Consider the following 71,602-nt stretch of genomic DNA (forward strand, 5'->3'; position numbering starts at 1 on the left):
GTCTCTCATGATAGCAGGTGGTTAAGTAGAAATTCGCTGCTCGGCTGACCCTGCAGGAGCAAACGTATGCTACAAATGTTCGTAGAATGAGATTTTCAGTGAAGAGCAGCCTGGCACATTTTAGCAAGTTTTACTTGTAAGGGGGGTTGGAAACGCTTTTCCATACTCAATACTGGGCTCAAAAGATGCAGCCCTGATGTCTCTCATGATAGCAGGTGGTTAAGTAGAAATTCGCTGCTCGGCTGACCCTGCAGGAGCAAACGTATGCTAAAAATGTTCGTAGAATGAGATTTTCAGTGAAGAGCAGCCAGGCACATTTTAGCAAGTTTTACTTGTAAGTGGGGTTGGAAACGCATTTCAGGCTCAATACTGGGCTCAAAACATGCAGCCCTGATGTCTCTCATGATAGCAGGTGGTTAAGTAGAAATTCGCTGCACGGCTGACCCTGCAGGAGCAAACGTATGCCAAAAATGTACGTAGAATGAGATTTTCAGTGAATAGCAGCCAGGCACATTTTAACTTGTAAGTGGGGATGGAAACGCTTTTTAGGCTCAGTACTGGGCTCAAAAGATGCAGCCCTGATGTCTCTCATGATAGCAGGTGGTTAAGTAGAAATTCGCTGCTCGGCTGACCCAGCAGAATCAAACGTATGCCAAAAATGTACGTAGAATGAGATTTTCAGTGAATAGCAGCCAGGCACATTTTAGCAAGTTTTACTTGTAAGTGGGGATGGAAACGCTTTTTAGGCTCAGTACTGGGCTCAAAAGATGCAGCCCTGATGTCTCTCATGATAGCAGGTGGTTAAGTAGAAATTCGCTGCTCGGCTGACCCTGCAGGAGCAAACGTATGCTAAAAATGTTCGTAGAATGAGATTTTCAGTGAAGAGCAGCCAGGCATATTTTAGCAAGTTTTACTTGTAAGTGGGGTTGGAAACGCTTTTCAGGCTCAGTACTGGGCTCAAAAGATGCAGCCCTGATGTCTCTCATGATAGCAGGTGGTTAAGTAGAAATTCGCTGCTCGGCTGACCCGGCAGGAACAAACGTATGCCAAAAATGTACGTAGAATGAGATTTTCAGTGAATAGCAGCCAGGCACATTTTAGCAAGTTTTACTTGTAAGTGGGGATAGAAACGCTTTTTAGGCTCAGTACTGGGCTCAAAAGATGCAGCCCTGATGTCTCTCATGATAGCAGGTGGTTAAGTAGAAATTCGCTGCTCGGTTGACCCTGCAGGATCAAACGTATGCTAAAAATGTTCGTAGAATGAGCTTTTCAGTGAAGAGCAGCCAGGCACATTTTAGCAAGTTTTACTTGTTTGTGGAGTTTGAAACGCTTTTCAGGCTCAGTACTGGGCTCAAAAGATGCAGCCCTGATGTCTCTCATGATAGCAGGTGGTTAAGTAGAAATTCGCTGCTCGGCTGACCCTGCAGGAGCATAAGTATGCTACAAATGTTCGTAGAATGAGATTTTCAGTGAAGAGCAGCCTGGCACATTTTAGCAAGTTTTACTTGTAAGTGGGGATGGAAATGCTTTTTAGGCTCAGTATTGGGCTCAAAAGATGCAGCCCTGATGTCTCTCATGATAGCAGGTGGTTAAGTAGAATTTCGCTGCTCGGCTGACCCTGCAGGAGCAAACGTATGCCAAAAATGTACGTAGAATGAGATTTTCAGTGAATAGCAGCCAGGCACATTTTAACTTGTAAGTGGGGATGGAAACGCTTTTTAGGCTCAGTACTGGGCTCAAAAGATGCAGCCCTGATGTCTCTCATGATAGCAGGTGGTTAAGTAGAAATTCGCTGCTCGGCTGACCCAGCAGGAACAAACGTATGCCAAAAATGTACGTAGAATGAGATTTTCAGTGAATAGCAGCCAGGCACATTTTCGCAAGTTTTACTTGTAAGTGGGGATGGAAACGCTTTTTAGGCTCAGTACTGGGCTCAAAAGATGCAGCCCTGACGTCTCTCATGATAGCAGGTAGTTAAGTAGAAATTCGCTGCTCGGCTGACCCTGCAGGAGCAAACGTATGCTAACATTTTCGTAGAATGAGATTTTCAGTGAAGAGCAGCCAGGCACATTTTAGCAAGTTTTACTTGTAAGTGGGGTTGGAAACTCTTTTCAGGCTCAATACTGGGCTCAAAAGATGCAGCCCTGATGTCTCTCATGATAGCAGGTGGTTAAGTTGAAATTCGCTGCTCGGCTGACCCTGCAGGAGCAAACGTATGCGAAAAATGTACGTAGAATGAGCTTTTCAGTTAAGAGCAGCCAGGCACATTTTAGCAAGTTTTACTTGTAAGTGGGGTTGGAAACGCTTTTCAGGCTCAGTACTGGGCTCAAAACATGCAGTCCTGATGTCTCTCATGATAGGAGGTGGTTAAGTAGAAATTCGCTGCTCGGCTGACCCTGCAGGAGCAAACGTATGCTAAAAATGTTCGTAGAATGAGATTTTCAGTGAAGAGCAGCCAGGCACATTTTAGCAAGTTTTACTTGTAAGTGGGGTTGGAAACGCTTTTCAGGCTCAGTACTGGGCTCAAAACATGCAGCCCTGATGTCTCTCATGATAGCAGGTGGTTAAGTAGAAATTCGCTGCTCGGCTGACCCGGCAGGAACAAACGTATGCCAAAAATGTACGTAGAATGAGATTTTCAGTGAATAGCAGCCAGGCACATTTTAGCAAGTTTTACTTGTAAGTGGGGATAGAAACGCTTTTTAGGCTCAGTACTGGGCTCAAAAGATGCAGCCCTGATGTCTCTCACGATAGCAGGTGGTTAAGTAGAAATTCGCTGCTCGGTTGACCCTGCAGGATCAAACGTATGCTAAAAATGTTCGTAGAATGAGCTTTTCAGTGAAGAGCAGCCAGGCACATTTTAGCAAGTTTTACTTGTTCGTGGAGTTGGAAACGCTTTTCAGGCTCAGTACTGGGCTCAAAAGATGCAGCCCTGATGTCTCTCATGATAGCAGGTGGTTAAGTAGAAATTCGCTGCTCGGCTGACCCTGCAGGAGCAAACGTATGCTACAAATGTTCGTAGAATGAGATTTTCAGTGAAGAGCAGCCTGGCACATTTTAGCAAGTTTTACTTGTAAGGGGGGTTGGAAACGCTTTTCCATACTCAATACTGGGCTCAAAAGATGCAGCCCTAATGTCTCTCATGATAGCAGGTGGTTAAGTAGAAATTCGCTGCTCGGCTGACCCTGCAGGAGCAAACGTATGCTAAAAATGTTCGTAGAATGAGATTTTCAGTGAAGAGCAGCCAGGCACATTTTAGCAAGTTTTACTTGTAAGTGGGGTTGGAAACGCATTTCAGGCTCAATACTGGGCTCAAAACATGCAGCCCTGATGTCTCTCATGATAGCAGGTGGTTAAGTAGAAATTCGCTGCACGGCTGACCCTGCAGGAGCAAACGTATGCCAAAAATGTACGTAGAATGAGATTTTCAGTGAATAGCAGCCAGGCACATTTTAACTTGTAAGTGGGGATGGAAACGCTTTTTAGGCTCAGTACTGGGCTCAAAAGATGCAGCCCTGATGTCTCTCATGATAGCAGGTGGTTAAGTAGAAATTCGCTGCTCGGCTGACCCAGCAGAATCAAACGTATGCCAAAAATGTACGTAGAATGAGATTTTCAGTGAATAGCAGCCAGGCACATTTTAGCAAGTTTTACTTGTAAGTGGGGATGGAAACGCTTTTTAGGCTCAGTACTGGGCTCAAAAGATGCAGCCCTGATGTCTCTCATGATAGCAGGTGGTTAAGTAGAAATTCGCTGCTCGGCTGACCCTGCAGGAGCAAACGTATGCTAAAAATGTTCGTAGAATGAGATTTTCAGTGAAGAGCAGCCAGGCATATTTTAGCAAGTTTTACTTGTAAGTGGGGTTGGAAACGCTTTTCAGGCTCAGTACTGGGCTCAAAAGATGCAGCCCTGATGTCTCTCATGATAGCAGGTGGTTAAGTAGAAATTCGCTGCTCGGCTGACCCGGCAGGAACAAACGTATGCCAAAAATGTACGTAGAATGAGATTTTCAGTGAATAGTAGCCAGGCACATTTTAGCAAGTTTTACTTGTAAGTGGGGATAGAAACGCTTTTTAGGCTCAGTACTGGGCTCAAAAGATGCAGCCCTGATGTCTCTCATGATAGCAGGTGGTTAAGTAGAAATTCGCTGCTCGGCTGACCCTGCAGGAGCAAACGTATGCTAAAAATGTTCGTAGAATGAGCTTTTCAGTGAAGAGCAGCCAGGCACATTTTAGCAAGTTTTACTTGAGGGGGTGGAAACGCTTTTCAGGCTCAGTACTGGGCTCAAAAGAAGCAGCCCTGATGTCTCTCATGATAGCAGGTGGTTAAGTAGAAATTTGCTGCTCGGCTGACCCGGCAGGAACAAACGTATGCCAAAAATGTACTTAAAATGAGATTTTCAGTGAATAGCAGCCAGGCACATTTTAGCAAGTTTTACTCGTAAGTGGGGATAGAAACGCTTTTTAGGCTCAGTACTGGGCTCAAAAGATGCAGCCCTGATGTCTCTCATGATAGCAGGTGGTTAAGTAGAAATTCGCTGCTCGGTTGACCCTGCAGGATCAAACGTATGCTAAAAATGTTCGTAGAATGAGCTTTTCAGTGAAGAGCAGCCTGGCACATTTTAGCAAGTTTTACTTGTACGTGGAGTTGGAAACGCTTTTCAGGCTCAGTACTGGGCTCAAAAGATGCAGCCCTGATGTCTCTCATGATAGCAGGTGGTTAAGTAGAAATTCGCTGCTCGGCTGACCCTGCAGGAGCAAACATATGCTAAAAATGTTCGTAGAATGAGATTTTCAGTGAAGAGCAGCCTGGCACATTTTAGCAAGTTTTACTTGTAAGTGGGGATGGAAACGCTTTTTAGGCTCAGTATTGGGCTCAAAAGATGCAGCCCTGATGTCTCTCATGATAGCAGGTGGTTAAGTAGAATTTCGGTGCTCGGCTGACCCTGCAGGAGCAAACGTATGCCAAAAATGTACGTAGAATGAGATTTTCAGTGAATAGCAGCCAGGCACATTTTAACTTGTAAGTGGGGATGGAAACGCTTTTTAGGCTCAGTACTGGGCTCAAAAGATGCAGCCCTGATGTCTCTCATGATAGCAGGTGGTTAAGTAGAAATTCGCTGCTCGGCTGACCCAGCAGGAACAAACGTATGCCAAAAATGTACGTAGAATGAGATTTTCAGTGAATAGCAGCCAGGCACATTTTAGCAAGTTTTACTTGTAAGTGGGGATGGAAACGCTTTTTAGGCTCAGTATTGGGCTCAAAAGATGCAGCCCTGATGTCTCTCATGATAGCAGGTGGTTAAGTAGAATTTCGGTGCTCGGCTGACCCTGCAGGAGCAAACGTATGCCAAAAATGTACGTAGAATGAGATTTTCAGTGAATAGCAGCCAGGCTCATTTTAACTTGTAAGTGGGGATGGAAACGCTTTTTAGGCTCAGTACTGGGCTCAAAAGATGCAGCCCTGATGTCTCTCATGATAGCAGGTGGTTAAGTAGAAATTCGCTGCTCGGCTGATCCAGCAGGAGCAAACATATGCGAAAAATGTACGTAGAATGAGCTTTTCAGTTAAGAGCAGCCAGGCACATTTTAGCAAGTTTTACTTGTAAGTGGGGTTGGAAACGCTTTTCAGGCTCAGTACTGGGCTCAAAACATGCAGTCCTGATGTCTCTCATGATAGGAGGTGGTTAAGTAGAAATTCGCTGCTCGGCTGACCCTGCAGGAGCAAACGTATGCTAAAAATGTTCGTAGAATGAGATTTTCAGTGAAGAGCAGCCAGGCACATTTTAGCAAGTTTTACTTGTAAGTGGGGTTGGAAACGCTTTTCAGGCTCAGTACTGGGCTCAAAACATGCAGCCCTGATGTCTCTCATGATAGCAGGTGGTTAAGTAGAAATTCGCTGCTCGGCTGACCCGGCAGGAACAAACGTATGCCAAAAATGTACGTAGAATGAGATTTTCAGTGAATAGCAGCCAGGCACATTTTAGCAAGTTTTACTTGTAAGTGGGGATAGAAACGCTTTTTAGGCTCAGTACTGGGCTCAAAAGATGCAGCCCTGATGTCTCTCACGATAGCAGGTGGTTAAGTAGAAATTCGCTGCTCGGTTGACCCTGCAGGATCAAACGTATGCTAAAAATGTTCGTAGAATGAGCTTTTCAGTGAAGAGCAGCCAGGCACATTTTAGCAAGTTTTACTTGTTCGTGGAGTTGGAAACGCTTTTCAGGCTCAGTACTGGGCTCAAAAGATGCAGCCCTGATGTCTCTCATGATAGCAGGTGGTTAAGTAGAAATTCGCTGCTCGGCTGACCCTGCAGGAGCAAACGTATGCTACAAATGTTCGTAGAATGAGATTTTCAGTGAAGAGCAGCCTGGCACATTTTAGCAAGTTTTACTTGTAAGGGGGGTTGGAAATGCTTTTCCATACTCAATACTGGGCTCAAAAGATGCAGCCCTGATGTCTCTCATGATAGCAGGTGGTTAAGTAGAAATTCGCTGCTCGGCTGACCCTGCAGGAGCAAACGTATGCTAAAAATGTTCGTAGAATGTGATTTTCAGTGAAGAGCAGCCAGGCACATTTTAGCAAGTTTTACTTGTAAGTGGGGTTGGAAACGCATTTCAGGCTCAATACTGGGCTCAAAACATGCAGCCCTGATGTCTCTCATGATAGCAGGTGGTTAAGTAGAAATTCGCTGCACGGCTGACCCTGCAGGAGCAAACGTATGCCAAAAATGTACGTAGAATGAGATTTTCAGTGAATAGCAGCCAGGCACATTTTAACTTGTAAGTGGGGATGGAAACGCTTTTTAGGCTCAGTACTGGGCTCAAAAGATGCAGCCCTGATGTCTCTCATGATAGCAGGTGGTTAAGTAGAAATTCGCTGCTCGGCTGACCCAGCAGGAACAAACGTATGCCAAAAATGTACGTAGAATGAGATTTTCAGTGAATAGCAGCCAGGCACATTTTAGCAAGTTTTACTTGTAAGTGGGGATGGAAACGCTTTTTAGGCTCAGTACTGGGCTCAAAAGATGCAGCCCTGATGTCTCTCATGATAGCAGGTGGTTAAGTAGAAATTCGCTGCTCGGCTGACCCTGCAGGAGCAAACGTATGCTAAAAATGTTCGTAGAATGAGATTTTCAGTGAAGAGCAGCCAGGCATATTTTAGCAAGTTTTACTTGTAAGTGGGGTTGGAAACGCTTTTCAGGCTCAGTACTGGGCTCAAAAGATGCAGCCCTGATGTCTCTCATGATAGCAGGTGGTTAAGTAGAAATTCGCTGCTCGGCTGACCCGGCAGGAACAAACGTATGCCAAAAATGTACGTAGAATGAGATTTTCAGTGAATAGTAGCCAGGCACATTTTAGCAAGTTTTACTTGTAAGTGGGGATAGAAACGCTTTTTAGGCTCAGTACTGGGCTCAAAAGATGCAGCCCTGATGTCTCTCATGATAGCAGGTGGTTAAGTAGAAATTCGCTGCTCGGCTGACCCTGCAGGAGCAAACGTATGCTAAAAATGTTCGTAGAATGAGCTTTTCAGTGAAGAGCAGCCAGGCACATTTTAGCAAGTTTTACTTGAGGGGGTGGAAACGCTTTTCAGGCTCAGTACTGGGCTCAAAAGAAGCAGCCCTGATGTCTCTCATGATAGCAGGTGGTTAAGTAGAAATTTGCTGCTCGGCTGACCCGGCAGGAACAAACGTATGCCAAAAAATGTACTTAAAATGAGATTTTCAGTGAATAGCAGCCAGGCACATTTTAGCAAGTTTTACTCGTAAGTGGGGATAGAAACGCTTTTTAGGCTCAGTACTGGGCTCAAAAGATGCAGCCCTGATGTCTCTCATGATAGCAGGTGGTTAAGTAGAAATTCGCTGCTCGGTTGACCCTGCAGGATCAAACGTATGCTAAAAATGTTCGTAGAATGAGCTTTTCAGTGAAGAGCAGCCTGGCACATTTTAGCAAGTTTTACTTGTAAGTGGGGATGGAAACGCTTTTTAGGCTCAGTATTGGGCTCAAAAGATGCAGCCCTGATGTCTCTCATGATAGCAGGTGGTTAAGTAGAATTTCGGTGCTCGGCTGACCCTGCAGGAGCAAACGTATGCCAAAAATGTACGTAGAATGAGATTTTCAGTGAATAGCAGCCAGGCACATTTTAACTTGTAAGTGGGGATGGAAACGCTTTTTAGGCTCAGTACTGGGCTCAAAAGATGCAGCCCTGATGTCTCTCATGATAGCAGGTAGTTAAGTAGAAATTCGCTGCTCGGCTGACCCTGCAGGAGCAAACGTATGCTAAAATGTTCGTAGAATGAGATTTTCAGTGAAGAGCAGCCAGGCACATTTTAGCAAGTTTTACTTGTAAGTGGGGTTGGAAACTCTTTTCAGGCTCAATACTGGGCTCAAAAGATGCAGCCCTGATGTCTCTCATGATAGCAGGTGGTTAAGTTGAAATTCGCTGCTCGGCTGACCCTGCAGGAGCAAACGTATGCTAAAAATGTTCGTAGAATGAGCTTTTCAGTGAAGAGCAGCCAGGTACATTTTAGCAAGTTTTACTTGTAAGTGGGGCTGGAAACGCTTTTCAGGCTCAATACTGGGCTCAAAAGATGCAGCCCTGATGTCTCTCATGATAGCAGGTGGTTAAGTAGAAATTCGCTGCTCGGCTGATCCAGCAGGAGCAAACATATGCGAAAAATGTACGTAGAATGAGCTTTTCAGTTAAGAGCAGCCAGGCACATTTTAGCAAGTTTTACTTGTAAGTGGGGTTGGAAACGCTTTTCAGGCTCAGTACTGGGCTCAAAACATGCAGTCCTGATGTCTCTCATGATAGGAGGTGGTTAAGTAGAAATTCGCTGCTCGGCTGACCCTGCAGGAGCAAACGTATGCTAAAAATGTTCGTAGAATGAGATTTTCAGTGAAGAGCAGCCAGGCACATTTTAGCAAGTTTTACTTGTAAGTGGGGTTGGAAACGCTTTTCAGGCTCAGTACTGGGCTCAAAACATGCAGCCCTGATGTCTCTCATGATAGCAGGTGGTTAAGTAGAAATTCGCTGCTCGGCTGACCCGGCAGGAACAAACGTATGCCAAAAATGTACGTAGAATGAGATTTTCAGTGAATAGCAGCCAGGCACATTTTAGCAAGTTTTACTTGTAAGTGGGGATGGAAACGATTTTTAGGCTCAGTACTGGGCTCAAAAGATGCAGCCCTGATGTCTCTCATGATAGCAGGTGGTTAAGTAGAAATTCGCTGCTCGGCTGACCCAGCAGGAGCAAACGTATGCTAAAAATGTTCGTAGAATGAGATTTTCAGTGAAGAGCAGCCAGGCACATTTTAGCAAGTTTTACTTGTAAGTGGGGTTGGAAACGCTTTTCAGGCTCAGTACTGGGCTCAAAAGATGCAGCCCTGATGTCTCTCACGATAGCAGGTGGTTAAGTAGAAATTCGCTGCTCGGTTGACCCTGCAGGATCAAACGTATGCTAAAAATGTTCGTAGAATGAGCTTTTCAGTGAAGAGCAGCCAGGCACATTTTAGCAAGTTTTACTTGTTCGTGGAGTTGGAAACGCTTTTCAGGCTCAGTACTGGGCTCAAAAGATGCAGCCCTGATGTCTCTCATGATAGCAGGTGGTTAAGTAGAAATTCGCTGCTCGGCTGACCCTGCAGGAGCAAACGTATGCTACAAATGTTCGTAGAATGAGATTTTCAGTGAAGAGCAGCCTGGCACATTTTAGCAAGTTTTACTTGTAAGGGGGATTGGAAATGCTTTTCCATACTCAATACTGGGCTCAAAAGATGCAGCCCTGATGTCTCTCATGATAGCAGGTGGTTAAGTAGAAATTCGCTGCTCGGCTGACCCTGCAGGAGCAAACGTATGCTAAAAATGTTCGTAGAATGAGATTTTCAGTGAAGAGCAGCCAGGCACATTTTAGCAAGTTTTACTTGTAAGTGGGGTTGGAAACGCATTTCAGGCTCAATACTGGGCTCAAAACATGCAGCCCTGATGTCTCTCATGATAGCAGGTGGTTAAGTAGAAATTCGCTGCACGGCTGACCCTGCAGGAGCAAACGTATGCCAAAAATGTACGTAGAATGAGATTTTCAGTGAATAGCAGCCAGGCACATTTTAACTTGTAAGTGGGGATGGAAACGCTTTTTAGGCTCAGTACTGGGCTCAAAAGATGCAGCCCTGATGTCTCTCATGATAGCAGGTGGTTAAGTAGAAATTCGCTGCTCGGCTGACCCAGCAGGAACAAACGTATGCCAAAAATGTACGTAGAATGAGATTTTCAGTGAATAGCAGCCAGGCACATTTTAGCAAGTTTTACTTGTAAGTGGGGATGGAAACGCTTTTTAGGCTCAGTACTGGGCTCAAAAGATGCAGCCCTGATGTCTCTCATGATAGCAGGTGGTTAAGTAGAAATTCGCTGCTCGGCTGACCCTGCAGGAGCAAACGTATGCTAAAAATGTTCGTAGAATGAGATTTTCAGTGAAGAGCAGCCAGGCATATTTTAGCAAGTTTTACTTGTAAGTGGGGTTGGAAACGCTTTTCAGGCTCAGTACTGGGCTCAAAAGATGCAGCCCTGATGTCTCTCATGATAGCAGGTGGTTAAGTAGAAATTCGCTGCTCGGCTGACCCGGCAGGAACAAACGTATGCCAAAAATGTACGTAGAATGAGATTTTCAGTGAATAGTAGCCAGGCACATTTTAGCAAGTTTTACTTGTAAGTGGGGATAGAAACGCTTTTTAGGCTCAGTACTGGGCTCAAAAGATGCAGCCCTGATGTCTCTCATGATAGCAGGTGGTTAAGTAGAAATTCGCTGCTCGGCTGACCCTGCAGGAGCAAACGTATGCTAAAAATGTTCGTAGAATGAGCTTTTCAGTGAAGAGCAGCCAGGCACATTTTAGCAAGTTTTACTTGAGGGGGTGGAAACGCTTTTCAGGCTCAGTACTGGGCTCAAAAGAAGCAGCCCTGATGTCTCTCATGATAGCAGGTGGTTAAGTAGAAATTTGCTGCTCGGCTGACCCGGCAGGAACAAACGTATGCCAAAAAATGTACTTAAAATGAGATTTTCAGTGAATAGCAGCCAGGCACATTTTAGCAAGTTTTACTCGTAAGTGGGGATAGAAACGCTTTTTAGGCTCAGTACTGGGCTCAAAAGATGCAGCCCTGATGTCTCTCATGATAGCAGGTGGTTAAGTAGAAATTCGCTGCTCGGTTGACCCTGCAGGATCAAACGTATGCTAAAAATGTTCGTAGAATGAGCTTTTCAGTGAAGAGCAGCCTGGCACATTTTAGCAAGTTTTACTTGTAAGTGGGGATGGAAACGCTTTTTAGGCTCAGTATTGGGCTCAAAAGATGCAGCCCTGATGTCTCTCATGATAGCAGGTGGTTAAGTAGAATTTCGGTGCTCGGCTGACCCTGCAGGAGCAAACGTATGCCAAAAATGTACGTAGAATGAGATTTTCAGTGAATAGCAGCCAGGCACATTTTAACTTGTAAGTGGGGATGGAAACGCTTTTTAGGCTCAGTACTGGGCTCAAAAGATGCAGCCCTGATGTCTCTCATGATAGCAGGTAGTTAAGTAGAAATTCGCTGCTCGGCTGACCCTGCAGGAGCAAACGTATGCTAAAATGTTCGTAGAATGAGATTTTCAGTGAAGAGCAGCCAGGCACATTTTAGCAAGTTTTACTTGTAAGTGGGGTTGGAAACTCTTTTCAGGCTCAATACTGGGCTCAAAAGATGCAGCCCTGATGTCTCTCATGATAGCAGGTGGTTAAGTTGAAATTCGCTGCTCGGCTGACCCTGCAGGAGCAAACGTATGCTAAAAATGTTCGTAGAATGAGCTTTTCAGTGAAGAGCAGCCAGGTACATTTTAGCAAGTTTTACTTGTAAGTGGGGCTGGAAACGCTTTTCAGGCTCAATACTGGGCTCAAAAGATGCAGCCCTGATGTCTCTCATGATAGCAGGTGGTTAAGTAGAAATTCGCTGCTCGGCTGATCCAGCAGGAGCAAACATATGCGAAAAATGTACGTAGAATGAGCTTTTCAGTTAAGAGCAGCCAGGCACATTTTAGCAAGTTTTACTTGTAAGTGGGGTTGGAAACGCTTTTCAGGCTCAGTACTGGGCTCAAAACATGCAGTCCTGATGTCTCTCATGATAGGAGGTGGTTAAGTAGAAATGCGCTGCTCGGCTGACCCTGCAGGAGCAAACGTATGCTAAAAATGTTCGTAGAATGAGATTTTCAGTGAAGAGCAGCCAGGCACATTTTAGCAAGTTTTACTTGTAAGTGGGGTTGGAAACGCTTTTCAGGCTCAGTACTGGGCTCAAAACATGCAGCCCTGATGTCTCTCATGATAGCAGGTGGTTAAGTAGAAATTCGCTGCTCGGCTGACCCGGCAGGAACAAACGTATGCCAAAAATGTACGTAGAATGAGATTTTCAGTGAATAGTAGCCAGGCACATTTTAGCAAGTTTTACTTGTAAGTGGGGATAGAAACGCTTTTTAGGCTCAGTACTGGGCTCAAAAGATGCAGCCCTGATGTCTCTCATGATAGCAGGTGGTTAAGTAGAAATTCGCTGCTCGGCTGACCCTGCAGGAGCAAACGTATGCTAAAAATGTTCGTAGAATGAGCTTTTCAGTGAAGAGCAGCCAGGCACATTTTAGCAAGTTTTACTTGAGGGGGTGGAAACGCTTTTCAGGCTCAGTACTGGGCTCAAAAGAAGCAGCCCTGATGTCTCTCATGATAGCAGGTGGTTAAGTAGAAATTTGCTGCTCGGCTGACCCGGCAGGAACAAACGTATGCCAAAAATGTACTTAAAATGAGATTTTCAGTGAATAGCAGCCAGGCACATTTTAGCAAGTTTTACTCGTAAGTGGGGATAGAAACGCTTTTTAGGCTCAGTACTGGGCTCAAAAGATGCAGCCCTGATGTCTCTCATGATAGCAGGTGGTTAAGTAGAAATTCGCTGCTCGGTTGACCCTGCAGGATCAAACGTATGCTAAAAATGTTCGTAGAATGAGCTTTTCAGTGAAGAGCAGCCTGGCACATTTTAGCAAGTTTTACTTGTACGTGGAGTTGGAAACGCTTTTCAGGCTCAGTACTGGGCTCAAAAGATGCAGCCCTGATGTCTCTCATGATAGCAGGTGGTTAAGTAGAAATTCGCTGCTCGGCTGACCCTGCAGGAGCAAACATATGCTAAAAATGTTCGTAGAATGAGATTTTCAGTGAAGAGCAGCCTGGCACATTTTAGCAAGTTTTACTTGTAAGTGGGGATGGAAACGCTTTTTAGGCTCAGTATTGGGCTCAAAAGATGCAGCCCTGATGTCTCTCATGATAGCAGCTGGTTAAGTAGAATTTCGGTGCTCGGCTGACCCTGCAGGAGCAAACGTATGCCAAAAATGTACGTAGAATGAGATTTTCAGTGAATAGCAGCCAGGCACATTTTAACTTGTAAGTGGGGATGGAAACGCTTTTTAGGCTCAGTACTGGGCTCAAAAGATGCAGCCCTGATGTCTCTCATGATAGCAGGTGGTTAAGTAGAAATTCGCTGCTCGGCTGACCCAGCAGGAACAAACGTATGCCAAAAATGTACGTAGAATGAGATTTTCAGTGAATAGCAGCCAGGCACATTTTAGCAAGTTTTACTTGTAAGTGGGGATGGAAACGCTTTTTAGGCTCAGTATTGGGCTCAAAAGATGCAGCCCTGATGTCTCTCATGATAGCAGGTGGTTAAGTAGAATTTCGGTGCTCGGCTGACCCTGCAGGAGCAAACGTATGCCAAAAATGTACGTAGAATGAGATTTTCAGTGAATAGCAGCCAGGCTCATTTTAACTTGTAAGTGGGGATGGAAACGCTTTTTAGGCTCAGTACTGGGCTCAAAAGATGCAGCCCTGATGTCTCTCATGATAGCAGGTGGTTAAGTAGAAATTCGCTGCTCGGCTGATCCAGCAGGAGCAAACATATGCGAAAAATGTACGTAGAATGAGCTTTTCAGTTAAGAGCAGCCAGGCACATTTTAGCAAGTTTTACTTGTAAGTGGGGTTGGAAACGCTTTTCAGGCTCAGTACTGGGCTCAAAACATGCAGTCCTGATGTCTCTCATGATAGGAGGTGGTTAAGTAGAAATTCGCTGCTCGGCTGACCCTGCAGGAGCAAACGTATGCTAAAAATGTTCGTAGAATGAGATTTTCAGTGAAGAGCAGCCAGGCACATTTTAGCAAGTTTTACTTGTAAGTGGGGTTGGAAACGCTTTTCAGGCTCAGTACTGGGCTCAAAACATGCAGCCCTGATGTCTCTCATGATAGCAGGTGGTTAAGTAGAAATTCGCTGCTCGGCTGACCCGGCAGGAACAAACGTATGCCAAAAATGTACGTAGAATGAGATTTTCAGTGAATAGCAGCCAGGCACATTTTAGCAAGTTTTACTTGTAAGTGGGGATAGAAACGCTTTTTAGGCTCAGTACTGGGCTCAAAAGATGCAGCCCTGATGTCTCTCACGATAGCAGGTGGTTAAGTAGAAATTCGCTGCTCGGTTGACCCTGCAGGATCAAACGTATGCTAAAAATGTTCGTAGAATGAGCTTTTCAGTGAAGAGCAGCCAGGCACATTTTAGCAAGTTTTACTTGTTCGTGGAGTTGGAAACGCTTTTCAGGCTCAGTACTGGGCTCAAAAGATGCAGCCCTGATGTCTCTCATGATAGCAGGTGGTTAAGTAGAAATTCGCTGCTCGGCTGACCCTGCAGGAGCAAACGTATGCTACAAATGTTCGTAGAATGAGATTTTCAGTGAAGAGCAGCCTGGCACATTTTAGCAAGTTTTACTTGTAAGGGGGGTTGGAAATGCTTTTCCATACTCAATACTGGGCTCAAAAGATGCAGCCCTGATGTCTCTCATGATAGCAGGTGGTTAAGTAGAAATTCGCTGCTCGGCTGACCCTGCAGGAGCAAACGTATGCTAAAAATGTTCGTAGAATGTGATTTTCAGTGAAGAGCAGCCAGGCACATTTTAGCAAGTTTTACTTGTAAGTGGGGTTGGAAACGCATTTCAGGCTCAATACTGGGCTCAAAACATGCAGCCCTGATGTCTCTCATGATAGCAGGTGGTTAAGTAGAAATTCGCTGCACGGCTGACCCTGCAGGAGCAAACGTATGCCAAAAATGTACGTAGAATGAGATTTTCAGTGAATAGCAGCCAGGCACATTTTAACTTGTAAGTGGGGATGGAAACGCTTTTTAGGCTCAGTACTGGGCTCAAAAGATGCAGCCCTGATGTCTCTCATGATAGCAGGTGGTTAAGTAGAAATTCGCTGCTCGGCTGACCCAGCAGGAACAAACGTATGCCAAAAATGTACGTAGAATGAGATTTTCAGTGAATAGCAGCCAGGCACATTTTAGCAAGTTTTACTTGTAAGTGGGGATGGAAACGCTTTTTAGGCTCAGTACTGGGCTCAAAAGATGCAGCCCTGATGTCTCTCATGATAGCAGGTGGTTAAGTAGAAATTCGCTGCTCGGCTGACCCTGCAGGAGCAAACGTATGCTAAAAATGTTCGTAGAATGAGATTTTCAGTGAAGAGCAGCCAGGCATATTTTAGCAAGTTTTACTTGTAAGTGGGGTTGGAAACGCTTTTCAGGCTCAGTACTGGGCTCAAAAGATGCAGCCCTGATGTCTCTCATGATAGCAGGTGGTTAAGTAGAAATTCGCTGCTCGGCTGACCCGGCAGGAACAAACGTATGCCAAAAATGTACGTAGAATGAGATTTTCAGTGAATAGTAGCCAGGCACATTTTAGCAAGTTTTACTTGTAAGTGGGGATAGAAACGCTTTTTAGGCTCAGTACTGGGCTCAAAAGATGCAGCCCTGATGTCTCTCATGATAGCAGGTGGTTAAGTAGAAATTCGCTGCTCGGCTGACCCTGCAGGAGCAAACGTATGCTAAAAATGTTCGTAGAATGAGCTTTTCAGTGAAGAGCAGCCAGGCACATTTTAGCAAGTTTTACTTGAGGGGGTGGAAACGCTTTTCAGGCTCAGTACTGGGCTCAAAAGAAGCAGCCCTGATGTCTCTCATGATAGCAGGTGGTTAAGTAGAAATTTGCTGCTCGGCTGACCCGGCAGGAACAAACGTATGCCAAAAAATGTACTTAAAATGAGATTTTCAGTGAATAGCAGCCAGGCACATTTTAGCAAGTTTTACTCGTAAGTGGGGATAGAAACGCTTTTTAGGCTCAGTACTGGGCTCAAAAGATGCAGCCCTGATGTCTCTCATGATAGCAGGTGGTTAAGTAGAAATTCGCTGCTCGGTTGACCCTGCAGGATCAAACGTATGCTAAAAATGTTCGTAGAATGAGCTTTTCAGTGAAGAGCAGCCTGGCACATTTTAGCAAGTTTTACTTGTAAGTGGGGATGGAAACGCTTTTTAGGCTCAGTATTGGGCTCAAAAGATGCAGCCCTGATGTCTCTCATGATAGCAGGTGGTTAAGTAGAATTTCGGTGCTCGGCTGACCCTGCAGGAGCAAACGTATGCCAAAAATGTACGTAGAATGAGATTTTCAGTGAATAGCAGCCAGGCACATTTTAACTTGTAAGTGGGGATGGAAACGCTTTTTAGGCTCAGTACTGGGCTCAAAAGATGCAGCCCTGATGTCTCTCATGATAGCAGGTAGTTAAGTAGAAATTCGCTGCTCGGCTGACCCTGCAGGAGCAAACGTATGCTAAAATGTTCGTAGAATGAGATTTTCAGTGAAGAGCAGCCAGGCACATTTTAGCAAGTTTTACTTGTAAGTGGGGTTGGAAACTCTTTTCAGGCTCAATACTGGGCTCAAAAGATGCAGCCCTGATGTCTCTCATGATAGCAGGTGGTTAAGTTGAAATTCGCTGCTCGGCTGACCCTGCAGGAGCAAACGTATGCTAAAAATGTTCGTAGAATGAGCTTTTCAGTGAAGAGCAGCCAGGTACATTTTAGCAAGTTTTACTTGTAAGTGGGGCTGGAAACGCTTTTCAGGCTCAATACTGGGCTCAAAAGATGCAGCCCTGATGTCTCTCATGATAGCAGGTGGTTAAGTAGAAATTCGCTGCTCGGCTGATCCAGCAGGAGCAAACATATGCGAAAAATGTACGTAGAATGAGCTTTTCAGTTAAGAGCAGCCAGGCACATTTTAGCAAGTTTTACTTGTAAGTGGGGTTGGAAACGCTTTTCAGGCTCAGTACTGGGCTCAAAACATGCAGTCCTGATGTCTCTCATGATAGGAGGTGGTTAAGTAGAAATTCGCTGCTCGGCTGACCCTGCAGGAGCAAACGTATGCTAAAAATGTTCGTAGAATGAGATTTTCAGTGAAGAGCAGCCAGGCACATTTTAGCAAGTTTTACTTGTAAGTGGGGTTGGAAACGCTTTTCAGGCTCAGTACTGGGCTCAAAACATGCAGCCCTGATGTCTCTCATGATAGCAGGTGGTTAAGTAGAAATTCGCTGCTCGGCTGACCCGGCAGGAACAAACGTATGCCAAAAATGTACGTAGAATGAGATTTTCAGTGAATAGCAGCCAGGCACATTTTAGCAAGTTTTACTTGTAAGTGGGGATGGAAACGATTTTTAGGCTCAGTACTGGGCTCAAAAGATGCAGCCCTGATGTCTCTCATGATAGCAGGTGGTTAAGTAGAAATTCGCTGCTCGGCTGACCCAGCAGGAGCAAACGTATGCTAAAAATGTTCGTAGAATGAGATTTTCAGTGAAGAGCAGCCAGGCACATTTTAGCAAGTTTTACTTGTAAGTGGGGTTGGAAACGCTTTTCAGGCTCAGTACTGGGCTCAAAAGATGCAGCCCTGATGTCTCTCACGATAGCAGGTGGTTAAGTAGAAATTCGCTGCTCGGTTGACCCTGCAGGATCAAACGTATGCTAAAAATGTTCGTAGAATGAGCTTTTCAGTGAAGAGCAGCCAGGCACATTTTAGCAAGTTTTACTTGTTCGTGGAGTTGGAAACGCTTTTCAGGCTCAGTACTGGGCTCAAAAGATGCAGCCCTGATGTCTCTCATGATAGCAGGTGGTTAAGTAGAAATTCGCTGCTCGGCTGACCCTGCAGGAGCAAACGTATGCTACAAATGTTTGTAGAATGAGATTTTCAGTGAAGAGCAGCCTGGCACATTTTAGCAAGTTTTACTTGTAAGGGGGGTTGGAAATGCTTTTCCATACTCAATACTGGGCTCAAAAGATGCAGCCCTGATGTCTCTCATGATAGCAGGTGGTTAAGTAGAAATTCGCTGCTCGGCTGACCCTGCAGGAGCAAACGTATGCTAAAAATGTTCGTAGAATGAGATTTTCAGTGAAGAGCAGCCAGGCACATTTTAGCAAGTTTTACTTGTAAGTGGGGTTGGAAACGCATTTCAGGCTCAATACTGGGCTCAAAACATGCAGCCCTGATGTCTCTCATGATAGCAGGTGGTTAAGTAGAAATTCGCTGCACGGCTGACCCTGCAGGAGCAAACGTATGCCAAAAATGTACGTAGAATGAGATTTTCAGTGAATAGCAGCCAGGCACATTTTAACTTGTAAGTGGGGATGGAAACGCTTTTTAGGCTCAGTACTGGGCTCAAAAGATGCAGCCCTGATGTCTCTCATGATAGCAGGTGGTTAAGTAGAAATTCGCTGCTCGGCTGACCCAGCAGGAACAAACGTATGCCAAAAATGTACGTAGAATGAGATTTTCAGTGAATAGCAGCCAGGCACATTTTAGCAAGTTTTACTTGTAAGTGGGGATGGAAACGCTTTTTAGGCTCAGTACTGGGCTCAAAAGATGCAGCCCTGATGTCTCTCATGATAGCAGGTGGTTAAGTAGAAATTCGCTGCTCGGCTGACCCTGCAGGAGCAAACGTATGCTAAAAATGTTCGTAGAATGAGATTTTCAGTGAAGAGCAGCCAGGCATATTTTAGCAAGTTTTACTTGTAAGTGGGGTTGGAAACGCTTTTCAGGCTCAGTACTGGGCTCAAAAGATGCAGCCCTGATGTCTCTCATGATAGCAGGTGGTTAAGTAGAAATTCGCTGCTCGGCTGACCCGGCAGGAACAAACGTATGCCAAAAATGTACGTAGAATGAGATTTTCAGTGAATAGTAGCCAGGCACATTTTAGCAAGTTTTACTTGTAAGTGGGGATAGAAACGCTTTTTAGGCTCAGTACTGGGCTCAAAAGATGCAGCCCTGATGTCTCTCATGATAGCAGGTGGTTAAGTAGAAATTCGCTGCTCGGCTGACCCTGCAGGAGCAAACGTATGCTAAAAATGTTCGTAGAATGAGCTTTTCAGTGAAGAGCAGCCAGGCACATTTTAGCAAGTTTTACTTGAGGGGGTGGAAACGCTTTTCAGGCTCAGTACTGGGCTCAAAAGAAGCAGCCCTGATGTCTCTCATGATAGCAGGTGGTTAAGTAGAAATTTGCTGCTCGGCTGACCCGGCAGGAACAAACGTATGCCAAAAAATGTACTTAAAATGAGATTTTCAGTGAATAGCAGCCAGGCACATTTTAGCAAGTTTTACTCGTAAGTGGGGATAGAAACGCTTTTTAGGCTCAGTACTGGGCTCAAAAGATGCAGCCCTGATGTCTCTCATGATAGCAGGTGGTTAAGTAGAAATTCGCTGCTCGGTTGACCCTGCAGGATCAAACGTATGCTAAAAATGTTCGTAGAATGAGCTTTTCAGTGAAGAGCAGCCTGGCACATTTTAGCAAGTTTTACTTGTAAGTGGGGATGGAAACGCTTTTTAGGCTCAGTATTGGGCTCAAAAGATGCAGCCCTGATGTCTCTCATGATAGCAGGTGGTTAAGTAGAATTTCGGTGCTCGGCTGACCCTGCAGGAGCAAACGTATGCCAAAAATGTACGTAGAATGAGATTTTCAGTGAATAGCAGCCAGGCACATTTTAACTTGTAAGTGGGGATGGAAACGCTTTTTAGGCTCAGTACTGGGCTCAAAAGATGCAGCCCTGATGTCTCTCATGATAGCAGGTAGTTAAGTAGAAATTCGCTGCTCGGCTGACCCTGCAGGAGCAAACGTATGCTAAAATGTTCGTAGAATGAGATTTTCAGTGAAGAGCAGCCAGGCACATTTTAGCAAGTTTTACTTGTAAGTGGGGTTGGAAACTCTTTTCAGGCTCAATACTGGGCTCAAAAGATGCAGCCCTGATGTCTCTCATGATAGCAGGTGGTTAAGTTGAAATTCGCTGCTCGGCTGACCCTGCAGGAGCAAACGTATGCTAAAAATGTTCGTAGAATGAGCTTTTCAGTGAAGAGCAGCCAGGTACATTTTAGCAAGTTTTACTTGTAAGTGGGGCTGGAAACGCTTTTCAGGCTCAATACTGGGCTCAAAAGATGCAGCCCTGATGTCTCTCATGATAGCAGGTGGTTAAGTAGAAATTCGCTGCTCGGCTGATCCAGCAGGAGCAAACATATGCGAAAAATGTACGTAGAATGAGCTTTTCAGTTAAGAGCAGCCAGGCACATTTTAGCAAGTTTTACTTGTAAGTGGGGTTGGAAACGCTTTTCAGGCTCAGTACTGGGCTCAAAACATGCAGTCCTGATGTCTCTCATGATAGGAGGTGGTTAAGTAGAAATGCGCTGCTCGGCTGACCCTGCAGGAGCAAACGTATGCTAAAAATGTTCGTAGAATGAGATTTTCAGTGAAGAGCAGCCAGGCACATTTTAGCAAGTTTTACTTGTAAGTGGGGTTGGAAACGCTTTTCAGGCTCAGTACTGGGCTCAAAACATGCAGCCCTGATGTCTCTCATGATAGCAGGTGGTTAAGTAGAAATTCGCTGCTCGGCTGACCCGGCAGGAACAAACGTATGCCAAAAATGTACGTAGAATGAGATTTTCAGTGAATAGCAGCCAGGCACATTTTAGCAAGTTTTACTTGTAAGTGGGGATGGAAACGATTTTTAGGCTCAGTACTGGGCTCAAAAGATGCAGCCCTGATGTCTCTCATGATAGCAGGTGGTTAAGTAGAAATTCGCTGCTCGGCTGACCCAGCAGGAACAAACGTATGCCAAAAATGTACGTAGAATGAGATTTTCAGTGAATAGCAGCCAGGCACATTTTAGCAAGTTTTACTTGTAAGTGGGGATGGAAACGCTTTTTAGGCTCAGTACTGGGCTCAAAAGATGCAGCCCTGATGTCTCTCATGATAGCAGGTGGTTAAGTAGAAATTCGCTGCTCGGCTGACCCTGCAGGAGCAAACGTATGCTAAAAATGTTCGTAGAATGAGATTTTCAGTGAAGAGCAGCCAGGCATATTTTAGCAAGTTTTACTTGTAAGTGGGGTTGGAAACGCTTTTCAGGCTCAGTACTGGGCTCAAAACATGCAGCCCTGATGTCTCTCATGATAGCAGGTGGTTAAGTAGAAATTCGCTGCTCGGCTGACCCTGCAGGATCAAACGTATGCTAAAAATGTTCGTAGAATGAGCTTTTCAGTGAAGAGCAGCGAGGCACATTTTAACAAGTTTTACTTGTAAGTGGGGTTGGAAACGCTTTTCAGGCTCAGTACTGGGCTCAAAAGATGCAGCCCTGATGTCTCTCATGATAGCAGGTGGTTAAGTAGAAATTCGCTGCTCGGCTGACCCGGCAGGAACAAACGTATGCCAAAAATGTACCTAGAATGAGATTTTCAGTGAATAGTAGCCAGGCACATTTTAGCAAGTTTTACTTGTAAGTGGGGATAGAAACGCTTTTTAGGCTCAGTACTGGGCTCAAAAGATGCAGCCCTGATGTCTCCCATGATAGCAGGTGGTTAAGTAGAAATTCGCTGCTCAGCTGACCCTGCAGGAGCAAACGTATGCTAAAAATGTTCGTAGAATGAGCTTTTCAGTGAAGAGCAGCCAGGCACATTTTAGCAAGTTTTACTTGAGGGGGTGGAAACGCTTTTCAGGCTCAGTACTGGGCTCAAAAGAAGCAGCCCTGATGTCTCTTATGATAGCAGGTGGTTAAGTAGAAATTTGCTGCTCGGCTGACCCGGCAGGAACAAACGTATGCCAAAAATGTACTTAAAATGAGATTTTCAGTGAATAGCAGCCAGGCACATTTTAGCAAGTTTTACTCGTAAGTGGGGATAGAAACGCTTTTTAGGCTCAGTACTGGGCTCAAAAGATGCAGCCCTGATGTCTCTCATGATAGCAGGTGGTTAAGTAGAAATTCGCTGCTCGGTTGACCCTGCAGGATCAAACGTATGCTAAAAATGTTCGTAGAATGAGCTTTTCAGTGAAGAGCAGCCTGGCACATTTTAGCAAGTTTTACTTGTACGTGGAGTTGGAAACGCTTTTCAGGCTCAGTACTGGGCTCAAAAGATGCAGCCCTGATGTCTCTCATGATAGCAGGTGGTTAAGTAGAAATTCGCTGCTCGGCTGACCCTGCAGGAGCAAACATATGCTAAAAATGTTCGCAGAATGAGATTTTCAGTGAAGAGCAGCCTGGCACATTTTAGCAAGTTTTACTTGTAAGTGGGGTTGGAAACTCTTTTCAGGCTCAATACTGGGCTCAAAAGATGCAGCCCTGATGTCTCTCATGATAGCAGGTGGTTAAGTTGAAATTCGCTGCTCGGCTGACCCTGCAGGAGCAAACGTATGCTAAAAATGTTCGTAGAATGAGCTTTTCAGTGAAGAGCAGCCAGGTACATTTTAGCAAGTTTTACTTGTAAGTGGGGCTGGAAACGCTTTTCAGGCTCAATACTGGGCTCAAAAGATGCAGCCCTGATGTCTCTCATGATAGCAGGTGGTTAAGTAGAAATTCGCTGCTCGGCTGATCCAGCAGGAGCAAACATATGCGAAAAATGTACGTAGAATGAGCTTTTCAGTTAAGAGCAGCCAGGCACATTTTAGCAAGTTTTACTTGTAAGTGGGGTTGGAAACGCTTTTCAGGCTCAGTACTGGGCTCAAAACATGCAGTCCTGATGTCTCTCATGATAGGAGGTGGTTAAGTAGAAATTCGCTGCTCGGCTGACCCTGCAGGAGCAAACGTATGCTAAAAATGTTCGTAGAATGAGATTTTCAGTGAAGAGCAGCCTGGCACATTTTAGCAGGTTTTACTTGTAAGGGGGGTTGGAAACGCTTTTCCATACTCAATACTGGGCTCAAAAGATGCAGCCCTGATGTCTCTCATGATAGCAGGTGGTTAAGTAGAAACTCGCCGCTCGGCTGAACCAGCAGGAGCAAACGTATGCGAAAAATGTTCGTAGAATGAGTTTTTCAGTGAAGAGCAGCCAGGTACATTTTAGCAAGTTTTACTTGTAAGTGGGGATGGAAACGCTTTTTAGGCTCAGTATTGGGCTCAAAAGATGCAGCCCTGATGTCTCTCATGATAGCAGGTGGTTAAGTAGAATTTCGCTGCTCGGCTGACCCTGCAGGAGCAAACGTATGCCAAAAATGTACGTAGAATGAGATTTTCAGTGAATAGCAGCCAGGCACATTTTAACTTGTAAGTGGGGATGGAAACGCTTTTTAGGCTCAGTACTGGGCTCAAAAGATGCAGCCCTGATGTCTCTCATGATAGCAGGTGGTTAAGTAGAAATTCGCTGCTCGGCTGACCCAGCAGGAACAAACATATGCCAAAAATGTACGTAGAATGAGATTTTCAGTGAATAGCAGCCAGGCACATTTTCGCAAGTTTTACTTGTAAGTGGGGATGGAAACGCTTTTTAGGCTCAGTACTGGGCTCAAAAGATGCAGCCCTGATGTCTCTCATGATAGCAGGTAGTTAAGTAGAAATTCGCTGCTCGGCTGACCCTGCAGGAGCAAACGTATGCTAAAATTTTCGTAGAATGAGATTTTCAGTGAAGAGCAGCCAGGCACATTTTAGCAAGTTTTACTTGTAAGTGGGGTTGGAAACTCTTTTCAGGCTCAATACTGGGCTCAAAAGATGCAACCCTGATGTCTCTCATGATAGCAGGTGGTTAAGTTGAAATTCGCTGCTCGGCTGACCCTGCAGGAGCAAACGTATGCTAAAAATGTTCGTAGAATGAGCTTTTCAGTGAAGAGCAGCCAGGTACATTTTAGCAAGTTTTACTTGTAAGTGGGGCTGGAAACGCTTTTCAGGCTCAATACTGGGCTCAAAAGATGCAGCCCTGATGTCTCTCATGATAGCAGGTGGTTAAGTAGAAATTCGCTGCTCGGCTGATCCAGCAGGAGCAAACATATGCGAAAAATGTACGTAGAATGAGCTTTTCAGTTAAGAGCAGCCAGACACATTTTAGCAAGTTTTACTTGTAAGTGGGGTTGGAAACGCTTTTCAGGCTCAGTACTGGGCTCAAAACATGCAGCCCTGATGTCTCTCATGATAGCAGGTGGTTAAGTAGAAATTCGCTGCTCGGCTGACCCGGCAGGAACAAACGTATGCCAAAAATGTACGTAGAATGAGATTTTCAGTGAATAGCAGCCAGGCACATTTTAGCAAGTTTTACTTGTAAGTGGGGATAGAAACGCTTTTTAGGCTCAGTACTGGGCTCAAAAGATGCAGCCCTGATGTCTCTCATGATAGCAGGTGGTTAAGTAGAAATTCGCTGCTCGGTTGACCCTGCAGGATCAAACGTATGCTAAAAATGTTCGTAGAATGAGCTTTTCAGTGAAGAGCAGCCAGGCACATTTTAGCAAGTTTTACTTGTTCGTGGAGTTGGAAACGCTTTTCAGGCTCAGTACTGGGCTCAAAAGATGCAGCCCTGATGTCTCTCATGATAGCAGGTGGTTAAGTAGAAATTCGCTGCTCGGCTGACCCTGCAGGAGCAAACGTATGCTACAAATGTTCGTAGAATGAGATTTTCAGTGAAGAGCAGCCTGGCACATTTTAGCAAGTTTTACTTGTAAGTGGGGATGGAAACGCTTTTTAGGCTCAGTATTGGGCTCAAAAGATGCAGCCCTGATGTCTCTCATGATAGCAGGTGGTTAAGTAGAATTTCGCTGCTCGGCTGACCCTGCAGGAGCAAACGTATGCCAAAAATGTACGTAGAATGAGATTTTCAGTGAATAGCAGCCAGGCACATTTTAACTTGTAAGTGGGGATGGAAACGCTTTTTAGGCTCAGTACTGGGCTCAAAAGATGCAGCCCTGATGTCTCTCATGATAGCAGGTGGTTAAGTAGAAATTCGCTGCTCGGCTGACCCAGCAGGAACAAACGTATGCCAAAAATGTACGTAGAATGAGATTTTCAGTGAATAGCAGCCAGGCACATTTTCGCAAGTTTTACTTGTAAGTGGGGATGGAAACGCTTTTTAGGCTCAGTACTGGGCTCAAAAGATGCAGCCCTGATGTCTCTCATGATAGCAGGTAGTTAAGTAGAAATTCGCTGCTCGGCTGACCCTGCAGGAGCAAACGTATGCTAAAATTTTCGTAGAATGAGATTTTCAGTGAAGAGCAGCCAGGCACATTTTAGCAAGTTTTACTTGTAAGTGGGGTTGGAAACTCTTTTCAGGCTCAATACTGGGCTCAAAAGATGCAGCCCTGATGTCTCTCATGATAGCAGGTGGTTAAGTTGAAATTCGCTGCTCGGCTGACCCTGCAGGAGCAAACGTATGCTAAAAATGTTCGTAGAATGAGCTTTTCAGTGAAGAGCAGCCAGGTACATTTTAGCAAGTTTTACTTGTAAGTGGGGCTGGAAACGCTTTTCAGGCTCAATACTGGGCTCAAAAGATGCAGCCCTGATGTCTCTCATGATAGCAGGTGGTTAAGTAGAAATTCGCTGCTCGGCTGATCCAGCAGGAGCAAACATATGCGAAAAATGTACGTAGAATGAGCTTTTCAGTTAAGAGCAGCCAGGCACATTTTAGCAAGTTTTACTTGTAAGTGGGGTTGGAAACGCTTTTCAGGCTCAGTACTGGGCTCAAAACATGCAGTCCTGATGTCTCTCATGATAGGAGGTGGTTAAGTAGAAATTCGCTGCTCGGCTGTCCCTGCAGGAGCAAACGTATGCTAAAAATGTTCGTAGAATGAGATTTTCAGTGAAGAGCAGCCAGGCACATTTTAGCAAGTTTTACTTGTAAGTGGGGTTGGAAACGATTTTCAGGCTCAGTACTGGGCTCAAAACATGCAGCCCTGATGTCTCTCATGATAGCAGGTGGTTAAGTAGAAATTCGCTGCTCGGCTGACCCGGCAGGAACAAATGTATGCCAAAAATGTACGTAGAATGAGATTTTCAGTGAATAGCAGCCAGGCACATTTTAGCAAGTTTTACTTGTAAGTGGGGATAGAAACGCTTTTTAGGCTCAGTACTGGGCTCAAAAGATGCAGCCCTGATGTCTCTCATGATAGCAGGTGGTTAAGTACAAATTCGCTGCTCGGTTGACCCTGCAGGATCAAACGTATGCTAAAAATGTTCGTAGAATGAGCTTTTCAGTGAAGAGCAGCCAGGCACATTTTAGCAAGTTTTACTTGTTCGTGGAGTTGGAAACGCTTTTCAGGCTCAGTACTGGGCTCAAAAGATGCAGCCCTGATGTCTCTCATGATAGCAGGTGGTTAAGTAGAAATTCGCTGCTCGGCTGACCCTGCAGGAGCAAACGTATGCTACAAATGTTCGTAGAATGAGATTTTCAGTGAAGAGCAGCCTGGCACATTTTAGCAAGTTTTACTTGTAAGGGGGGTTGGAAACGCTTTTCCATACTCAATACTGGGCTCAAAAGATGCAGCCCTGATGTCTCTCATGATAGCAGGTGGTTAAGTAGAAATTCGCTGCTCGGCTGACCCTGCAGGAGCAAACGTATGCTAAAAATGTTCGTAGAATGAGATTTTCAGTGAAGAGCAGCCAGGCACATTTTAGCAAGTTTTACTTGTAAGTGGGGTTGGAAACGCATTTCAGGCTCAATACTGGGCTCAAAACATGCAGCCCTGATGTCTCTCATGATAGCAGGTGGTTAAGTAGAAATTCGCTGCTCGGCTGACCCTGCAGGAGCAAACGTATGCCAAAAATGTACGTAGAATGAGATTTTCAGTGAATAGCAGCCAGGCACATTTTAACTTGTAAGTGGGGATGGAAACGCTTTTTAGGCTCAGTACTGGGCTCAAAAGATGCAGCCCTGATGTCTCTCATGATAGCAGGTGGTTAAGTAGAAATTCGCTGCTCGGCTGACCCAGCAGGAACAAACGTATGCCAAAAATGTACGTAGAATGAGATTTTCAGTGAATAGCAGCCAGGCACATTTTAGCAAGTTTTACTTGTAAGTGGGGATGGAAACGCTTTTTAGGCTCAGTACTGGGCTCAAAAGATGCAGCCCTGATGTCTCTCATGATAGCAGGTGGTTAAGTAGAAATTCGCTGCTCGGCTGACCCTGCAGGAGCAAACGTATGCTAAAAATGTTCGTAGAATGAGATTTTCAGTGAAGAGCAGCCAGGCATATTTTAGCAAGTTTTACTTGTAAGTGGGGTTGGAAACGCTTTTCCGGCTCAGTACTGGGCTCAAAACATGCAGCCCTGATGTCTCTCATGATAGCAGGTGTTTAAGTAGAAATTCGCTGCTCGGCTGACCCTGCAGGATCAAACGTATGCTAAAAATGTTCGTAGAATGAGCTTTTCAGTGAAGAGCAGCGAGGCACATTTTAACAAGTTTTACTTGTAAGTGGGGTTGGAAACGCTTTTCAGGCTCAGTACTGGGCTCAAAAGATGCAGCCCTGATGTCTCTCATGATAGCAGGTGGTTAAGTAGAAATTCGCTGCTCGGCTGACCCGGCAGGAACAAACGTATGCCAAAAATGTACGTAGAATGAGATTTTCAGTGAATAGTAGCCAGGCACATTTTAGCAAGTTTTACTTGTAAGTGGGGATAGAAACGCTTTTTAGGCTCAGTACTGGGCTCAAAAGATGCAGCCCTGATGTCTCTCATGATAGCAGGTGGTTAAGTAGAAATTCGCTGCTCGGCTGACCCTGCAGGAGCAAACGTATGCTAAAAATGTTCGTAGAATGAGCTTTTCAGTGAAGAGCAGCCAGGCACATTTTAGCAAGTTTTACTTGAGGGGGTGGAAACGCTTTTCAGGCTCAGTACTGGGCTCAAAAGAAGCAGCCCTGATGTCTCTCATGATAGCAGGTGGTTAAGTAGAAATTTGCTGCTCGGCTGACCCGGCAGGAACAAACGTATGCCAAAAATGTACTTAAAATGAGATTTTCAGTGAATAGCAGCCAGGCACATTTTAGCAAGTTTTACTCGTAAGTGGGGATAGAAACGCTTTTTAGGCTCAGTACTGGGCTCAAAAGATGCAGCCCTGATGTCTCTCATGATAGCAGGTGGTTAAGTAGAAATTCGCTGCTCGGTTGACCCTGCAGGATCAAACGTATGCTAAAAATGTTCGTAGAATGAGCTTTTCAGTGAAGAGCAGCCTGGCACATTTTAGCAAGTTTTACTTGTACGTGGAGTTGGAAACGCTTTTCAGGCTCAGTACTGGGCTCAAAAGATGCAGCCCTGATGTCTCTCATGATAGCAGGTGGTTAAGTAGAAATTCGCTGCTCGGCTGACCCTGCAGGAGCAAACATATGCTAAAAATGTTCGTAGAATGAGATTTTCAGTGAAGAGCAGCCTGGCACATTTTAGCAAGTTTTACTTGTAAGTGGGGATGGAAACGCTTTTTAGGCTCAGTATTGGGCTCAAAAGATGCAGCCCTGATGTCTCTCATGATAGCAGGTGGTTAAGTAGAATTTCGGTGCTCGGCTGACCCTGCAGGAGCAAACGTATGCCAAAAATGTACGTAGAATGAGATTTTCAGTGAATAGCAGCCAGGCACATTTTAACTTGTAAGTGGGGATGGAAACGCTTTTTAGGCTCAGTACTGGGCTCAAAAGATGCAGCCCTGATGTCTCTCATGATAGCAGGTGGTTAAGTAGAAATTCGCTGCTCGGCTGACCCAGCAGGAACAAACGTATGCCAAAAATGTACGTAGAATGAGATTTTCAGTGAATAGCAGCCAGGCACATTTTCGCAAGTTTTACTTGTAAGTGGGGATGGAAACGCTTTTTAGGCTCAGTACTGGGCTCAACAGATGCAGCCCTGATGTCTCTCATGATAGCAGGTAGTTAAGTAGAAATTCGCTGCTCGGCTGACCCTGCAGGAGCAAACGTATGCTAAAATTTTCGTAGAATGAGATTTTCAGTGAAGAGCAGCCAGGCACATTTTAGCAAGTTTTACTTGTAAGTGGGGTTGGAAACTCTTTTCAGGCTCAATACTGGGCTCAAAAGATGCAGCCCTGATGTCTCTCATGATAGCAGGTGGTTAAGTTGAAATTCGCTGCTCGGCTGACCCTGCAGGAGCAAACGTATGCTAAAAATGTTCGTAGAATGAGCTTTTCAGTGAAGAGCAGCCAGGTACATTTTAGCAAGTTTTACTTGTAAGTGGGGCTGGAAACGCTTTTCAGGCTCAATACTGGGCTCAAAAGATGCAGCCCTGATGTCTCTCATGATAGCAGGTGGTTAAGTAGAAATTCGCTGCTCGGCTGATCCAGCAGGAGCAAACATATGCGAAAAATGTACATAGAATGAGCTTTTCAGTTAAGAGCAGCCAGGCACATTTTAGCAAGTTTTACTTGTAAGTGGGGTTGGAAACGCTTTTCAGGCTCAGTACTGGGCTCAAAACATGCAGTCCTGATGTCTCTCATGATAGGAGGTGGTTAAGTAGAAATTCGCTGCTCGGCTGACCCTGCAGGAGCAAACGTATGCTAAAAATGTTCGTAGAATGAGGTTTTCAGTGAAGAGCAGCCAGGCACATTTTAGCAAGTTTTACTTGAGGGGGTGGAAACGCTTTTCAGGCTCAGTACTGGGCTCAAAAGAAGCAGCCCTGATGTCTCTCATGATAGCAGGTGGTTAAGTAGAAATTTGCTGCTCGGCTGACCCGGCAGGAACAAACGTATGCCAAAAATGTACTTAAAATGAGATTTTCAGTGAATAGCAGCCAGGCACATTTTAGCAAGTTTTACTCGTAAGTGGAGATAGAAACGCTTTTTAGGCTCAGTACTGGGCTCAAAAGATGCAGCCCTGATGTCTCTCATGATAGCAGGTGGTTAAGTAGAAATTCGCTGCTCGGCTGACCCTGCAGGAGCAAACGTATGCCAAAAATGTACGTAGAATGAGATTTTCAGTGAATAGCAGCCAGGCACATTTTAACTTGTAAGTGGGGATGGAAACGCTTTTTAGGCTCAGTACTGGGCTCAAAAGATGCAGCCCTGATGTCTCTCATGATAGCAGGTGGTTAAGTAGAAATTCGCTGCTCGGCTGACCCAGCAGGAACAAACGTATGCCAAAAATGTACGTAGAATGAGATTTTCAGTGAATAGCAGCCAGGCACATTTTAGCAAGTTTTACTTGTAAGTGGGGATGGAAACGCTTTTTAGGCTCAGTACTGGGCTCAAAAGATGCAGCCCTGATGTCTCTCATGATAGCAGGTGGTTAAGTAGAAATTCGCTGCTCGGCTGACCCTGCAGGAGCAAACGTATGCTAAAAATGTTCGTAGAATGAGATTTTCAGTGAAGAGCAGCCAGGCATATTTTAGCAAGTTTTACTTGTAAGTGGGGTTGGAAACGCTTTTCCGGCTCAGTACTGGGCTCAAAACATGCAGCCCTGATGTCTCTCATGATAGCAGGTGTTTAAGTAGAAATTCGCTGCTCGGCTGACCCTGCAGGATCAAACGTATGCTAAAAATGTTCGTAGAATGAGCTTTTCAGTGAAGAGCAGCGAGGCACATTTTAACAAGTTTTACTTGTAAGTGGGGTTGGAAACGCTTTTCAGGCTCAGTACTGGGCTCAAAAGATGCAGCCCTGATGTCTCTCATGATAGCAGGTGGTTAAGTAGAAATTCGCTGCTCGGCTGACCCGGCAGGAACAAACGTATGCCAAAAATGTACGTAGAATGAGATTTTCAGTGAATAGTAGCCAGGCACATTTTAGCAAGTTTTACTTGTAAGTGGGGATAGAAACGCTTTTTAGGCTCAGTACTGGGCTCAAAAGATGCAGCCCTGATGTCTCTCATGATAGCAGGTGGTTAAGTAGAAATTCGCTGCTCGGCTGACCCTGCAGGAGCAAACGTATGCTAAAAATGTTCGTAGAATGAGCTTTTCAGTGAAGAGCAGCCAGGCACATTTTAGCAAGTTTTACTTGAGGGGGTGGAAACGCTTTTCAGGCTCAGTACTGGGCTCAAAAGAAGCAGCCCTGATGTCTCTCATGATAGCAGGTGGTTAAGTAGAAATTTGCTGCTCGGCTGACCCGGCAGGAACAAACGTATGCCAAAAATGTACTTAAAATGAGATTTTCAGTGAAGAGCAGCCAGGCACATTTTAGCAAGTTTTACTTGAGGGGGTGGAAACGCTTTTCAGGCTCAGTACTGGGCTCAAAACATGCAGCCCTGATGTCTCTCATGATAGCAGGTGGTTAAGTAGAAATTCGCTGCTCGGCTGACCCGGCAGGAACAAACGTATGCCAAAAATGTACGTAGAATGAGATTTTCAGTGAATAGCAGCCAGGCACATTTTAGCAAGTTTTACTTGTAAGTGGGGATGGAAACGCTTTTTAGGCTCAGTACTGGGCTCAAAAGATGCAGCCCTGATGTCTCTCATGATAGCAGGTGGTTAAGTAGAAATTCGCTGCTCGGCTGACCCAGCAGGAACAAACGTATGCCAAAAATGTACGTAGAATGAGATTTTCAGTGAATAGCAGCCAGGCACATTTTAGCAAGTTTTACTTGTAAGTGGGGATGGAAACGCTTTTTAGGCTCAGTACTGGGCTCAAAAGATGCAGCCCTGATGTCTCTCATGATAGCAGGTGGTTAAGTAGAAATTCGCTGCTCGGCTGACCCTCCAGGAGCAAACGTATGCTAAAAATGTTCGTAGAATGAGATTTTCAGTGAAGAGCAGCCAGGCATATTTTAGCAAGTTTTACTTGTAAGTGGGGTTGGAAACGCTTTTCAGGCTCAGTACTGGGCTCAAAACATGCAGCCCTGATGTCTCTCATGATAGCAGGTGGTTAAGTAGAAATTCGCTGCTCGGCTGACCCTGCAGGATCAAACGTATGCTAAAAATGTTCGTAGAATGAGCTTTTCAGTGAAGAGCAGCGAGGCACATTTTAACAAGTTTTACTTGTAAGTGGGGTTGGAAACGCTTTTCAGGCTCAGTACTGGGCTCAAAAGATGCAGCCCTGATGTCTCTCATGATAGCAGGTGGTTAAGTAGAAATTCGCTGCTCGGCTGACCCGGCAGGAACAAACGTATGCCAAAAATGTACCTAGAATGAGATTTTCAGTGAATAGTAGCCAGGCACATTTTAGCAAGTTTTACTTGTAAGTGGGGATAGAAACGCTTTTTAGGCTCAGTACTGGGCTCAAAAGATGCAGCCCTGATGTCTCTCATGATAGCAGGTGGTTAAGTAGAAATTCGCTGCTCGGCTGACCCTGCAGGAGCAAACGTATGCTAAAAATGTTCGTAGAATGAGCTTTTCAGTGAAGAGCAGCCAGGCACATTTTAGCAAGTTTTACTTGAGGGGCTGGAAACGCTTTTCAGGCTCAGTACTGGGCTCAAAAGAAGCAGCCCTGATGTCTCTCATGATAGCAGGTGGTTAAGTAGAAATTTGCTGCTCGGCTGACCCGGCAGGAACAAACGTATGCCAAAAATGTACTTAAAATGAGATTTTCAGTGAATAGCAGCCAGGCACATTTTAGCAAGTTTTACTCGTAAGTGCGGATAGAAACGCTTTTTAGGCTCAGTACTGGGCTCAAAAGATGCAGCCCTGATGTCTCTCATGATAGCAGGTGGTTAAGTAGAAATTCGCTGCTCGGTTGACCCTGCAGGATCAAACGTATGCTAAAAATGTTCGTAGAATGAGCTTTTCATTGAAGAGCAGCCAGGCACATTTTAGCAAGTTTTACTTGTAAGTGGGGTTGGAAACGCTTTTCAGGCTCAATACTGGGTTCAAAAGATGCAGCCCTGATGTCTCTCATGATAGCAGGTGGTTAAGTAGAAATTCGCTGCTCGGCTGACCCTGCAGGAGCAAACGTATGCTAAAAATGTTCGTAGAGTGAGATTTTCAGTGAAGAGCAGCCTGGCACATTTTAGCAAGTTTTACTTGTAAGTGGGGTTGGAAACGCTTTTCAGGCTCAATACTGGGCTCAAAAGATGCAGCCCTGATGTCTCTCATGATAGCAGGTGGTTAAGTAGAAATTCGCTGCTCGGCTGACCCTGCAGGAGCAAACGTATGCTAAAAATGTTCGTAGAATGAGATTTTCAGTGAAGAGCAGCCAGGCACATTTTAGCAAGTTTTACCTGTAAGTGGGGTTGGAAACGCTTTTCAGGCTCAATACTGGGCTCAAAACATGCAGCCCTGATGTCTCTCATGATAGCAGGTGGTTAAGTAGAAATTTGCTGCTCGGCTGACCCTGCAGGAGCAAACGTATACTAAAAATGTTCGTAGAATGAGATTTTCAGTGAAGAGCAGCCAGGCACATTTTAGCAAGTTTTACCTGTAAGTGGGGTTGGAAACGCTTTTTAGGCTCAGTACTGGGCTCAAAAGATGCAGCCCTGATGTCTCTCATGATAGCAGGTGGTTAAGTAGAAATTCGCTGCTCGGCTGACCCTGCAGGAGCAAACGTATGCTAAAAATGTTCGTAGAATGAGATTTTCAGTGAAGAGCAGCCAGGCACATTTTAGCAAGTTTTACTTGTAAGTGGGGTTGGAAACGCTTTTCAGGCTCAATACTGGGCTCAAAAGATGCAGCCCTGATGTCTCTCATGATAGCAGGTGGTTAAGTAGAAATTCGCTGCTCGGCTGACCCTGCAGGAGCAAACGTATGTTAAAAATGTTCGTAGAATGAGATTTTCAGTGAAGAGCAGCCTGGCACATTTTAGCAAGTTTTACTTGTAAGGGGGGTTGGAACGCTTTTCCATACTCAATACTGGGCTCAAAAGATGCAGCCCTGATGTCTCTCTTGATAGCAGGTGGTTAAGTAGAAATTCGCTGTTCGGCTGAACCAGCAGGAGCAAACGTATGCGAAAAATGTTCGTAGAATGAGTTTTTCAGTGAAGAGCAGCCAGGCACATTTTAGCAAGTTTTACTTGTAAGTGGGGATGGAAACGCTTTTTAGGCTCAGTACTGGGCTCAAAAGATGCAGCCCTGATGTCTCTCATGATAGCAGGTGGTTAAGTAGAAATTCGCTGCTCGGCTGACCCTGCAGGAGCAAACGTATGCCAAAAATGTACGTAGAATGAGATTTTCAGTGAATAGCAGCCAGGCACATTTTAACTTGTAAGTGGGGATGGAAACGCTTTTTAGGCTCAGTACTGGGCTCAAAAGATGCAGCCCTGATGTCTCTCATGATAGCAGGTGGTTAAGTAGAAATTTGCTGCTCGGCTGACCCTGCAGGAGCAAACGTATGCTAAAAATGTTCGTAGAATGAGATTTTCAGTGAAGAGCAGCCTGGCACATTTTAGCAAGTTTTACTTGTAAGTGGGGTTGGAAAGGCTTTTTAGGCTCAATACTGGGCTCAAAAGATGCAGCCCCGATGTCTCTCATGATAGCAGGTGGTTAAGTAGAAATTCGCTGCTCGGTTGATCCAGCAGGAGCAAACATATGCGAAAAATGTACGTAGAATGAGCTTTTCAGTGAAGAGCAGCCAGGCACATTTTAGCAAGTTTTACTTGTAAGTGGGGATGGAAATGCTTTTTAGGCTCAGTACTGGGCTCAAAAGATGCAGCCCTGATGTCTCTCATGATAGCAGGTGGTTAAGTAGAAATTCGCTGCTCGGCTGACCCTGCAGGTGCAAACGTATGCTAAAAATGTTCGTAGAATGAGATTTTCAGTGAAGAGCAGCCAGGCACATTTTTGCAAGTTTTACCTGTAAGTGGGGTTGGAAACGCTTTTCAGGCTCAATACTGGGCTCAAAACATGCAGCCCTGATGTCTCTCATGATAGCAGGTGGTTAAGTAGAAATTCGCTGCTCGGCTGACCCTGCAGGAGCAAACGTATGCTAAAAATGTTCGTAGAATGAGATTTTCAGTGAAGAGCAGCCTGGCACATTTTAGCAAGTTTTACTTGTAAGGGGGGTTGGAAACGCTTTTCCTTACTCAATACTGGGCTCAAAAGATGCAGCCCTGATGTCTCTCATGATAGCAGGTGGTTAAGTAGAAATTCGCTGCTCGGTTGATCCAGCAGGAACAAACGTATGCCAAAAATGTACGTAGAATGAGATTTTCAGTGAATAGTAGCCAGGCACATTTTAGCAAGTTTTACTTGTAAGTGGGGATAGAAACGCTTTTTAGGTTCAGTACTGGGCTCAAAAGATGCAGCCCTGATGTCTCTCATGATAGCAGGTGGTTAACCACATCCTCGCGGCACATTTTCCCTTCCTGCGCTGGGATTTTCAAAAACCCATTATTCATGACGAGCTGGGCTCGTCATGAGCGTGCTGGGAGGCTACCTCATGACGAGCCCAGCTCGTCATGAGCGTCGAAGGGGTTAAGTAGAAATTCGCTGCTCGGCTGACCCTGCAGGAGCAAACGTATGCTAAAAATTTTTGTAGAATGAGATTTTCAGTGAAGAGCAGCCTGGCACATTTTAGCAAGTTTTACTTGTAAGGGGGGTTGGAAACGCTTTTCCATACTCAATACTGGGCTCAAAAGATGCAGCCCTGATGTCTCTCATGATAGCAGGTGGTTAAGTAGAAATTCGCTGCTCGGCTGAACCAGCAGGAGCAAACGTATGCGAAAAATGTTCGTAGAATGAGTTTTTCAGTGAAGAGCAGCCTGGCACATTTTAGCAAGTTTTACTTGTAAGTGGGGATGGAAACGCTTTTTAGGCTCAGTACTGGGCTCAAAAGATGCAGCCCTGATGTCTCTCATGATAGCAGGTGGTTAAGTAGAAATTCGCTGCTCGGCTGACCCTGCAGGATCAAACGTATGCTAAAAATGTTCGTAGAATGAGATTTTCAGTGAAGAGCAGCCAGGCACATTTTAACAAGTTTTACTTGTAAGTGGGGTTGGAAACGCTTTTCAGGCTCAGTACTGGGCTCAAAAGATGCAGCCCTGATGTCTCTCATGATAGCAGGTGGTTAAGTAGAAATTCGCTGCTCGGCTGACCCTGCAGGAGCAAACGTATGCTAAAAATGATCATAGAATGAGATTTTCAGTGAAGAGCAGCCTGGCACATTTTAGCAAGTTTTACTTGTAAGGGGGGTTGGAAACGCTTTTCCATACTCAATACTGGGCTCAAAAGATGCAGCCCTGATGTCTCTCATGATAGCAGGTGGTTAAGTAGAAATTCGCTGCTCGGCTGACCCTGCAGGAGCAAACGTATGCTAAAAATGTTCGTAGAATGAGATTTTCAGTGAAGAGCAGCCAGGCACATTTTAGAAAGTTTTACTTGTAAGTGGGGTTGGAAACGCTTTTCAGGCTCAATACTGGGCTCAAAACATGCATCTCTGATGTCTCTCATGATAGCAGGTGGTTAAGTAGAAATTCGCTGCTCGGCTGACCCTGCAGGAGCAAACGTATGCAAAAAATGTTCGTAGAATGAGTTTTTCAGTGAAGAGCAGCCAGGCACATTTTAGCAAGTTTTACTTGTAAGTGGGGTTGGAAACGCTTTTCAGGCTCAGTACTGGGCTCAAAGATGCAGCCCTGATGTCTCTCATGATAGCAGGTGGTTAAGTAGAAATTCGCTGCTCGGCTGACCCAGCATGAACAAACGTATGCCAAAAATGTACGTAGAATGAGATTTTCAGTGAATAGCAGCCAGGCACATTTTAGCAAGTTTTACTTGTAAGTGGGGTTGGAAACGCTTTTCAGGCTCAATACTGGGCTCAAAAGATGCAGCCCTGATGTCTCTCATGATAGCAGGTGGTTAAGTGGAAATTCGCTGCTCGGCTGACCCTGCAGGAGCAAACGTATGCTAAAAATGTTCGTAGAATGAGATTTTCAGTGAAGAGCAGCCAGGCACATTTTAGCAAGTTTTACTTGTAAGTGGGGTTGGAAACGCTTTTCAGGCTCAATACTGGGCTCAAAAGATGCAGCCCTGATGTCTCTCATGATAGCAGGTGGTTAAGTAGAAATTCGCTGCTCGGCTGACCCTGCAGGAGCAAACGTATGCTAAAAATGTTCGTAGAATGAGATTTTCAGTGAAGAGCAGCCAGGCACATTTTAGCAAGTTTTACTTGTAAGTGGGGTTGGAAATGCTTTTCAGGCTCAGTACTGGCCTCAAAAGATGCAGCCCTGATGTCTCTCATGATAGCAGGTGGTTAAGTGGAAATTCGCTGCTCGGCTGATCCAGCAGGAGCAAACATATGCGAAAAATGTACGTAGAATGAGCTTTTCAGTGAAGAGCAGCCAGGCACATTTTAGCAAGTTTTACTTGTAAGGGGGATTGGAACGCTTTTCCATACTCAATACTGGGCTCAAAAGATGCAGCCCTGATGTCTCTCTTGATAGCAGGTGGTTAAGTAGAAATTCGCTGCTCGGCTGAACCAGCAGGAGCAAACGTATGCGAAAAATGTTCGTAGAATGAGTTTTTCAGTGAAGAGCAGCCAGGCACATTTTAGCAAGTTTTACTTGTAAGTGGGGATGGAAACGCTTTTCAGGCTCAGTACTGGGCTCAAAAGAAGCAGCCCTGATGTCTCTCATGATAGCAGGTGGTTAAGTAGAAATTCGCTGCTCGGCTGACCCGGCAGGAACAAACGTATGCCAAAAATGTACGTAGAATGAGATTTTCAGTGAATAGTAGCCAGGCACATTTTAGCAAGTTTTACTTGTAAGTGGGGATAGAAACGCTTTTTAGGTTCAGTACTGGGCTCAAAAGATGCAGCCCTGATGTCTCTCATGATAGCAGGTGGTTAAGTAGAAATTCGCTGCTCGGCTGACCCTGCAGGAGCAAACGTATGCTAAAAATGTTCGTAGAATGAGATTTTCAGTGAAGAGCAGCCTGGCACATTTTAGCAAGTTTTACTTGTAAGGGGGGTTGGAAACGCTTTTCCATACTCAATACTGGGCTCAAAAGATGCAGCCCTGATGTCTCTCATGATAGCAGGTGGTTAAGTAGAAATTCGCTACTCGGCTGAACCAGCAGGAGCAAACGTATGCTAAAAATGTTCGTAGAATGAGTTTTTCAGTGAAGAGCAGCCTGGCACATTTTAGCAAGTTTTACTTGTAAGTGGGGATGGAAACGCTTTTTAGGCTCAGTACTGGGCTCAAAAGATGCAGCCCTGATGTCTCTCATGATAGCAGGTGGTTAAGTAGAAATTCGCTGCTCGGCTGACCCTGCAGGATCAAACGTATGCTAAAAATGTTCGTAGAATGAGATTTTCAGTGAAGAGCAGCCAGGCACATTTTAACAAGTTTTACTTGTAAGTGGGGTTGGAAACGCTTTTCAGGCTCAGTACTGGGCTCAAAAGATGCAGCCCTGATGTCTCTCATGATAGCAGGTGGTTAAGTAGAAATTCGCTGCTCGGCTGACCCTGCAGGACCAAACGTATGCTAAAAATGTTCATAGAATGAGATTTTCAGTGAAGAGCAGCCTGGCACATTTTAGCAAGTTTTACTTGTAAGGGGGGTTGGAAACGCTTTTCCATACTCAATACTGGGCTCAAAAGATGCAGCCCTGATGTCTCTCATGATAGCAGGTGGTTAAGTAGAAATTCGCTGCTCGGCTGACCCTGCAGGAGCAAACGTATGCGTACGTAGAATGAGATTTTCAGTGAAGAGCAGCCTGGCACATTTTAGCAAGTTTTACTTGTAAGTGGGGTTGGAAACGCTTTTCCATACTCAATACTGGGCTCAAAAGATGCAGCCCTGATGTCTCTCATGATAGCAGGTGGTTAAGTAGAAATTCGCTGCTCGGCTGAACCAGCAGGAGCAAACGTATGCCAAAAATGTACGTAGAATGAGATTTTCAGTGAATAGCAGCCAGGCACATTTTAGCACGTTTTACTTGTAAGTGGGGATGGAAACGCTTTTTAGGCTCAGTACTGGGCTCAAAAGATGCAGCCCTGATGTCTCTCATGATAGCAGGTGGTTAAGTAGAAATTCGCTGCTCGGCTGACCCTGCAGGATCAAACGTATGCTAAAAATGTTCGTAGAATGAGATTTTCAGTGAAGAGCAGCCTGGCACATTTTAGCAAGTTTTACTTGTAAGGGGGGTTGGAAACGCTTTTCCATACTCAATAATGGGCTCAAAAGATGCAGCCCTGATGTCTCTCATGATAGCAGGTGGTTAAGTAGAAATTCGCTGCTCGGCTGAACCAGCAGGAGCAAACGTATGCGAAAAATGTTCGTAGAATGAGTTTTTCAGTGAAGAGCAGCCTGGCACATTTTAGCAAGTTTTACTTGTAGGTGGGGATGGAAACGCTTTTTAGGCTCAGTACTGGGCTCAAAAGATGCAGCCCTGATGTCTCTCATGATAGCAGGTGGTTAAGTAGAAATTCGCTGCTCGGCTGACCCTGCAGGATCAAACGTATGCTAAAAATGTTCGTAGAATGAGATTTTCAGTGAAGAGCAGCCAGGCACATTTTAACAAGTTTTACTTGTAAGTGGGGTTGGAAACGCTTTTCAGGCTCAGTACTGGGCTCAAAAGATGCAGCCCTGATGTCTCTCATGATAGCAGGTGGTTAAGTAGAAATTCGCTGCTCGGCTGACCCTGCAGGAGCAAACGTATGCTAAAAATGTTCATAGAATGAGATTTTCAGTGAAGAGCAGCCTGGCACATTTTAGCAAGTTTTACTTGTAAGGGGGGTTGGAAACGCTTTTCCATACTCAATACTGGGCTCAAAAGATGCAGCCCTGATGTCTCTCATGATAGCAGGTGGTTAAGTAGAAATTCGCTGCTCGGCTGACCCTGCAGGAGCAAACGTATGCTAAAAATGTTCGTAGAATGAGATTTTCAGTGAAGAGCAGCCAGGCACATTTTAGCAAGTTTTACTTGTAAGTGGGGTTGGAAACGCTTTTCAGGCTCAATACTGGGCTCAAAACATGCATCTCTGATGTCTCTCATGATAGCAGGTGGTTAAGTAGAAATTCGCTGCTCGGCTGACCCTGCAGGAGCAAACGTATGCAAAAAATGTTCGTAGAATGAGTTTTTCAGTGAAGAGAAGCCAGGCACATTTTAGCAAGTTTTACTTGTAAGTGGGGTTGGAAACGCTTTTCAGGCTCAGTACTGGGCTCAAAGATGCAGCCCTGATGTCTCTCATGATAGCAGGTGGTTAAGTAGAAATTCGCTGCTCGGCTGACCCAGCAGGAACAAACGTATGCCAAAAATGTACGTAGAATGAGATTTTCAGTGAATAGCAGCCAGGCACATTTTAGCAAGTTTTACTTGTAAGTGGGGTTGGAAACGCTTTTCAGGCTCAATACTGGGCTCAAAAGATGCAGCCCTGATGTCTCTCATGATAGCAGGTGGTTAAGTGGAAATTCGCTGCTCGGCTGACCCTGCAGGAGCAAACGTATGCTAAAAATGTTCGTAGAATGAGATTTTCAGTGAAGAGCAGCCAGGCACATTTTAGCAAGTTTTACTTGTAAGTGGGGATGGAAACGCTTTTTAGGCTCAGTACTGGGCTCAAAAGATGCAGCCCTGATGTCTCTCATGATAGAAGGTGTTTAAGTAGAAATACGCTGCTCGGCTGACCCTGCAGGAGCAAACGTATGCTAAAAATGTTCGTAGAATGAGATTTTCAGTGAATAGCAGCCAGGCACATTTTAGCAAGTTTTACTTGTAAGTGGGGTTGGAAACGCTTTTCAGGCTCAATACTGGGCTCAAAAGATGCAGCCCTGATGTCTCTCATGATAGCAGGTGGTTAAGTAGAAATTCGCTGCTCGGCTGACCCTGCAGGAGCAAACGTATGCTAAAAATGTTCGTAGAATGAGATTTTCAGTGAAGAGCAGCCAGGCACATTTTAGCAAGTTTTACTTGTAAGTGGGGTTGGAAATGCTTTTCAGGCTCAGTACTGGCCTCAAAAGATGCAGCCCTGATGTCTCTCATGATAGCAGGTGGTTAAGTGGAAATTCGCTGCTCGGCTGATCCAGCAGGAGCAAACATATGCGAAAAATGTACGTAGAATGAGCTTTTCAGTGAAGAGCAGCCAGGCACATTTTAGCAAGTTTTACTTGTAAGGGGGGTTCGAACGCTTTTCCATACTCAATACTGGGCTCAAAAGATGCAGCCCTGATGTCTCTCTTGGTAGCAGGTGGTTAAGTAGAAATTCGCTGCTCGGCTGAACCAGCAGGAGCAAACGTATGCGAAAAATGTTCGTAGAATGAGTTTTTCAGTGAAGAGCAGCCAGGCACATTTTAGCAAGTTTTACTTGTAAGTGGGGATGGAAACGCTTTTCAGGCTCAGTACTGGGCTCAAAAGAAGCAGCCCTGATGTCTCTCATGATAGCAGGTGGTTAAGTAGAAATTCGCTGCTCGGCTGACCCGGCAGGAACAAACGTATGCCAAAAATGTACGTAGAATGAGATTTTCAGTGAATAGTAGCCAGGCACATTTTAGCAAGTTTTACTTGTAAGTGGGGATAGAAACGCTTTTTAGGTTCAGTACTGGGCTCAAAAGATGCAGCCCTGATGTCTCTCATGATAGCAGGTGGTTAAGTAGAAATTCGCTGCTCGGCTGACCCTGCAGGAGCAAACGTATGCTAAAAATGTTCGTAGAATGAGATTTTCAGTGAAGAGCAGCCTGGCACATTTTAGCAAGTTTTACTTGTAAGGGGGGTTGGAAACGCTTTTCCATACTCAATACTGGGCTCAAAAGATGCAGCCCTGATGTCTCTCATGATAGCAGGTGGTTAAGTAGAAATTTGCTGCTCGGCTGAACCAGCAGGAGCAAACGTATGCGAAAAATGTTCGTAGAATGAGTTTTTCAGTGAAGAGCAGCCTGGCACATTTTAGCACGTTTTACTTGTAAGTGGGGATGGAAACGCTTTTTAGGCTCAGTACTGGGCTCAAAAGATGCAGCCCTGATGTCTCTCATGATAGCAGGTGGTTAAGTAGAAATTCGCTGCTCGGCTGACCCTGCAGGATCAAACGTATGCTAAAAATGTTCGTAGAATGAGATTTTCAGTGAAGAGCAGCCAGGCACATTTTAACAAGTTTTACTTGTAAGTGGGGTTGGAAACGCTTTTCAGGCTCAGTACTGGGCTCAAAAGATGCAGCCCTGATGTCTCTCATGATAGCAGGTGGTTAAGTAGAAATTCGCTGCTCGGCTGACCCTGCAGGAGCAAACGTATGCTAAAAATGTTCATAGAATGAGATTTTCAGTGAAGAGCAGCCTGGCACATTTTAGCAAGTTTTACTTGTAAGGGGGGTTGGAAACGCTTTTCCATACTCAATACTGGGCTCAAAAGATGCAGCCCTGATGTCTCTCATGATAGCAGGTGGTTAAGTAGAAATTCGCTGCTCGGCTGACCCTGCAGGAGCAAACGTATGCTAAAAATGTTCGTTGAATGAGATTTTCAGTGAAGAGCAGCCAGGCACATTTTAGCAAGTTTTACTTGTAAGTGGGGTTGGAAACGCTTTTCAGGCTCAATACTGGGCTCAAAACATGCAGCCCTGATGTCTCTCATGATAGCAGGTGGTTAAGTAGAAATTCGCTGCTCGGCTGACCCTGCAGGAGCAAACGTATGCGTACGTAGAATGAGATTTTCAGTGAATAGCAGCCAGGCACATTTTAGCAAGTTTTACTTGTAAGTGGGGTTGGAAACGCTTTTCAGGCTCAGTACTGGGCTCAAAGATGCATCCCTGATGTCTCTCATGATAGCAGGTGGTTAAGTAGAAATTCGCTGCTCGGCTGACCCAGCAGGAACAAACGTATGCCAAAAATGTACGTAGAATGAGATTTTCAGTGAATAGCAGCCAGGCACATTTTAGCAAGTTTTACTTGTAAGTGGGGATGGAAACACTTTTTAGGCTCAGTACTAGGCTCAAAAGATGCAGCCCTGATGTCTCTCATGATAGAAGGTGTTTAAGTAGAAATACGCTGCTCGGCTGACCCTGCAGGAGCAAACGTATGCTAAAAATGTACGTAGAATGAGATTTTCAGTGAATAGCAGCCAGGCACATTTTAGCAAGTTTTACTTGTAAGTGGGGATGGAAACACTTTTTAGGCTCAGTACTGGGCTCAAAAGATGCAGCCCTGATGTCTCTCATGATAGAAGGTGTTTAAGTAGAAATACGCTGCTCGGCTGACCCTGCAGGAGCAAACGTATGCTAAAAATGTTCGTAGAATGAGATTTTCAGTGAATAGCAGCCAGGCACATTTTAGCAAGTTTTACTTGTAAGTGGGGTTGGAAACGCTTTTCAGGCTCAATACTGGGCTCAAAAGATGCAGCCCTGATGTCTCTCATGATAGCAGGTGGTTAAGTAGAAATTCGCTGCTCGGCTGACCCAGCAGGAGCAAACATATGCTAAAAATGTTCGTAGAATGAGATTTTCAGTGAAGAGCAGCCTGGCACATTTTAGCAAGTTTTACTTGTAAGGGGGGGGTTGGAAACGCTTTTCCATACTCAATACTGGGCTCAAAAGATGCAGCCCTGATGTCTCTCATGATAGCAGGTGGTTAAGTAGAAATTCGCTGCTCGGCTGAACCAGCAGGAGCAAACGTATGTGAAAAATGTTCGTAGAATGAGTTTTTCAGTGAAGAGCAGCCAGGCACATTTTAGCAAGTTTTACTTGTAAGTGGGGATGGAAACGCTTTTCAGGCTCAGTACTGGGCTCAAAAGAAGCAGCCCTGATGTCTCTCATGATAGCAGGTGGTTAAGTAGAAATTCGCTGCTCGGCTGACCCGGCAGGAACAAACGTATGCCAAAAATGTACGTAGAATGAGATTTTCAGTGAATAGTAGCCAGGCACATTTTAGCAAGTTTTACTTGTAAGTGGGGATAGAAACGCTTTTTAGGTTCAGTACTGGGCTCAAAAGATGCAGCCCTGATGTCTCTCATGATAGCAGGTGGTTAAGTAGAAATTCGCTGCTCGGCTGACCCTGCAGGAGCAAACGTATGCTAAAAATGTTCGTAGAATGAGATTTTCAGTGAAGAGCAGCCTGGCACATTTTAGCAAGTTTTACTTGTAAGGGGGGTTGGAAACGCTTTTCCATACTCAATACTGGGCTCAAAAGATGCAGCCCTGATGTCTCTCATGATAGCAGGTGGTTAAGTAGAAATTCGCTGCTCGGCTGAACCAGCAGGAGCAAACGTATGCGAAAAATGTTCGTAGAATGAGTTTTTCAGTGAAGAGCAGCCTGGCACATTTTAGCAAGTTTTACTTGTAAGTGGGGATGGAAACGCTTTTTAGGCTCAGTACTGGGCTCAAAAGATGCAGCCCTGATGTCTCTCATGATAGAAGGTGGTTAAGTAGAAATTCGCTGCTCGGCTGACCCTGCAGGATCAAACGTATGCTAAAAATGTTCGTAGAATGAGATTTTCAGTGAAGAGCAGCCAGGCACATTTTAACAAGTTTTACTTGTAAGTGGGGTTGGAAACGCTTTTCAGGCTCAGTACTGGGCTCAAAAGATGCAGCCCTGATGTCTCTCATGATAGCAGGTGGTTAAGTAGAAATTCGCTGCTCGGCTGACCCTGCAGGAGCAAACGTATGCTAAAAATGTTCATAGAAAGAGATTTTCAGTGAAGAGCAGCCTGGCACATTTTAGCAAGTTTTACTTGTAAGGGGGGTTGGAAACGCTTTTCCATACTCAATACTGGGCTCAAAAGATGCAGCCCTGATGTCTCTCATGATAGCAGGTGGTTAAGTAGAAATTCACTGCTCGGCTGATCCAGCAGGAGCAAACATATGCGAAAAATGTACGTAGAATGAGCTTTTCAGTGAAGAGCAGCCAGGCACATTTTAGCAAGTTTTACTTGTAAGTGGGGATGGAAACACTTTTTATGCTCAGTACTGGGCTCAAAAGATGCAGCCCTGATGTCTCTCATGATAGCAGGTGGTTAAGTGGAAATTCGCTGCTCGGCTGATCCAGCAGGAGCAAACATATGCGAAAAATGTACGTAGAATGAGCTTTTCAGTGAAGACCAGCCAGGCACATTTTAGCAAGTTTTACTTGTAAGGGGGGTTGGAACGCTTTTCCATACTCAATACTGGGCTCAAAAGATGCAGCCCTGATGTCTCTCTTGATAGCAGGTGGTTAAGTAGAAATTCGCTGCTCGGCTGAACCAGCAGGAGCAAACGTATGCGAAAAATGTTCGTAGAATGAGTTTTTCAGTGAAGAGCAGCCAGGCACATTTTAGCAAGTTTTACTTGTAAGTGGGGATGGAAACGCTTTTCAGGCTCAGTACTGGGCTCAAAAGAAGCAGCCCTGATGTCTCTCATGATAGCAGGTGGTTAAGTAGAAATTCGCTGCTCGGCTGACCCGGCAGGAACAAACGTATGCCAAAAATGTACGTAGAATGAGATTTTCAGTGAATAGTAGCCAGGCACATTTTAGCAAGTTTTACTTGTAAGTGGGGATAGAAACGCTTTTTAGGTTCAGTACTGGGCTCAAAAGATGCAGCCCTGATGTCTCTCATGATAGCAGGTGGTTAAGTAGAAATTCGCTGCTCGGCTGACCCTGCAGGAGCAAACGTATGCTAAAAATGTTCGTAGAATGAGATTTTCAGTGAAGAGCAGCCTGGCACATTTTAGCAAGTTTTACTTGTAAGGGGGGTTGGAAACGCTTTTCCATACTCAATACTGGGCTCAAAAGATGCAGCCCTGATGTCTCTCATGATAGCAGGTGGTTAAGTAGAAATTCGCTGCTCGGCTGAACCAGCAGGAGCAAACGTATGCGAAAAATGTTCGTAGAATGAGTTTTTCAGTGAAGAGCAGCCTGGCACATTTTAGCAAGTTTTACTTGTAAGTGGGGATGGAAACGCTTTTTAGGCTCAGTACTGGGCTCAAAAGATGCAGCCCTGATGTCTCTCATGATAGAAGGTGGTTAAGTAGAAATTCGCTGCTCGGCTGACCCTGCAGGATCAAACGTATGCTAAAAATGTTCGTAGAATGAGATTTTCAGTGAACAGCAGCCAGGCACATTTTAACAAGTTTTACTTGTAAGTGGGGTTGGAAACGCTTTTCAGGCTCAGTACTGGGCTCAAAAGATGCAGCCCTGATGTCTCTCATGATAGCAGGTGGTTAAGTAGAAATTCGCTGCTCGGCTGACCCTGCAGGAGCAAACGTATGCTAAAAATGTTCATAGAAAGAGATTTTCAGTGAAGAGCAGCCTGGCACATTTTAGCAAGTTTTACTTGTAAGGGGGGTTGGAAACGCTTTTCCATACTCAATACTGGGCTCAAAAGATGCAGCCCTGATGTCTCTCATGATAGCAGGTGGTTAAGTAGAAATTCGCTGCTCGGCTGATCCAGCAGGAGCAAACATATGCGAAAAATGTACGTAGAATGAGCTTTTCAGTGAAGAGCAGCCAGGCACATTTTAGCAAGTTTTACTTGTAAGTGGGGATGGAAACACTTTTTATGCTCAGTACTGGGCTCAAAAGATGCAGCCCTGATGTCTCTCATGATAGCAGGTGGTTAAGTGGAAATTCGCTGCTCGGCTGATCCAGCAGGAGCAAACATATGCGAAAAATGTACGTAGAATGAGCTTTTCAGTGAAGAGCAGCCAGGCACATTTTAGCAAGTTTTACTTGTAAGGGGGGTTGGAACGCTTTTCCATACTCAATACTGGGCTCAAAAGATGCAGCCCTGATGTCTCTCTTGATAGCAGGTGGTTAAGTAGAAATTCGCTGCTCGGCTGAACCAGCAGGAGCAAACGTATGCGAAAAATGTTCGTAGAATGAGTTTTTCAGTGAAGAGCAGCCAGGCACATTTTAGCAAGTTTTACTTGTAAGTGGGGATGGAAACGCTTTTCAGGCTCAGTACTGGGCTCAAAAGAAGCAGCCCTGATGTCTCTCATGATAGCAGGTGGTTAAGTAGAAATTCGCTGCTCGGCTGACCCGGCAGGAACAAACGTATGCCAAAAATGTACGTAGAATGAGATTTTCAGTGAATAGTAGCCAGGCACATTTTAGCAAGTTTTACTTGTAAGTGGGGATAGAAACGCTTTTTAGGTTCAGTACTGGGCTCAAAAGATGCAGCCCTGATGTCTCTCATGATAGCAGGTGGTTAAGTAGAAATTCGCTGCTCGGCTGACCCTGCAGGAGCAAACGTATGCTAAAAATGTTCGTAGAATGAGATTTTCAGTGAAGAGCAGCCTGGCACATTTTAGCAAGTTTTACTTGTAAGGGGGGTTGGAAACGCTTTTCCATACTCAATACTGGGCTCAAAAGATGCAGCCCTGATGTCTCTCATGATAGCAGGTGGTTAAGTAGAAATTCGCTGCTCGGCTGAACCAGCAGGAGCAAACGTATGCGAAAAATGTTCGTAGAATGAGTTTTTCAGTGAAGAGCAGCCTAGCACATTTTAGCAAGTTTTACTTGTAAGTGGGGATGGAAACGCTTTTTAGGCTCAGTACTGGGCTCAAAAGATGCAGCCCTGATGTCTCTCATGATAGCAGGTGGTTAAGTAGAAATTCGCTGCTCGGCTGACCCTGCAGGATCAAACGTATGCTAAAAATGTTCGTAGAATGAGATTTTCAGTGAAGAGCAGCCAGGCACATTTTAACAAGTTTTACTTGTAAGTGGGGTTGGAAACGCTTTTCAGGCTCAGTACTGGGCTCAAAAGATGCAGCCCTGATGTCTCTCATGATAGCAGGTGGTTAAGTAGAAATTCGCTGCTCGGCTGACCCTGCAGGAGCAAACGTATGCTAAAAATGTTCATAGAATGAGATTTTCAGTGAAGAGCAGCCTGGCACATTTTAGAAAGTTTTACTTGTAAGGGGGGTTGGAAACGCTTTTCCATACTCAATACTGGGCTCAAAAGATGCAGCCCTGATGTCTCTCATGATAGCAGGTGGTTAAGTAGAAATTCGCTGCTCGGCTGACCCTGCAGGAGCAAACGTATGCTAAAAATGTTCGTAGAATGAGATTTTCAGTGAAGAGCAGCCAGGCACATTTTAGCAAGTTTTACTTGTAAGTGGGGTTGGAAACGCTTTTCAGGCTCAATACTGGGCTCAAAACATGCATCTCTGATGTCTCTCATGATAGCAGGTGGTTAAGTAGAAATTCGCTGCTCGGCTGACCCTGCAGGAGCAAACGTATGCAAAAAATGTTCGTAGAATGAGTTTTTCAGTGAAGAGCAGCCAGGCACATTTTAGCAAGTTTTACTTGTAAGTGGGGTTGGAAACGCTTTTCAGGCTCAGTACTGGGCTCAAAGATGCAGCCCTGATGTCTCTCATGATAGCAGGTGGTTAAGTAGAAATTCGCTGCTCGGCTGACCCGGCAGGAACGAACGTATGCCAAAAATGTACGTAGAATGAGATTTTCAGTGAATAGCAGCCAGGCACATTTTAGCAAGTTTTACTTGTAAGTGGGGATGGAAACGCTTTTTAGGCTCAGTACTGGGCTCAAAAGATGCAGCCCTGATGTCTCTCATGATAGCAGGTGGTTAAGTAGAAATTCGCTGCTCGGCTGACCCAGCAGGAACAAACGTATGCCAAAAATTTACGTAGAATGAGATTTTCAGTGAATAGCAGCCAGGCACATTTTAGCAAGTTTTACTTGTAAGTGGGGTTGGAAACGCTTTTCAGGCTCAATACTGGGCTCAAAAGATGCAGCCCTGATGTCTCTCATGATAGCAGGTGGTTAAGTGGAAATTTGCTGCTCGGCTGACCCTGCAGGAGCAAACGTATGCTAAAAATGTTCGTAGAATGAGATTTTCAGTGAAGAGCAGCCAGGCACATTTTAGCAAGTTTTACTTGTAAGTGGGGTTGGAAACGCTTTTTTTCAGGCTCAATACTGGGCTCAAAAGATGCAGCCCTGATGTCTCTCATGATAGCAGGTGGTTAAGTAGAAATTCACTGCTCGGCTGACCCTGCAGGAGCAAACATATGCTAAAAAGGTTCGTAGAATGAGATTTTCAGTGAATAGTAGCCACGCACATTTTAGCAAGTTTTACTTGTAAGTGGGGATAGAAACGCTTTTCAGGCTCAATACTGGGCTCAAAAGATGCAGCCCTGATGTCTCTCATGATAGCAGGTGGTTAAGTAGAAATTCGCTGCTCGGCTGACCCTGCAGGAGCAAACGTATGCTAAAAATGTTCGTAGAATGAGATTTTCAGTGAAGAGCAGCCAGGCACATTTTAGCAAGTTTTACTTGTAAGTGGGGTTGGAAATGCTTTTCAGGCTCAGTACTGGCCTCAAAAGATGCAGCCCTGATGTCTCTCATGATAGCAGGTGGTTAAGTGGAAATTCGCTGCTCGGCTGATCCAGCAGGAGCAAACATATGCGAAAAATGTACGTAGAATGAGCTTTTCAGTGAAGAGCAGCCAGGCACATTTTAGCAAGTTTTACTTGTAAGGGGGGTTGGAACGCTTTTCCATACTCAATACTGGGCTCAAAAGATGCAGCCCTGATGTCTCTCTTGATAGCAGGTGGTTAAGTAGAAATTCGCTGCTCGGCTGAACCAGCAGGAGCAAACGTATGCGAAAAATGTTCGTAGAATGAGTTTTTCAGTGAAGAGCAGCCAGGCACATTTTAGCAAGTTTTACTTGTAAGTGGGGATGGAAACGCTTTTCAGGCTCAGTACTGGGCTCAAAAGAAGCAGCCCTGATGTCTCTCATGATAGCAGGTGGTTAAGTAGAAATTCGCTGCTCGGCTGACCCGGCAGGAACAAACGTATGCCAAAAATGTACGTAGAATGAGATTTTCAGTGAATAGTAGCCAGGCACATTTTAGCAAGTTTTACTTGTAAGTGGGGATAGAAACGCTTTTTAGGTTCAGTACTGGGCTCAAAAGATGCAGCCCTGATGTCTCTCATGATAGCAGGTGGTTAAGTAGAAATTCGCTGCTCGGCTGACCCTGCAGGAGCAAACGTATGCTAAAAATGTTCGTAGAATGAGATTTTCAGTGAAGAGCAGCCTGGCACATTTTAGCAAGTTTTACTTGTAAGGGGGGTTGGAAACGCTTTTCCATACTCAATACTGGGCTCAAAAGATGCAGCCCTGATGTCTCTCATGATAGCAGGTGGTTAAGTAGAAATTCGCTGCTCGGCTGAACTAGCAGGAGCAAACGTATGCGAAAAATGTTCGTAGAATGAGTTTTTCAGTGAAGAGCAGCCTGGCACATTTTAGCAAGTTTTACTTGTAAGTGGGGATGGAAACGCTTTTAGGCTCAGTACTGGGCTCAAAAGATGCAGCCCTGATGTCTCTCATGATAGCAGGTGGTTAAGTAGAAATTCGCTGCTCGGCTGACCCTGCAGGATCAAACGTATGCTAAAAATGTTCGTAGAATGAGATTTTCAGTGAAGAGCAGCCAGGCACATTTTAACAAGTTTTACTTGTAAGTGGGGTTGGAAACGCTTTTCAGGCTCAGTACTGGGCTCAAAAGATGCAGCCCTGATGTCTCTCGTGATAGCAGGTGGTTAAGTAGAAATTCGCTGCTCGGCTGACCCTGCAGGAGCAAACGTATGCTAAAAATGTTCATAGAATGAGATTTTCAGTGAAGAGCAGCCTGGCACATTTTAGCAAGTTTTACTTGTAAGGGGGGTTGGAAACGCTTTTCCATACTCAATACTGGGCTCAAAAGATGCAGCCCTGATGTCTCTCATGATAGCAGGTGGTTAAGTAGAAATTCGCTGCTCGGCTGACCCTGCAGGAGCAAACGTATGCTAAAAATGTTCGTAGAATGAGATTTTCAGTGAAGAGCAGCCAGGCACATTTTAGCAAGTTTTACTTGTAAGTGGGGTTGGAAACGCTTTCCAGGCTCAATACTGGGCTCAAAACATGCAGCCCTGATGTCTCTCATGATAGCAGGTGGTTAAGTAGAAATTCGCTGCTCGGCTGACCCTGCAGGAGCAAACGTATGCGTACGTAGAATGAGATTTTCAGTGAATAGCAGCCAGGCACATTTTAGCAAGTTTTACTTGTAAGTGGGGTTGGAAACGCTTTTCAGGCTCAGTACTGGGCTCAAAGATGCAGCCCTGATGTCTCTCATGATAGCAGGTGGTTAAGTAGAAATTCGCTGCTCGGCTGACCCAGCAGGAACAAACGTATGCCAAAAATGTACGTAGAATGAGATTTTCAGTGAATAGCAGCCAGGCACATTTTAGCAAGTTTTACTTGTAAGTGGGGATGGAAACGCTTTTTAGGCTCAGTACTGGGCTCAAAAGATGCAGCCCTGATGTCTCTCATGATAGAAGGTGTTTAAGTAGAAATACGCTGCTCGGCTGACCCTGCAGGAGCAAACGTATGCTAAAAATGTTCGTAGAATGAGATTTTCAGTGAATAGCAGCCAGGCACATTTTAGCAAGTTTTACTTGTAAGTGGGGTTGGAAACGCTTTTCAGGCTCAATACTGGGCTCAAAAGATGCAGCCCTGATGTCTCTCATGATAGCAGGTGGTTAAGTGGAAATTCGCTGCTCGGCTGACCCTGCAGGAGCAAACGTATGCTAAAAATGTTCGTAGAATGAGATTTTCAGTGAAGAGTAGCCAGGCACATTTTAGCAAGTTTTACTTGTAAGTGGGGTTGGAAACGCTTTTCAGGCTCAATACTGGGCTCAAAAGATGCAGCCCTGATGTCTCTCATGATAGCAGGTGGTTAAGTAGAAATTCGCTGCTCGGCTGACCCAGCAGGAGCAAACGTATGCTAAAAATGTTCGTAGAATGAGATTTTCAGTGAAGAGCAGCCTGGCACATTTTAGCAAGTTTTACTTGTAAGGGGGGGTTGGAAACGCTTTTCCATACTCAATACTGGGCTCAAAAGATGCAGCCCTGATGTCTCTCATGATAGCAGGTGGTTAAGTAGAAATTCGCTGCTCGGCTGACCCTGCAGGAGCAAACGTATGCTAAAAATGTTCGTAGAATGAGATTTTCAGTGAAGAGCAGCCAGGCACATTTTAGCAAGTTTTACTTGTAAGTGGGGTTGGAAATGCTTTTCAGGCTCAGTACTGGCCTCAAAAGATGCAGCCCTGATGTCTCTCATGATAGCAGGTGGTTAAGTGGAAATTCGCTGCTCGGCTGATCCAGCAGGAGCAAACATATGCGAAAAATTTACGTAGAATGAGCTTTTCAGTGAAGAGCAGCCAGGCACATTTTAGCAAGTTTTACTTGTAAGTGGGGATGGAAACGCTTTTCAGGCTCAGTACTGGGCTCAAAAGAAGCAGCCCTGATGTCTCTCATGATAGCAGGTGGTTAAGTAGAAATTCGCTGCTCGGCTGACCCGGCAGGAACAAACGTATGCCAAAAATGTACGTAGAATGAGATTTTCAGTGAATAGTAGCCAGGCACATTTTAGCAAGTTTTACTTGTAAGGGGGGTTGGAAACGCTTTTCCATACTCAATACTGGGCTCAAAAGATGCAGCCCTGATGTCTCTCATGATAGCAGGTGGTTAAGTAGAAATTCGCTGCTCGGCTGAACCAGCAGGAGCAAACGTATGCGAAAAATGTTCGTAGAATGAGTTTTTCAGTGAAGAGCAGCCTGGCACATTTTAGCAAGTTTTACTTGTAAGTGGGGATGGAAACGCTTTTTAGGCTCAGTACTGGGCTCAAAAGATGCAGCCCTGATGTCTCTCATGATAGCAGGTGGTTAAGTAGAAATTCGCTGCTCGGCTGACCCTGCAGGATCAAACGTATGCTAAAAATGTTCGTAGAATGAGATTTTCAGTGAAGAGCAGCCAGGCACATTTTAACAAGTTTTACTTGTAAGTGGGGTTGGAAACGCTTTTCAGGCTCAGTACTGGGCTCAAAAGATGCAGCCCTGATGTATCTCATGATAGCAGGTGGTTAAGTAGAAATTCGCTGCTCTTCACTGAAAATCTCATTCTACGAACATTTTTAGCATACGTTTGCTCCTGCAGGGTCAGCCGAGCAGCGAATTTCTACTTAACCACCTGCTATCATGAGAGACATCAGGGCTGCATCTTTTGAGCCCAGTATTGAGTATGGAAAAGCGTTTCCAACCCCCCTTACAAGTAAAACTTGCTAAAATGTGCCAGGCTGCTCTTCACTGAAAATCTCATTCTATGAACATTTTTAGCATACGTTTGCTCCTGCAGGGTCAGCCGAGCAGCGAATTTCTACTTAACCACCTGCTATCATGAGAGACATCAGGGCTGCATCTTTTGAGCCCAGTACTGAGCCTGAAAAGCGTTTCCAACCCCACTTACAAGTAAAACTTGTTAAAATGTGCCTGGCTGCTCTTCACTGAAAATCTCATTCTACGAACATTTTTAGCATACGTTTGATCCTGCAGGGTCAGCCGAGCAGCGAATTTCTACTTAACCACCTGCTATCATGAGAGACATCAGGGCTGCATCTTTTGAGCCCAGTACTGAGCCTAAAAAGCGTTTCCATCCCCACTTACAAGTAAAACTTGCTAAAATGTGCCAGGCTGCTCTTCACTGAAAAACTCATTCTACGAACATTTTTCGCATACGTTTGCCCCTGCTGGTTCAGCCGAGCAGCGAATTTCTACTTAACCACCTGCTATCATGAGAGACATCAGGGCTGCATCTTTTGAGCCCAGTATTGAGTATGGAAAAGCGTTTCCAACCCCCCTTACAAGTAAAACTTGCTAAAATGTGCCAGGCTGCTCTTCACTGAAAATCTCATTCTACGAACATTTTTAGCATACATTTGCTCCTGCAGGGTCAGCCGAGCAGCGAATTTCTACTTAACCACCTGCTATCATGAGAGACATCAGGGCTGCATCTTTTGAGCCCAGTACTGAACCTAAAAAGCGTTTCTATCCCCACTTACAAGTAAAACTTGCTAAAATGTGCCTGGCTACTATTCACTGAAAATCTCATTCTACGTACATTTTTGGCATACGTTGGTTCCTGCCGGGTCAGCCGAGCAGCGAATTTCTACTTAACCACCTGCTATCATGAGAGACATCAGGGCTGCTTCTTTTGAGCCCAGTACTGAGCCTGAAAAGCGTTTCCATCCCCACTTACAAGTAAAACTTGCTAAAATGTGCCTGGCTGCTCTTCACTGAAAAACTCATTCTACGAACATTTTTCGCATACGTTTGCTCCTGCTGGTTCAGCCGAGCAGCGAATTTCTACTTAACCACCTGCTATCAAGAGAGACATCAGGGCTGCATCTTTTGAGCCCAGTATTGAGTATGGAAAAGCGTTCCAACCCCCCTTACAAGTAAAACTTGCTAAAATGTGCCTGGCTGCTCTTCACTGAAAAGCTCATTCTACGTACATTTTTCGCATATGTTTGCTCCTGCTGGATCAGCCGAGCAGCGAATTTCCACTTAACCACCTGCTATCATGAGAGACATCAGGTCTGCATCTTTTGAGGCCAGTACTGAGCCTGAAAAGCATTTCCAACCCCACTTACAAGTAAAACTTGCTAAAATGTGCCTGGCTGCTCTTCACTGAAAATCTCATTCTACGAACATTTTTAGCATACGTTTGCTCCTGCAGGGTCAGCCGAGCAGCGAATTTCTACTTAACCACCTGCTATCATGAGAGACATCAGGGCTGCATCTTTTGAGCCCAGTATTGAGCCTGAAAAGCGTTTCTATCCCCACTTACAAGTAAAACTTGCTAAAAAGTGCCTGGCTACTATTCACTGAAAATCTCATTCTACGAACCTTTTTAGCATACGTTTGCTCCTGCAGGGTCAGCCGAGCAGTGAATTTCTACTTAACCACCTGCTATCATGAGAGACATCAGGGCTGCATCTTTTGAGCCCAGTATTGAGCCTGAAAAAAAGCGTTTCCAACCCCACTTACAAGTAAAACTTGCTAAAATGTGCCTGGCTGCTCTTCACTGAAAATCTCATTCTACGAACATTTTTAGCATACGTTTGCTCCTGCAGGGTCAGCCGAGCAGCAAATTTCCACTTAACCACCTGCTATCATGAGAGACATCAGGGCTGCATCTTTTGAGCCCAGTATTGAGCCTGAAAAGCGTTTCCAACACCACTTACAAGTAAAACTTGCTAAAATGTGCCTGGCTGCTATTCACTGAAAATCTCATTCTACGTAAATTTTTGGCATACGTTTGTTCCTGCTGGGTCAGCCGAGCAGCGAATTTCTACTTAACCACCTGCTATCATGAGAGACATCAGGGCTGCATCTTTTGAGCCCAGTACTGAGCCTAAAAAGCGTTTCCATCCCCACTTACAAGTAAAACTTGCTAAAATGTGCCTGGCTGCTCTTCACTGAAAAACTCATTCTACGAACATTTTTTGCATACGTTTGCTCCTGCAGGGTCAGCCGAGCAGCGAATTTCTACTTAACCACCTGCTATCATGAGAGACATCAGAGATGCATGTTTTGAGCCCAGTATTGAGCCTGAAAAGCGTTTCCAACCCCACTTACAAGTAAAACTTGCTAAAATGTGCCTGGCTGCTCTTCACTGAAAATCTCATTCTACGAACATTTTTAGCATACGTTTGCTCCTGCAGGGTCAGCCGAGCAGCGAATTTCTACTTAACCACCTGCTATCATGAGAGACATCAGGGCTGCATCTTTTGAGCCCAGTATTGAGTATGGAAAAGCGTTTCCAACCCCCCTTACAAGTAAAACTTGCTAAAATGTGCCAGGCTGCTCTTCACTGAAAATCTCATTCTATGAACATTTTTAGCATACGTTTGCTCCTGCAGGGTCAGCCGAGCAGCGAATTTCTACTTAACCACCTGCTATCATGAGAGACATCAGGGCTGCATCTTTTGAGCCCAGTACTGAGCCTGAAAAGCGTTTCCAACCCCACTTACAAGTAAAACTTGTTAAAATGTGCCTGGCTGCTCTTCACTGAAAATCTCATTCTACGAACATTTTTAGCATACGTTTGATCCTGCAGGGTCAGCCGAGCAGCGAATTTCTACTTAACCACCTGCTATCATGAGAGACATCAGGGCTGCATCTTTTGAGCCCAGTACTGAGCCTAAAAAGCGTTTCCATCCCCACTTACAAGTAAAACTTGCTAAAATGTGCCAGGCTGCTCTTCACTGAAAAACTCATTCTACGATCATTTTTCGCATACGTTTGCTCCTGCTGGTTCAGCCGAGCAGCGAATTTCTACTTAACCACCTGCTATCATGAGAGACATCAGGGCTGCATCTTTTGAGCCCAGTATTGAGTATGGAAAAGCGTTTCCAACCCCCCTTACAAGTAAAACTTGCTAAAATGTGCCAGGCTGCTCTTCACTGAAAATCTCATTCTACGAACATTTTTAGCATACGTTTGCTCCTGCAGGGTCAGCCGAGCAGCGAATTTCTACTTAACCACCTGCTATCATGAGAGACATCAGGGCTGCATCTTTTGAGCCCAGTACTGAACCTAAAAAGCGTTTCTATCCCCACTTACAAGTAAAACTTGCTAAAATGTGCCTGGCTACTATTCACTGAAAATCTCATTCTACGTACATTTTTGGCATACGTTTGTTCCTGCCGGGTCAGCCGAGCAGCGAATTTCTACTTAACCACCTGCTATCATGAGAGACATCAGGGCTGCTTCTTTTGAGCCCAGTACTGAGCCTGAAAAGCGTTTCCATCCCCACTTACAAGTAAAACTTGCTAAAATGTGCCTGGCTGCTCTTCACTGAAAAACTCATTCTACGAACATTTTTCGCATACGTTTGCTCCTGCTGGTTCAGCCGAGCAGCGAATTTCTACTTAACCACCTGCTATCAAGAGAGACATCAGGGCTGCATCTTTTGAGCCCAGTATTGAGTATGGAAAAGCGTTCCAACCCCCCTTACAAGTAAAACTTGCTAAAATGTGCCTGGCTGCTCTTCACTGAAAAGCTCATTCTACGTACATTTTTCGCATATGTTTGCTCCTGCTGGATCAGCCGAGCAGCGAATTTCCACTTAACCACCTGCTATCATGAGAGACATCAGGGCTGCATCTTTTGAGCCCAGTACTGAGCATAAAAAGTGTTTCCATCCCCACTTACAAGTAAAACTTGCTAAAATGTGCCTGGCTGCTCTTCACTGAAAAGCTCATTCTACGTACATTTTTCGCATATGTTTGCTCCTGCTGGATCAGCCGAGCAGCGAATTTCTACTTAACCACCTGCTATCATGAGAGACATCAGGGCTGCATCTTTTGAGCCCAGTATTGAGTATGGAAAAGCGTTTCCAACCCCCCTTACAAGTAAAACTTGCTAAAATGTGCCAGGCTGCTCTTCACTGAAAATCTCATTCTATGAACATTTTTAGCATACGTTTGCTCCTGCAGGGTCAGCCGAGCAGCGAATTTCTACTTAACCACCTGCTATCATGAGAGACATCAGGGCTGCATCTTTTGAGCCCAGTACTGAGCCTGAAAAGCGTTTCCAACCCCACTTACAAGTAAAACTTGTTAAAATGTACCTGGCTGCTCTTCACTGAAAATCTCATTCTACGAACATTTTTAGCATACGTTTGATCCTGCAGGGTCAGCCGAGCAGCGAATTTCTACTTAACCACCTTCTATCATGAGAGACATCAGGGCTGCATCTTTTGAGCCCAGTACTGAGCCTAAAAAGCGTTTCCATCCCCACTTACAAGTAAAACTTGCTAAAATGTGCCAGGCTGCTCTTCACTGAAAAACTCATTCTACGAACATTTTTCGCATACGTTTGCTCCTGCTGGTTCAGCCGAGCAGCGAATTTCTACTTAACCACCTGCTATCATGAGAGACATCAGGGCTGCATCTTTTGAGCCCAGTATTGAGTATGGAAAAGCGTTTCCAACCCCCCTTACAAGTAAAACTTGCTAAAATGTGCCAGGCTGCTCTTCACTGAAAATCTCATTCTACGAACATTTTTAGCATACGTTTGCTCCTGCAGGGTCAGCCGAGCAGCGAATTTCTACTTAACCACCTGCTATCATGAGAGACATCAGGGCTGCATCTTTTGAGCCCAGTACTGAACCTAAAAAGCGTTTCTATCCCCACTTACAAGTAAAACTTGCTAAAATGTGCCTGGCTACTATTCACTGAATATCTCATTCTACGTACATTTTTGGCATACGTTTGTTCCTGCCGGGTCAGCCGAGCAGCGAATTTCTACTTAACCACCTGCTATCATGAGAGACATCAGGGCTGCTTCTTTTGAGCCCAGTACTGAGCCTGAAAAGCGTTTCCATCCCCACTTACAAGTAAAACTTGCTAAAATGTGCCTGGCTGCTCTTCACTGAAAAACTCATTCTACGAACATTTTTCGCATACGTTTGCTCCTGCTGGTTCAGCCGAGCAGCGAATTTCTACTTAACCACCTGCTATCATGAGAGACATCAGGGCTGCATCTTTTGAGCCCAGTATTGAGTATGGAAAAGCGTTTCCAACCCCCCCTTACAAGTAAAACTTGCTAAAATGTGCCAGGCTGCTCTTCACTGAAAATCTCATTCTACGAACATTTTTAGCATACGTTTGCTCCTGCTGGGTCAGCCGAGCAGCGAATTTCTACTTAACCACCTGCTATCATGAGAGACATCAGGGCTGCATCTTTTGAGCCCAGTATTGAGCCTGAAAAGCGTTTCCAACCCCACTTACAAGTAAAACTTGCTAAAATGTGCCTGGCTGCTATTCACTGAAAATCTCATTCTACGAACATTTTTAGCATACGTTTGCTCCTGCAGGGTCAGCCGAGCAGTGTATTTCTACTTAAACACCTTCTATCATGAGAGACATCAGGGCTGCATCTTTTGAGCCCAGTACTGAGCCTAAAAAGTGTTTCCATCCCCACTTACAAGTAAAACTTGCTAAAATGTGCCTGGCTGCTATTCACTGAAAATCTCATTCTACGTACATTTTTAGCATACGTTTGCTCCTGCAGGGTCAGCCGAGCAGCGTATTTCTACTTAAACACCTTCTATCATGAGAGACATCAGGGCTGCATCTTTTGAGCCCAGTACTGAGCCTAAAAAGTGTTTCCATCCCCACTTACAAGTAAAACTTGCTAAAATGTGCCTGGCTGCTATTCACTGAAAATCTCATTCTACGTACATTTTTGGCATACGTTTGTTCCTGCTGGGTCAGCCGAGCAGCGAATTTCTACTTAACCACCTGCTATCATGAGAGACATCAGGGATGCATCTTTGAGCCCAGTACTGAGCCTGAAAAGCATTTCCAACCCCACTTACAAGTAAAACTTGCTAAAATGTGCCTGGCTGCTATTCACTGAAAATCTCATTCTACGTACGCATACGTTTGCTCCTGCAGGGTCAGCCGAGCAGCGAATTTCTACTTAACCACCTGCTATCATGAGAGACATCAGGGCTGCATGTTTTGAGCCCAGTATTGAGCCTGAAAAGCGTTTCCAACCCCACTTACAAGTAAAACTTGCTAAAATGTGCCTGGCTGCTCTTCACTGAAAATCTCATTCTACGAACATTTTTAGCATACGTTTGCTCCTGCAGGGTCAGCCGAGCAGCGAATTTCTACTTAACCACCTGCTATCATGAGAGACATCAGGGCTGCATCTTTTGAGCCCAGTATTGAGTATGGAAAAGCGTTTCCAACCCCCCTTACAAGTAAAACTTGCTAAAATGTGCCAGGCTGCTCTTCACTGAAAATATCATTCTATGAACATTTTTAGCATACGTTTGCTCCTGCAGGGTCAGCCGAGCAGCGAATTTCTACTTAACCACCTGCTATCATGAGAGACATCAGGGCTGCATCTTTTGAGCCCAGTACTGAGCCTGAAAAGCGTTTCCAACCCCACTTACAAGTAAATCTTGTTAAAATGTGCCTGGCTGCTCTTCACTGAAAATCTCATTCTACGAACATTTTTAGCATACGTTTGATCCTGCAGGGTCAGCCGAGCAGCGAATTTCTACTTAACCACCTGCTATCATGAGAGACATCAGGGCTGCATCTTTTGAGCCCAGTACTGAGCCTAAAAAGCGTTTCCATCCCCACTTACAAGTAAAACTTGCTAAAATGTGCCAGGCTGCTCTTCACTGAAAAACTCATTCTACGAACATTTTTCGCATACGTTTGCTCCTGCTGGTTCAGCCGAGCAGCGAATTTCTACTTAACCACCTGCTATCATGAGAGACATCAGGGCTGCATCTTTTGAGCCCAGTATTGAGTATGGAAAAGCGTTTCCAACCCCCCTTACAAGTAAAACTTGCTAAAATGTGCCAGGCTGCTCTTCACTGAAAATCTCATTCTACGAACATTTTTAGCATACGTTTGCTCCTGCAGGGTCAGCCGAGCAGCGAATTTCTACTTAACCACCTGCTATCATGAGAGACATCAGGGCTGCATCTTTTGAGCCCAGTACTGAACCTAAAAAGCGTTTCTATCCCCACTTACAAGTAAAACTTGCTAAAATGTGCCTGGCTACTATTCACTGAAAATCTCATTCTACGTACATTTTTGGCATACGTTTGTTCCTGCCGGGTCAGCCGAGCAGCGAATTTCTACTTAACCACCTGCTATCATGAGAGACATCAGGGCTGCTTCTTTTGAGCCCAGTACTGAGCCTGAAAAGCGTTTCCATCCCCACTTACAAGTAAAACTTGCTAAAATGTGCCTGGCTGCTCTTCACTGAAAAACTCATTCTACGAACATTTTTCGCATACGTTTGCTCCTGCTGGTTCAGCCGAGCAGCGAATTTCTACTTAACCACCTGCTATCAAGAGAGACATCAGGGCTGCATCTTTTGAGCCCAGTATTGAGTATGGAAAAGCGTTCCAACCCCCCTTACAAGTAAAACTTGCTAAAATGTGCCTGGCTGCTCTTCACTGAAAAGCTCATTCTACGTACATTTTTCGCATATGTTTGCTCCTGCTGGATCAGCCGAGCAGCGAATTTCCACTTAACCACCTGCTATCATGAGAGACATCAGGGCTGCATCTTTTGAGGCCAGTACTGAGCCTGAAAAGCATTTCCAACCCCACTTACAAGTAAAACTTGCTAAAATGTGCCTGGCTGCTCTTCACTGAAAATCTCATTCTACGAACATTTTTAGCATACGTTTGCTCCTGCAGGGTCAGCCGAGCAGCGAATTTCTACTTAACCACCTGCTATCATGAGAGACATCAGGGCTGCATCTTTTGAGCCCAGTATTGAGCCTGAAAAGCGTTTCCAACCCCACTTACAAGTAAAACTTGCTAAAATGTGCCTGGCTGCTATTCACTGAAAATCTCATTCTACGAACATTTTTAGCATACGTTTGCTCCTGCAGGGTCAGCCGAGCAGCGTATTTCTACTTAAACACCTTCTATCATGAGAGACATCAGGGCTGCATCTTTTGAGCCCAGTACTGAGCCTAAAAAGCGTTTCCATCCCCACTTACAAGTAAAACTTGCTAAAATGTGCCTGGCTGCTCTTCACTGAAAATCTCATTCTACGAACATTTTTAGCATACGTTTGCTCCTGCAGGGTCAGCCGAGCAGCGAATTTCCACTTAACCACCTGCTATCATGAGAGACATCAGGGCTGCATCTTTTGAGCCCAGTATTGAGCCTGAAAAGCGTTTCCAACCCCACTTACAAGTAAAACTTGCTAAAATGTGCCTGGCTGCTATTCACTGAAAATCTCATTCTACGTACATTTTTGGCATACGTTTGTTCCTGCTGGGTCAGCCGAGCAGCGAATTTCTACTTAACCACCTGCTATCATGAGAGACATCAGGGCTGCATCTTTGAGCCCAGTACTGAGCCTGAAAAGCGTTTCCAACCCCACTTACAAGTAAAACTTGCTAAAATGTGCCTGGCTGCTCTTCACTGAAAAACTCATTCTACGAACATTTTTTGCATACGTTTGCTCCTGCAGGGTCAGCCGAGCAGCGAATTTCTACTTAACCACCTGCTATCATGAGAGACATCAGAGATGCATGTTTTGAGCCCAGTATTGAGCCTGAAAAGCGTTTCCAACCCCACTTACAAGTAAAACTTGCTAAAATGTGCCTGGCTGCTCTTCACTGAAAATCTCATTCTACGAACATTTTTAGCATACGTTTGCTCCTGCAGGGTCAGCCGAGCAGCGAATTTCTACTTAACCACCTGCTATCATGAGAGACATCAGGGCTGCATCTTTTGAGCCCAGTATTGAGTATGGAAAAGCGTTTCCAACCCCCCTTACAAGTAAAACTTGCTAAAATGTGCCAGGCTGCTCTTCACTGAAAATCTCATTCTATGAACATTTTTAGCATACGTTTGCTCCTGCAGGGTCAGCCGAGCAGCGAATTTCTACTTAACCACCTGCTATCATGAGAGACATCAGGGCTGCATCTTTTGAGCCCAGTACTGAGCCTGAAAAGCGTTTCCAACCCCACTTACAAGTAAAACTTGTTAAAATGTGCCTGGCTGCTCTTCACTGAAAATCTCATTCTACGAACATTTTTAGCATACGTTTGATCCTGCAGGGTCAGCCGAGCAGCGAATTTCTACTTAACCACCTGCTATCATGAGAGACATCAGGGCTGCATCTTTTGAGCCCAGTACTGAGCCTAAAAAGCGTTTCCATCCCCACCTACAAGTAAAACTTGCTAAAATGTGCCAGGCTGCTCTTCACTGAAAAACTCATTCTACGAACATTTTTCGCATACGTTTGCTCCTGCTGGTTCAGCCGAGCAGCGAATTTCTACTTAACCACCTGCTATCATGAGAGACATCAGGGCTGCATCTTTTGAGCCCAGTATTGAGTATGGAAAAGCGTTTCCAACCCCCCTTACAAGTAAAACTTGCTAAAATGTGCCAGGCTGCTCTTCACTGAAAATCTCATTCTACGAACATTTTTAGCATACGTTTGCTCCTGCAGGGTCAGCCGAGCAGCGAATTTCTACTTAACCACCTGCTATCATGAGAGACATCAGGGCTGCATCTTTTGAGCCCAGTACTGAGCCTGAAAAGCGTTTCCAACCCCACTTACAAGTAAAACTTGTTAAAATGTGCCTGGCTGCTCTTCACTGAAAATCTCATTCTACGAACATTTTTAGCATACGTTTGATCCTGCAGGGTCAGCCGAGCAGCGAATTTCTACTTAACCACCTGCTATCATGAGAGACATCAGGGCTGCATCTTTTGAGCCCAGTACTGAGCCTAAAAAGCATTTCCATCCCCACTTACAAGTAAAACTTGCTAAAATGTGCCTGGCTGCTATTCACTGAAAATCTCATTCTACGTACATTTTTGACATACGTTTGCTCCTGCTGGTTCAGCCGAGCAGCGAATTTCTACTTAACCACCTGCTATCATGAGAGACATCAGGGCTGCATCTTTTGAGCCCAGTATTGAGTATGGAAAAGCGTTTCCAACCCCACTTACAAGTAAAACTTGCTAAAATGTGCCAGGCTGCTCTTCACTGAAAATCTCATTCTACGTACGCATACGTTTGCTCCTGCAGGGTCAGCCGAGCAGCGAATTTCTACTTAACCACCTGCTATCATGAGAGACATCAGGGCTGCATGTTTTGAGCCCAGTATTGAGCCTGAAAAGCGTTTCCAACCCCACTTACAAGTAAAACTTGCTAAAATGTGCCTGGCTGCTCTTCACTGAAAATCTCATTCTACGAACATTTTTCGCATACGTTTGCTCCTGCAGGGTCAGCCGAGCAGCGAATTTCTACTTAACCACCTGCTATCATGAGAGACATCAGGGCTGCATCTTTTGAGCCCAGTATTGAGTATGGAAAAGCGTTTCCAACCCCCCTTACAAGTAAAACTTGCTAAAATGTGCCTGGCTGCTCTTCACTGAAAAGCTCATTCTACGTACATTTTTCGCATATGTTTGCTCCTGCAGGGTCAGCCGAGCAGCGAATTTCTACTTAACCACCTGCTATCATGAGAGACATCAGGGCTGCATCTTTTGAGGCCAGTACTGAGCCTGAAAAGCATTTCCAACCCCACTTACAAGTAAAACTTGCTAAAATGTGCCTGGCTGCTCTTCACTGAAAATCTCATTCTACGAACATTTTTAGCATACGTTTGCTCCTGCAGGGTCAGCCGAGCAGCGAATTTCTACTTAACCACCTGCTATCATGAGAGACATCAGGGCTGCATCTTTTGAGCCCAGTATTGAGCCTGAAAAGCGTTTCCAACCCCACTTACAAGTAAAACTTGCTAAAATGTGCCTGGCTGCTCTTCACTGAAAATCTCATTCTACGAACATTTTTAGCATACGTTTGCTCCTGCAGGGTCAGCCGAGCAGCGAATTTCCACTTAACCACCTGCTATCATGAGAGACATCAGGGCTGCATCTTTTGAGCCCAGTATTGAGCCTGAAAAGCGTTTCCAACCCCACTTACAAGTAAAACTTGCTAAAATGTGCCTGGCTGCTATTCACTGAAAATCTCATTCTACGTACATTTTTGGCATACGTTTGTTCATGCTGGGTCAGCCGAGCAGCGAATTTCTACTTAACCACCTGCTATCATGAGAGACATCAGGGCTGCATCTTTGAGCCCAGTACTGAGCCTGAAAAGCGTTTCCAACCCCACTTACAAGTAAAACTTGCTAAAATGTACCTGGCTGCTCTTCACTGAAAAACTCATTCTACGAACATTTTTTGCATACGTTTGCTCCTGCAGGGTCAGCCGAGCAGCGAATTTCTACTTAACCACCTGCTATCATGAGAGACATCAGAGATGCATGTTTTGAGCCCAGTATTGAGCCTGAAAAGCGTTTCCAACCCCACTTACAAGTAAAACTTTCTAAAATGTGCCTGGCTGCTCTTCACTGAAAATCTCATTCTACGAACATTTTTAGCATACGTTTGCTCCTGCAGGGTCAGCCGAGCAGCGAATTTCTACTTAACCACCTGCTATCATGAGAGACATCAGTGCTGCATCTTTTGAGCCCAGTATTGAGTATGGAAAAGCGTTTCCAACCCCCCTTACAAGTAAAACTTGCTAAAATGTGCCAGGCTGCTCTTCACTGAAAATCTCATTCTACGAACATTTTTAGCATACGTTTGCTCCTGCAGGGTCAGCCGAGCAGCGAATTTCTACTTAACCACCTGCTATCATGAGAGACATCAGGGCTGCATCTTTTGAGCCCAGTACTGAGCCTGAAAAGCGTTTCCAACCCCACTTACAAGTAAAACTTGTTAAAATGTGCCTGGCTGCTCTTCACTGAAAATCTCATTCTACGAACATTTTTAGCATACGTTTGATCCTGCAGGGTCAGCCGAGCAGCGAATTTCTACTTAACCACCTGCTATCATGAGAGACATCAGGGCTGCATCTTTTGAGCCCAGTACTGAGCCTAAAAAGCGTTTCCATCCCCACTTACAAGTAAAACTTGCTAAAATGTGCCTGGCTGCTATTCACTGAAAATCTCATTCTACGTACATTTTTGGCATACGTTTGCTCCTGCTGGTTCAGCCGAGCAGCGAATTTCTACTTAACCACCTGCTATCATGAGAGACATCAGGGCTGCATCTTTTGAGCCCAGTATTGAGTATGGAAAAGCGTTTCCAACCCCACTTACAAGTAAAACTTGCTAAAATGTGCCAGGCTGCTCTTCACTGAAAATCTCATTCTACGTACGCATACGTTTGCTCCTGCAGGGTCAGCCGAGCAGCGAATTTCTACTTAACCACCTGCTATCATGAGAGACATCAGGGCTGCATGTTTTGAGCCCAGTATTGAGCCTGAAAAGCGTTTCCAACCCCACTTACAAGTAAAACTTGCTAAAATGTGCCTGGCTGCTCTTCACTGAAAATCTCATTCTACGAACATTTTTCGCATACGTTTGCTCCTGCAGGGTCAGCCGAGCAGCGAATTTCTACTTAACCACCTGCTATCATGAGAGACATCAGGGCTGCATCTTTTGAGCCCAGTATTGAGTATGGAAAAGCGTTTCCAACCCCCCTTACAAGTAAAACTTGCTAAAATGTGCCTGGCTGCTCTTCACTGAAAAGCTCATTCTACGTACATTTTTCGCATATGTTTGCTCCTGCAGGGTCAGCCGAGCAGCGAATTTCTACTTAACCACCTGCTATCATGAGAGACATCAGGGCTGCATCTTTTGAGGCCAGTACTGAGCCTGAAAAGCATTTCCAACCCCACTTACAAGTAAAACTTGCTAAAATGTGCCTGGCTGCTCTTCACTGAAAATCTCATTCTACGAACATTTTTAGCATACGTTTGCTCCTGCAGGGTCAGCCGAGCAGCGAATTTCCACTTAACCACCTGCTATCATGAGAGACATCAGGGCTGCATCTTTTGAGCCCAGTATTGAGCCCGAAAAGCGTTTCCAACCCCACTTACAAGTAAAACTTGCTAAAATGTGCCTGGCTGCTATTCACTGAAAATCTCATTCTACGTACATTTTTGGCATACGTTTGTTCATGCTGGGTCAGCCGAGCAGCGAATTTCTACTTAACCACCTGCTATCATGAGAGACATCAGGGCTGCATCTTTGAGCCCAGTACTGAGCCTGAAAAGCGTTTCCAACCCCACTTACAAGTAAAACTTGCTAAAATGTGCCTGGCTGCTCTTCACTGAAAAACTCATTCTACGAACATTTTTTGCATACGTTTGCTCCTGCAGGGTCAGCCGAGCAGCGAATTTCTACTTAACCACCTGCTATCATGAGAGATATCAGAGATGCATGTTTTGAGCCCAGTATTGAGCCTGAAAAGCGTTTCCAACCCCACTTACAAGTAAAACTTTCTAAAATGTGCCTGGCTGCTCTTCACTGAAAATCTCATTCTACGAACATTTTTAGCATACGTTTGCTCCTGCAGGGTCAGCCGAGCAGCGAATTTCTACTTAACCACCTGCTATCATGAGAGACATCAGGGCTGCATCTTTTGAGCCCAGTATTGAGTATGGAAAAGCGTTTCCAACCCCCCTTACAAGTAAAACTTGCTAAAATGTGCCAGGCTGCTCTTCACTGAAAATCTCATTCTATGAACATTTTTAGCATACGTTTGCTCCTGCAGGGTCAGCCGAGCAGCGAATTTCTACTTAACCACCTGCTATCATGAGAGACATCAGGGCTGCATCTTTTGAGCCCAGTACTGAGCCTGAAAAGCGTTTCCAACCCCACTTACAAGTAAAACTTGTTAAAATGTGCCTGGCTGCTCTTCACTGAAAATCTCATTCTACGAACATTTTTAGCATACGTTTGATCCTGCAGGGTCAGCCGAGCAGCAAATTTCTACTTAACCACCTGCTATCATGAGAGACATCAGGGCTGCATCTTTTGAGCCCAGTACTGAGCCTAAAAAGCGTTTCCATCCCCACTTACAAGTAAAACTTGCTAAAATGTGCCAGGCTGCTCTTCACTGAAAAACTCATTCTACGAACATTTTTTGCATACGTTTGCTCCTGCAGGGTCAGCCGAGCAGCGAATTTCTACTTAACCACCTGCTGTCATGAGAGACATCAGAGATGCATGTTTTGAGCCCAGTATTGAGCCTGAAAAGCGTTTCCAACCCCACTTACAAGTAAAACTTGTTAAAATGTGCCTGGCTGCTCTTCACTGAAAATCTCATTCTACGAACATTTTTAGCATACGTTTGATCCTGCAGGGTCAGCCGAGCAGCAAATTTCTACTTAACCACCTGCTATCATGAGAGACATCAGGGCTGCATCTTTTGAGCCCAGTACTGAGCCTAAAAAGCGTTTCCATCCCCACTTACAAGTAAAACTTGCTAAAATGTGCCAGGCTGCTCTTCACTGAAAAACTCATTCTACGAACATTTTTCGCATACGTTTGCTCCTGCTGGTTCAGCCGAGCAGCGAATTTCTACTTAACCACCTGCTATCATGAGAGACATCAGGGCTGCATCTTTTGAGCCCAGTATTGAGTATGGAAAAGCGTTTCCAACCCCCCTTACAAGTAAAACTTGCTAAAATGTGCCAGGCTGCTCTTCACTTAAAATCTCATTCTACGAACATTTTTAGCATACGTTTGCTCCTGCAGGGTCAGCCGAGCAGCGAATTTCTACTTAACCACCTGCTATCATGAGAGACATCAGGGCTGCATCTTTTGAGCCCAGTACTGAACCTAAAAAGCGTTTCTATCCCCACTTACAAGTAAAACTTGCTAAAATGTGCCTGGCTACTATTCACTGAAAATCTCATTCTACGTACATTTTTGGCATACGTTTGCTCCTGCCGGGTCAGCCGAGCAGCGAATTTCTACTTAACCACCTGCTATCATGAGAGACATCAGGGCTGCATCTTTTTAGCCCAGTACTGAGCCTGAAAAGCGTTTCCAACCCCTCTTACAAGTAAAACTTGCTAAAATGTAATGTGCCTGGCTGCTATTCACTGAAAAGCTCATTCTACGTAGATTTTTGGCAAACGTTTGCTCCTGCAGGGTCAGCCGAGCAGCGAATTTCTACTTAACCACCTGCTATCATGAGAGACATCAGGGCTGCATGTTTTGATCCCAGTACTGAGTCTGAAAAGCGTTTCCAACCCCACTTACAAGTAAAAGTTGCTAAAATGTGCCTGGTTGCTCTTCGCTGAAAAGCTAATTCTGCGTACATTTTTAGCATACGTTTGGTCCTGCAGGGTCAGCCGAGCAGCGAATTTCTACTTAACCACCTGCTATCATGAGAGACATCAGGGCTGCATCTTTTGAGCCCAGTATTGAGCCTGAAAGGCGTTTCCAACCCCACTTGCTCTGCCAGAAATACCATCCAGAAGTTACACTGGCTGCGTATTGAAGCCCGAGTTCAATTCAAGGCTCTCACCACTGCTTTTAAAATTCTTAGATCTGACTGTCCCGGACTCCTACGCCCACTCCTAGAGCCTTACACCCCCCAGCGTGCTTTACGCTCCCTAGGTCAACACTTGGTGGTTATCCCTCGTACAAGACTAAGCAGAATGGGTGGCCGTTCTTTCAGAGCTTTGGTGGCGAAGCTTTGGGATTCCTTGCCCCCCCACATTTGCTCCCTAACCAACTTGTTGGCCTTTCGCAAGGCGATTAAAACATTTCTGTACTCCCTAATATAATCTTCCTGTGCTTCCTCTCCCTCCTCCCCTTCCCTTCAGGTTCTGTTTATGGTTCAGCGCCGGGACGCCTCATTGCTGGGGCAGCTGTTTGCGCTTAATAAAATATTAACATAACATAACATAACACTTACAAGTGAAAATTTGCTAAAATGTGCCTGGCTGCTCTTCACTGAAAAGCTGGTTCTGGATCCATTTTTGGCATACGTTTGCTCCTGCTGGGTCAGCCAAACAGCAAATTTCTACTTAACCACCTGCTATCATGAGAGACATCAGGGCTGCATGTTTTGAGCCCAGTACTGAGCCTGAAAAGCGTTTCCAACCCCACTTACAAGTAAAACTTGCTAAAATGTGCCTGGCTGCTCTTCACTGAAAAGCTGGTTCTGCGTACATTTTTGGCATACGTTTGCTCCTGCTGGGTCAGCTGAGCAGCAAATTTCTACTTAACCACCTCCTATCAAGAGAGACCTCAGGGCTGCATGTTTTGAGCCCAGTACTGAGCCTGAAAAGCGTTTCAACCCCACTTTCAAGTAAAACTTGCTAAAATGTGCCTGGTTGCTCTTCACTGAAAAGCTCATTCTGCGTACATTTTTGGCATACGTTTGTTCCTGCTGGGTCAGCCGAGCGGCGAATTTCTACTTAACCACCTGCTATCATGAGAGAAATCAGGGCTGCATCTTTTGAGCCCAGTACTGAGCCTGAAAAGCATTTCCAACCCCACTTACAAGTAAAACTTGCTAAAATGTGCCTGGCTGCTCTTCACTAAAAAGCTCATTCTACGAACATTTTTAGCATACGTTTACTCCTGCAGGGTCTGCCGAGCAGCGAATTTGTACTTAACCACCTGCTATCATGAGAGACATCAGGGCTGCATGTTTTGAGCCCAGTACTGAGCCTGACAAGTGTTTCCAACCCCACTTACAAATAAAACTTGCTAAAATGTGCCTGGCTGCTCTTCACTGAAAAGCTCATTCTACGAACATTTTTCGCATATGTTTGCTCCTGCTGGATCAGCCGAGCGGCGAATTTCTACTTAACCACCTCCTATCATGAGAGACCTCAGGGCTGCATCTTTTGAGCACAGTACTGAGCCTGAAAAGTGTTTCCAACCCCACTTACAAGTAAAACTTGCTAAAATGTGCCTGGCTGCTCTTCACTGAAAAGCTCATTCTGCGTACATTTTTGGCATACGTTTGCTCCTGCCGGGTCAGCCGAGCAGCGAATTTCTACTTAACCACCTGCTATCATGAGAGACATCAGGGCTGCATGTTTTGAGCCCAGTACTGAGCCTGAAAAACGTTTCCAACCCCACTTACAAGTAAAATTTGCTAAAATGTGCCTGGCTGCTCTTCACTGAAAAGCTCATTCTGCGTACATTTTTGGCATACGTTTGCTCCTGCTGGGTCAGCCGAGAGGCGAATTTCTACTTAACCACCTGCTATCATGAGAGACATCAGGGCTGCATCTTTTGAGCCCAGTACTGAGCCTGAAAAGCGTTTCCAACCCCTCTTACAAGTAAAACTTGCTAAAATGTAATGTGCCTGGCTGCTATTCACTGAAAAGCTCATTCTACGTACATTTTTGGCAAACGTTTGCTCCTGCAGGGTCAGCCGAGCAGCGAATTTCTACTTAACCACCTGCTATCATGAGAGACATCAGGGCTGCATGTTTTGATCCCAGTACTGAGCCTGAAAAGCGTTTCCAACCCCACTTACAAGTAAAACTTGCTAAAATGTGCCTGGTTGCTCTTCACTGAAAAGCTCATTCTGCGTACATTTTTGGCATACGTTTGCTCCTGCCGGGTCAGCCGAGCAGCGAATTTCTACTTAAACACCTGCTATCATGAGAGACATCAGGGCTGCATCTTTTGAGCCCAGTAGTGAGCCTGAAAGGCGTTTCCAACCCCACTTACAAGTGAAAATTTGCTAAAATGTGCCTGGCTGCTCTTCACTGAAAAGCTGGCTCTGCATCCATTTTTGGCATACGTTTGCTCCTGCTGGGTCAGCCGAGCAGCAAATTTCTACTTAACCACCTGCTATCATGAGAGACATCAGGGCTGCATGTTTTAAGCCCAGTACTGAGCCTGAAAAGCGTTTCCAACCCCACTTACAAGTAAAACTTGCTAAAATGTGCCTGGCTGCTCTTCACTGAAAAGCTGGTTCTGCCTACATTTTTGGCATACGTTTACTCCTGCTGGGTCAGCTGAGCAGCAAATTTCTACTTGACCACCTCCTATCAAGAGAGAGCTCAGTGCTGCATGTTTTGAGCCCAGTACTGAGCCTGAAAAGCGTTTCAACCCCACTTTCAAGTAAAACTTGCTAAAATGTGCCTGGTTGCTCTTCACTGAAAAGCTCATTCTGCGTACATTTTTGGCATACGTTTGTTCCTGCTGGGTCAGCCGAGCGGCGAATTTCTACTTAACCACCTGCTATCATGAGAGAAATCAGGGCTGAATCTTTTGAGCCCAGTACTGAGCCTGAAAAGCATTTCCAACCCCACTTACAAGTAAAACTTGCTAAAATGTGCCTGGCTGCTCTTTACTGAAAAGCTCATTCTACGAACATTTTTAGCATACGTTTGCTCCTGCAGGGTCAGCCGAGCAGCGAATTTCTACTTAACCACCTGTTATCATGAGAGACATCAGGGCTGCATGTTTTGAGCCCAGTACTGAACCTGAAAAGCGTTTCCAACCCCACTTACAAGTAAAACTTGCTAAAATGTGCCTGGCTGCTCTTCACTGAAAAGCTCATTCTACGAACATTTTTCGCATATGTTTGCTCCTGCTGGATCAGCCGAG

Source organism: Lissotriton helveticus, chromosome 3_1 (genome assembly GCF_964261635.1).
Source record: "Lissotriton helveticus chromosome 3_1, aLisHel1.1, whole genome shotgun sequence".
NCBI classification, from domain to species: Eukaryota; Metazoa; Chordata; class Amphibia; order Caudata; family Salamandridae; genus Lissotriton; species Lissotriton helveticus.